The 72,089-nt window shown below is 41.5% G+C and overlaps 1 protein-coding gene across 3 annotated transcripts; it reads left to right on the plus strand.

Moving 5' to 3' along the window:
• Nucleotides 1-7,838: 7,838 nt before the first annotated feature.
• On the plus strand, nucleotides 7,839-50,030 carry CABP1 (calcium binding protein 1). 3 transcript variants are annotated; one of them, XM_056530257.1, is made up of 7 exons: nucleotides 34,939-35,221; nucleotides 35,964-36,125; nucleotides 39,275-39,305; nucleotides 43,450-43,593; nucleotides 45,846-45,955; nucleotides 46,114-46,261; nucleotides 46,970-50,030. In XM_056530257.1, the coding sequence occupies exons 1-7, from the start codon at nucleotides 35,177-35,179 to the stop codon at nucleotides 46,993-46,995; spliced, it is 666 nt and encodes a 221-aa protein (XP_056386232.1). In that variant the 5' UTR covers nucleotides 34,939-35,176; the 3' UTR covers nucleotides 46,996-50,030. The 3 variants fall into 3 exon arrangements, with proteins under 3 accessions (XP_056386226.1, XP_056386232.1, XP_056386242.1); XM_056530267.1 differs by lacking the exon at nucleotides 34,939-35,221 and adding an exon at nucleotides 35,231-35,359; XM_056530251.1 differs by lacking the exons at nucleotides 34,939-35,221; nucleotides 35,964-36,125 and adding an exon at nucleotides 7,839-8,758.
• Nucleotides 50,031-72,089: the final 22,059 nt, after the last annotated feature.

A 72,089-nucleotide genomic window follows, 5' to 3' on the forward strand; every position in this document is an offset into this window, starting at 1 on the left:
TGATCTGCAAACATGCCCTTAGGCTGAGTTCCCCCATTTGTTTGTGAACAACACCCCATACAATGACTTAACACCGCTATACCAGAACAGAACAATACCGCTATACCATGACTGAATAACAACGCCATACCAGAACAGAACAATACCGCTATACAATGACTGAATAACACCGCCATACCAGAACAATACCGCCATACCATGACTGAATAACACCGCCATACCAAAACAGAACAATACCGCCATACAATGACTGAATAACACCGCCATACCAGAACAGAACAATACCGCCATACCATCACTGAATAACACCGCCATACCAGAACAGAACAATACCGCCATACCATGAATGAATAACACCACCATACCAGAACAGAACAATACCGCCATACAATGAATGAATAACAATGCCATACTAGAACAGAACAATACCCCATACAATGACTAAATAACACCGCCATATCAGAACAGAGCAATACCCCCATACAGTGACTCAATAACACCGCCATACCAGAACAATACCCCCATACAATGACTAAATAACACCGCCATACCAGAACAGAACAATACCCCCCCATACAATGAATGAATTACACTGTTATACCAGAACAGAAAAATACCGCCATACCATGACTGAATAACACCGCCATACCAGGACAGAACAATACCACCATACAATGAAGGAATAACACCGCCATACTAGAACAGAACAATACCCCATACAATGACTAAATAACACCACCATAACAGAACAGAACAATACCCCATACAATGACTAAATAACACCGCCATACCAGAACAGAACAATACCCATCCATACAATGAATGAATAACACCGCTATACCAGAACAGAAAAATACCACCATACAATAACTGAATAACACCGCCATACAATGACTGAATAACACCTCTATACCAGAACAGAAAAATACTGCCATACCATGACTGAATAACACCACCATACCAGAACAGAACAATACCACATGCAATGACTGAATAACATCGCTATACCAGAACAGAACAATACCCCCATATAATGACTGAATAACACCGCCATACCAGAACAGAACAATACCCCCATATAATGACTGAATAACACTGCTATGCCAGAACAGAACAACCCTCCCCCCCATTCAATGACTGAATAACACCGCCATACCAGAACAGAACAATACCCCCATAGTGTGCTCCTGTATAGGGTAAGGGTTGCACCATCACTAACAGTGGTGGTGGGGGGGTTATGAGGAAGCAGGACCCGAGTGAGGAGCGCTCTGATACGGATGGATGTCTTGTGCACGCTATCAGGAAGAAGAGGAGTGGGACCTGAGCGAGATAGAATTGCGCTCTTCTACCAGCCCAGTAACTGTTTTGCAGCAGACAGAGAGGCGCCCCTATTATGAAGGCACTATAGGCTGGTGCCTACCTTGCCTATAGGCGGTGCCAACCCTGTAACTATACCCCATGCATGTGTCTTCTCTCTAATCTAGTGCTTCTTAACCTATTCAGTCTGGAACCTGGATTACATCTAGAGGAAAGCATAAGAAAACAAGGCTCAGCTTTTCATGATGGATTTAGCATAATTATAATACTGACCAATGAAATTTAATGTCTCATTAAAGTATGAGTATTGTTAAAACAGCTGTACAAAACAGTACACACGTGCTCACTGTGCTATCTATAGCTCAACTATATCTCAAGTAGCAAAAATGTATAGAAGAGCAGGTCTCAGGGACCATGGCTACATGGACTACACGTTTTCTTTTTCATAGAGTTCTGTGTTTGCATGTCTCATCCGGGAGGTCCCAAAGATAACCATCTAGTCCCTGAGATCTTCTCTTGGGTCCTAATTACTGCAAGGAAATGTATACAGGTATAATTTGAAGGTCCCAGACCTCAAAGATAAACTCTGTATCAGAGAGGCCTTTGGACACCCTTAGGACCAAGGGCCTGAATGAGATTGTTACTACTGCACACACTTTAATAACAACCCTTAAGGTACCATCCAGACAAGGATGTCCCCACCATATATATATATATATATATATATATTTATATATATATAGCTGCTATCGGAAACTTGGTTCGCATGTTGTGAGAGAGCAGGGGCTCTCCTATCTCTTGGTCCTGTTCTCTTTGCCTTTTGGTGACAGCAACCTGTGCAGGACCCCTCTCTACAGAGGAACTGCATTGCTAGCAAACAAGTGAGAAATTGGATCAAGGGTCATAGAAAGGGAAGGAAAGGGATTCATTTTCAACCACTAGGTTCATCAGGAATCCTTGTCTAATGTGTCACAACTCAAGTAATACAGCAATGTTGAGCCCCTTTCCTTCAGGCCTCATCACCAGCTATAATAATCTCAGCATTGAAATCTCACAATCCGCTTGAAGAAGAGTTGTCTTCTGTAGCCCTATTATTGCAGCACCCTTGCCCACCTCTCATCCATTATCTCTGTAAAACTCTGTGTACCATGGATTAGAATGACCGCTGTTTCATGCTGTGAAATAGACTATGACAGCTCTTGCATTCTTTGTTGTATTTTCTTGTGATTCTGTATGTGTCATGTTATTACAGTTCTCTCTGATTCTAATTGTAGATACTTTCTATTTGATGTCATCTTAAAACCCTTCTCTCCCTCTTCTCCTCGGATTTCTTGCATGATTTCACTGCATTTCTGCTGTCACTCTCTTTCAATCTCCTGAGCTATTTTCTGCTGCAGTTTATATTCATATTCACAAGCTGGCAGAAAGTGCAAAGGTTTCTATGGAACATGAGCATGCATCAGGTTATCATAAGTATCTCATAGTTACAGATAAAATCATACTCATTCTTCTCTCTCTTTTTGCCATCAGATTTTGGGACTTGCATTGTCTTGAGTATGGGCTCATGTCAATTTTAGCTGATTACTAGCTCAGTGTTCTATGCAGTTAACATATAGTTAACACTGATGGAATATATGATAAGTCTTCGCTTTCTTACATTTGCATATCTACCCACATATTTTTATTTTTATATTATATTTATATTTTATATTTACATATTTACCCACATTTACACGTTTAATAGATGAGAAATACTTGTCATGCAGTTGTTCATGTTTGGCTCAATAAAATATGTCATTTTACCGTATAATAAATATTTGTACATACAGTTTTAAAGGAAATCTTGCAGCTGCAACTCACATTCCAAACTGTGGACACTGTTAGATTGCTGTTGGGACAGATATTGGGGGCAATTTTTTCAAAATGTACAGACTATGGGCACATACATTTCCCCATGGTACTTTTCATATCTGTCTTTACTTTTTTAACATAGAAACATGCTTTTATTCTCTGGTGCCAAAAGTCAAAAAGGTGTTCCCAAGCCTCTGAAGTGCTGAGGGCTGGAACCCCTCCTTGTTCCCATCCTTGTCCCTGTTAACCCCTTAAGGATGCAGGGTTTTTCAGTTTTTGCATTTCCATTGTTTCCTCATCACCTTTTAAAAATCATAACGCTTTAAATTTTGCACCTAAAATTCCATATGATGGCTTATTTTTTGCGCCACAAATTCTACTTTGTAGTGACATTAGTCATTTTACCAAAATATCCACGGCGAAGCGGAAAAAAAATTAATTGTGAGACAAAATTTTAAAGTAAAATGCCATTTTGTAATTTTTGGGGGCTTCCGTTTCTACGCAGTAAATTTTTCGGTAAAAATAACACCTTATCTTTATTCTGTAGGTACATACGGTTAAAATGATACCCTACTTATATAGGTTTGATTTTGAATTACTTAAAAAAAAAAAAAAAATCATAACTACATGCAGAAAAATGTATACATTTAAAATTGTCCTCTTCTGACCCCTATAACTTTTAAATTTTTCCACATACGGGCTGGTATGAGGGCTAATTTTTTGCGCGGTGATCTGAAGTTTTTATCGGTACCATTTTTATATTGATCGGACTTTTTGATCACTTTTTATTCATGTTATCATGATATAAAAAGTTACCAAAAAGACACTATTTTGGACTTTAGAACTTTTTTTGTGCATATGCCATTGACCGCGCGGTTTCATTAACAATACATTTCTATAGTTCGAACATTTCCGCACGCGGCGATACCACATATGTTTATTTTTATTTCTGGGAAAAGGGGGTGATTCTTACTTTTATTAGGGAAGGGGTTAAATGATCTTAACTTTTTTTTACCCTTTTTTTTTTTGCAGTGTTGTAGCGCCCCCCCCCCCCCCCCCACCTAGTGGCTATTACACTGCACATACCAATCTCATACACAGATCACTGCCATGCATTAACATGGCAAATATCAGTGTAATCGGTGGTCGATTGCTCATACCTTGATTTCAGGCTTGGAGCAATCAATCGCCAATCGGATGTGACGGAGGCAGGTGAGGGGACCTCCGCTTGCGTTCTAGCTGATCGGGACACCAGCTAGATCGGGACTTGCGTTCAGCCGGGAAGCTTTTACTTTCATTTTAGACGCGGCGTTCAACTTTGAACGCCGCCTCTAAAGGGTTAATAGCACGTGGCACAACGATCGGTGCCGCACGCTATTAGCCCAGGGTCCCAGCTGTCATTAGCCGCCAGGACCGACCTGGTATGATGTGGGGTCACGGCGTGAACCCAAGTTTTATACCGGGACCATGCGCAGGGTTTACAGGTATGCCCTGCGTCCTTAAGAGGTTAATAGCTTTCTACATACAAATTGCACACATGTGTAAGATTTAAAAAAAAGGGCTCGGCTTCCAGCTAACTGTCAATCAGCACTTCAGGAGTTTGGGAACGCCTGTTTGACACTTTGCACCAGAGAATAATAGCATTTTCCTTTGTTATAGAAACACAGACAGATATATGAAAGGTACCATGTGTCTCCTTGTCATAACAGCAATCTAACTGTGTCAGTAATTTGGAATGTGAATTACAGCTGACAGATTCCCTTTAAAGGGGTAGTCCAGTGCTGAAAAACTTATCCCCTATCCTAAGGATATTGGATAAGTTTGAGATCGTGGGGGGTCCGACCGCTGGGGCCCCCTGCGATCTCTCTGTACGGGGCCCCGGCTCTCCAGACAGATAGCGGGTGTCGACCCCCGCACGAAGCGGCGGCCGACACGCCCCCTCAATACATCTCTATGGCAGAGCAGGAGATTGCCGAAGGCAGCGCTCCGGCTCTGCCATAGAGTTGTATTGAGGGGGCGTGTCGGCCGCAGCTTCGTGCGGAGGTCGACACACCCCTTCCCGCGGGCTGTCGGGGCTCCGTACAGGAGATCGCAGGGGGCCCCAGCGGTCGGACCCCCCCGCGATCTCAAACATATCCCCTTACCTTAGGATAGGGGATAAGTTGTTCACCACGGGTCACCACTGGACTACTCCTTTAAGAGAAAAAAAAAAAACTATTGTAACATAGGCTGAGAAAAGAAGAAGAGAAATAGGTCATATATAAATATCCTGTATATGGCTATTCACATAGGGAAGGAACTCTTCTGTGTGCAGGTGGTGAGACGCTGCAGGGCTTCTGTGTCTGAATGGCTGAAGTGCAGTAACCTTGTTGTATGTGGGTGAAGCAGCCCTTTTAGATTTCCCCCCAGTCCTTGTTTAGCCATGCATTGTTTTTAGCATTTTTCTTACAAAAAAAAATACTTTCTATGTTTTTTTTTATAACATAGGAGCAGATAAAAAAAGCTAAAATTAATTCCTTTGTATCCACTTCTCTGCTCAAAAAAACGACCACAGAAACGTGTGATTCCAGCCTTATATTTCATTGAAAAACTGTAGCAAAATAATGGCATACTTCCATATTCCCGCCATTCTGCTGATGGTATACACCAGTGTTTCCCAACCAGGGTGCCTCCAGCTGTTGCAAAACTACAACTCCCAGCATGCCCGGACAGCCTTTGGCTGTCCGGGCATGCTGGGAGTTGTAGTTTTACAACAGCTGGAGGCACCTCAGTTGGGAAAGAGTGGTAACACACTTAAAGGAGTGCTCCACTAGAAAAAAAAATGTTTAATTAACTGGTGCCATAAAGTTAAAAAGATTTGTAATTACTTCTATTAAAAAAAATCTTAATCCTTCCAGTAGTTATCAGCTGCTGTTATGATCCGCAGGAAGTTCTTTTCTTTTTGAATTTCCTTTCTGCTGACACCATTTTTTTTAGGAACTGTCCAGAGCAGGATAGGTTTTCTATGGGGATTTGCTCCTACTCTGGACAGTTGCTAACTTGGACAGAGGTGTTAGCAGAGAGCACTGTGGTCAGGCAGAAAGGAAATTCAAAAAGAAAAGAACTTCCTGTGGATCATAACAGCAGCTGATAAGTACTGGAAGGATAAAGATCTTTTAATAGAAGTCATTTACAAATCTGTTTAACTTTGTGGCACCAGTTGATTTAAAAAAAATGTTTTCTAGTCGAGTACCCCATTAAGTGTGTTACCACTGTTTCCCAACCAGGGTGCCTCCAGCTGTTGCAAAACTGCAACTCCCAGCATGCCCAGACAGCCAAAGGCTTTCTGGGCATGCTGGGAGTTGTAGTTTTGCAACAGCTGGAGACACCCTGGTTGGGAAACACTGGTGTATACCAGCAGAATGGCGGGAATATGGAATTATGCCATTATTCTGCTACAGTTTTTCAATGAAATCTAAGGCTGGAGTACCCCTTTAATAGCATTCTTAGTTTTATTGAAGTATCCATTTATGTTTTTCTTGAAGACACAGGAGATGCATAAGGGGCTGTTGTTTCAGTTGTAGATATAGTGATCCCTCAACTTACAATGTCCTCAACATACAATAATTTCAACATACAATGGTCTTTTCTGGACCATTGTAAGTTGAAACCAGACTCACCATACAATGACAATCTGGACAAAGACAGTCCAGATCTGTGAAACTTGTCAATGGCCAAGAGAACTGACCAATCAGAATGGGCAATTTACTGGTAAAACACCTGTATTACTGAAGCGTATGCACTGACTGATATCTGGTAGCACCCCCTACAGTACAGGGAGGTATTACATGTTCTGTACACTTTACCTGTACCAGGGTTAGCTGCTCCATTGGACACCAGGTGAGGGAGACTCCATGTTACTTTTTTAGGACACTGTGTACTATACAGGACCCTGAAGAAGTTCCTGTCCTCTACATAGACCAGTGTTTCCCAAGCAGGGTGCCCCCAGCTGTTGCAAAACTACAACTCCCAGCATGCCCGGACAGCCGAAGGCTGTCCGGGCATGCTGGGAGTTGTAGTTTTGCAACAGCTGGAGGCTCCCTGCTTGGAAAACACTGACATAGACAGTGATTTACAGCTCCCAGCAGATCTTTCTTACTTTTATATGTAAGGACTTGCTTTATATATATATATATATATATATATATATATATATATATATATATATATATATATATATATATATATTAGTTATCTACTTATTTTTCTTTAATCCTCCCTTTTTCCTATTTTTGGATGACATTTTGGGGCTTTAGAACCAATTACCAGGTTTCCATAGAGTTCTGGTCTCAACATACAATGGTTTCAACATACAATGGTCGTCCCAGAACCAATTCATATTGTAACTTGAGGGACCACTTTCTCAACAGTTGTGCACAACAAGGACTTTACTGTTCTCTACCAAATACAATGTATCAAGAGTTGGTAAGAATGTTATGTTTCATAACAAAGGATAAAGCCAAAGAGACACAGCACAAAATCTGCCGCTGCCCTGGGAATGTGGTGTACAATAGAGTCCGTCTCCTCTCCAGGTCTGAGGCTCCAGCCTGTCCTCCCTCCTGCTCCCCCCCCTAAGTCTCCCACCTTTCGCTGCACTCCGCTCCTCCCTCCACCCCAGCTCTCCTCCCATTCAGGCTGCCGTGCAGGAGCTGTCACTTGCACTGTGGTGCTGAAGAGACGCGCTGTATGTAACATGTCTGTAGCACTGCTGTCTGTGCACTGAGGAGGACCTGATGGCATTTATCGATCACTCTCCGGCAATATGAACGAGTCCAGCAGCTCCCTGCTCAGTGCTGGGGAGGCCAGGAGACCTCATCCTAGATACCAACTGCCCCATGAGCCTGATCCAAGCTATAGGAGGCCTCTATGTCACCCCCGGGAGAGTGGACTTACTGGGGGAAGGAGGCGCCAGTCCCCACGGACAACTGAGAGCCCCCCAGTAATGAGAAGACTTCCTCAACAGGAGGGAGGAAGGAGGACCAGACAGTCCAGTAGCCCACAGTACCATGCTAACCACCATCGCTACCCCCCTTCCATTTATCCCCAGTACTCATCCGGCAAATACCAGTCCAGCAGCCCTCCTCCTGACCACCACAGTCACATCCAGCACCATCCCAATTTTCAAAGTCATCACCAGCATACCCCCACTCACCATCCTCAGACCCCAAACACCCATCATGCCCATCAACACATGTCTCACACATACAACCACAGGCAATCTCCAAGCCCTAAACAACAATCCCCTAGTCCAAGGCACCATACCCAAACCTCTAGACATCATCAACCAAGTTCCAGGGACTATCCTCCCAGTCCGAGGGAGCATACCCCTAGCCCCAAGCAGTCTTCTCCCATTCCAAGGGAACAGCAAGACAGTAGCCAAGAACTGAGGGCAAGGAAGAAGTACTCTGGCAAAGGATCTGAAGGCACCTCCACTCAACCTTCTAAAGCCATTGACATTCCTCAGGGGAAAAGCAGCGACAGTGACCCTGAGCCGGACACCGAACCTCTGTTTGTGGAGTTGCACCCAATCCTAAGCTCTGTGTTTGGTCAGGTGAGTGCCCTCTATTTCTCCTTTTTATTATGTACCATTGCCAAATCCTGTTTATGTTGTTTTCTTGCCCTTATTTCCTCTGAGTCATTTTATGGACAATGTGACCTCTTGTACCAAGGAGGTTTTTTTCTGTAGCATGAGATGTGATCATTAGTCTCTGACTAATCTATAAGTTATTAGCGGGTCAACAACTAAACCATATAGGCTATTCTGTCAGGTTCTGGACTTATTAGTATATTCCTTTACTGTATATTTTTTATTGCAATGTATTTATTTATACATTTATTGCAATTGAAAAAAGCGAATATGTGCTGACCATATTAACTCCCTAAAGTGTAACACGGTGTATGGTATAGGACTAAATAACTGAACTGACCGCTTCATTATTGATTGATTTATAGTCTATAATGTACATTTATATGCAGAAAGTATGGACAGGTAAGGTCCTTACTGACACATGTAACATGCTCCACTGTTTGGGTATGTTCACACTTGGGATTAAAATATGACCTGTATTTTTGGAGATGAAATCTGAGGCTGACCTTCGGATTTCTTCTGTAGATGTGCCTTTTGCCCTACAGCAAATCCACACACAAGGGTTTGCTCATTTGTCATTAAGTAAGGTTATGACTACAGTTCACACCTACGTTAAAGGGTTTCATTGTTCTGCCTCAAAATTGGTGCAAATTAATTAGAAAAACTGTTCTGGTGGATCTGTTATACACCGGATAAAAATGGTGCCTGATGGACCCCATTTGTATCCGGTGATGTGTCATGTTTCTGGCATAGCGTTTGTCATTTTACCAAAGTAACACTGCATTTTAAGCTATGTTGTCCGTGACTCTTCATGGAATTTGCAGTAGAGGTCATCAACTAGCATCCCATGCAGATGTGAACCCAGCCAAAATTCTAAACTTTTTCAGTGGAACCTGTGGAAATAAGCAACATCCTATGAGGCACAAATTCTTATGGAAATGTTTAGTTGCATGTAGACGAGTTGCGGAAACTCCATTGTATAATATGTGGATTGTCATCAGACTGGATCAATGCAAACATCTAGGTCAAATCCAACACTTGTGAACGGGGCCTTAGTGACTTGATTCTAGCTGTGAATTTCAAGTGTGATAACATTGAGATAAAGGTCTACCACTGTAGGTTACTAGACACTAAATAATAGGCTGACATATGGGATTTTCTACCTCAATAGTTTCCAACCTGCAGCTCTCCAGCTGTTGCAAAAATACAACTCATAGTCAAATGCGGTCAGAGCATGTTGGGAGTTGTAGTTATACACAGGGGTCAGGTACTGGGAATAAGTGTAGGAACTCACCCAAGATTTCCACTCAAGGGCTGGTCCTGAGGGACTCCTGCTAATGGGAACAGTGTTCCTGTTGTGGGAAAAATGCAGGAACTCAGTTCCCACACGTTCCTGCAGGACTTGAGTCCTGGTTACACAGCACCTGGAGCCTCACAGGTTGAAGAGCACAGTCCTACCTCATTAATGTTATAAGACTTCACTGCAGATGTCATAATATTGTATCTTGCCATCAGTGAATGGCACCAAGTATTTATAGACATATTGTCCAGTCACTAATGCACTTTGCAACATTTGTTCATAAAGTCAATTTTAGTAATATAATATATGCATCTTTTGATTCATTCTGGACATTTTAGAAAACTTTATCCAGAAGAGAGGCCTCACCCTGACCCCAGATTCCTATCATTACAAACTGTCAAACTGTAAATGTCCTTTTGGCTGAGAATAGAGATGAGCGAACTTACAGTAAATTCGATTCGTCACAAACTGCTCGGCTCGGCAGTTGATGACTTATCCTGCATAAATTAGTTCAGCTTTCAGGTGCTCCCTTGGGCTGGAAAAGGTGGATACAGTCCTAGGAGAATCTTTCCTAGGACTGTATCCACCTTTTCCAGCCCACGGGAGCACCTGAAGGCTGAACTAATTTATGCAGGAAAAGTCATCAACTGCCGAGCCGAGAAGTTTGTGACGAATCGAATTTACTGTAAGTTCGCTCATCTCTAGCTGAGAACTAAACTCAGCTTTGCCAGACTCTTGAATAGCAAATCTTCCTGGTAATGCAGCAGTACAGGAGAGGGGTATATATCACTGCATAAGTATGCAGATTTACCATTTAGGAATTAGATTTCTGTTGGTTGCAGTAAATTGTTTTTTCAACTATAGATTTATCATTCATTACTAATGTGAGAAATAACAATCTTTGTATAGTGCTGCGGAATATGTCAGTGCCGTAAGTATGAGTGTTTAATATTTCTGTTGGATTATCCAACCTATCTGCACATCTTTAGTCTTCTAAACTATTTACTTCTGTTGCTGTCTATTTAGCCTAGCAGCGTGCACCTGTACGCCAGGTCCATATAATAGTTTGGTGTCAGTAGTGCTGGCTAACTTATCCTTGTTTGTATTTACTAAGGGAGATTTTTCAAAACCTGTGCAGAAAAAAAATGATGCAGTTGCCCATAGCAATCAAATTGCTTCTTTAACTTACTTTAAATAAAAGAAACATCTGATTGGTTGCTATGGATGATTGCACCACTTTTATATTTATTTTTCTATATATTGGTAATATGTCCATGCACTGGACACTATGGCTGCAAAACAATACAGGCAAGCAGAGTGTATTCACACACGATATCCGCTGCGGATTTAAAGTTGTGGATCCACAGCTGGAAAATCCGCAGTTGCAGATTTTACAAGGCAATCACTTTACTGACATGTCGATTAAAAATACATAAGAATTGCCTGGTAAAATCGCCAACTGCAGGTTATACAACTTTAAATCTGCAATGGATCTGGTGTGTGTGAATTCACTCTAAGGTCTCGCTCACACGAGCAGATTTTGCTGCATATTTTCATCTGTATATTTTCTGCAGCTTTTTTTTCTGATGCTTATTTTTTGCTGGTAAGTTAATGATAAAATAAACAGCAGAAAATAAAAAGTAGCAGATCAGCTGCAGAAAATCTGCACAAAAATCTGCTCGTGAATGAGCCCTTCAGGTACATTCAAACATGCATATTTTCTGATGCAGATCTGCTGCGGATTTGCTGTAGCAGATTTTACTACCTACCTATTGAAGTCAATGAAAATGAATAGGGTAGAAAAAACCCGGTATTGTGAGGCGCTGCTCAGATTACGGACATAAGGACAGACTCAGGCGGCACAGGACAACGAATATATTTATTGAGTATTGGGGACAATGTGTTTTGGCATTCACTAATGCCTTCCTTTGGTCCATTCACAGTTCCCAGGTTTCATTGGTGTTCAGTGTATGCCAAAACACATTGTCCCCAATACTCAATAAATATATTTGTTGTCCTGTGCCGCCTGAGTCTGTCCTTATGTCCATAATCTGGGCAGCGCCTCACAATACCGGGGTTTTTCTACCCTATTCGTTTTCTTTATACTCTTTATCTGCTTCCTTGCCTTGAAGTCCGATACCGGTTCGAGCACCGCAGCCAGCATGTTTCCACATCTTCATCACCATTACAGTTAAACATCACAGTGTAGCTCAGACAAGGTCGGTATATCACTGCAGTGTGGTGGAGGGTGCACACCAGTGAATATACCTCACCAGGGAGCGTCCCCTGTGTGGTTTTTTTTCTCCCCCCTGATTCTCTAATGAAGTAAATTGGCAGCAAGATCTGCAGCAAAAAAACACACATGCGAAGGTACCTAAAGGGTACGTTCACACGGGCGGATTACCTGCAGATTTTTTGCTGCACATCTGCTGCAGAAAATCCACAGCAGATTTTGCTACCATTGACTTCAATTGGTCAGCAGAAAATCTGCAATAGAGGCAGATTTGCAGATTTTCCTTTGGACCCTTTGAAGTCAATGGTAGCAAAATCTGCTGCGGATTTTCTGCAGCAGATACGCAGAGTAAAATCCGCAGGTAACCTGCCCTTTTGAATCTACCCTTATACTATAAAATATATGAGAGTGTGTTATTATAGGTGCACAGTTTACTTCTGTCATATATTATATTTCTATTAAATTCCTTTTAACCATATAAAAATAAATACCTATGCCACCAAAATGTCATCAGTTACCTGTTCTAGTTCCCAGTTGATGCTGCTATTATTTACTGTAAAATCTTATGTCTTTCTATATTAACTATCTCCCCCAGCCCAGCAGCAATGTTTTTGTCTCTGGCTTTTCTTTTAGAAAGTTTCCGTCTTCTTGTTAAGTGTTTTGTGAAAGTAAGAAGATGCAGCCGGATCATCCATACAAGGAAAGCAATGCCATATGCGGCTACATCATTGTATACGTAAATTGACACCCTGCTCCCCCTAGCAAGATGACCAACACATTACACTTAGATACTGTGATGGTCTCGTTACTGTCACATGGACTGTTGCTATGTAACAGTCCCCCAAAAATACAGGTTGCAAAAAATTGTAGCTAGAGTTTTCTTATATTTTATATAATAACTAGCTGAGTACCCGGCATTGCCCGGTTTTTCCTTCCTAATCCTTGTTGGGAGGAAAATAAACAAAGGAGAAAGCTTTTGACTTCATATCCCATCCTCATATTGTTGTCATATCCAGACCTCCTATCCCGACCTCCTATCCCGACTTCCTATCCAGTCCTCCTATCCCGTCCTCCTATCCCGACCTCCTATCCCGACCTCCTATCTTGATCTCCTATCTCGACCTCCTATCCCAACCTCCTATCCCGACCTCCTATCCCAATCTCCTATCCCGTCCTCCTATCTCGACCATCTATCGTGACTTCCTATCCCGACCTTCTATCCCGACCTCCTATCCCGTCCTCCTAAATCATCCTCCTATCTCGACCTCCTATGCCGTCCTCCTATCCCAATCTCCCATCCCGTCCTCATATCCCATCCTCATATCCTGTCCTCCTATCTCAACCTCCTGTCTCGACCTCCTATCCCGACCTCCTATCCCGACCTCCTATCCCGACCTCCTATACCGACCTCCTATCTCTATCTCCTATCCCGTTCTCCTATCCCGTCCTCCTATCTCGACCTCCTATCTCGACCTTCTATCCCGTCCTCATATCCCGTCCTCCTATCTCAACCTCCTATCCCGTCCTCATATCCCGACCTCCTATCCCGACCTCATATCTCAACCTCCTATCTCTACCTCCTATCCCGTCCTCCTTTTCCGTCCTCATATCTCGACCTCCTATCCCGACCTGTAATATGTGTACCAGGTATTGAAATATCTCCAGCCCTACAGAAGTTATGTGGGAACATACATTTCCCATAGATTTGCATGGGACTTTAACCCCTTAAGGACGCAGGGTTTTTCAGTTTTTGCATTTTCGTTTTTTTCTCCTTACCTTTTAAAAATCATAACCCCTTCAATTTTCCACCTAAAAATCCATATTATGGCTTATTTTTTGCGTCACCAATTCTACTTTGCAGTGACTTTAGTCATTGTACCCAAAAATCCACTCCGAAATGGAAAACAAAAATCATTGTGCGACAAAATTGAAGAAAAAACGCCATTTTGTAACTTTTGGGCGCTTCCGTTTCTACGCAGTGCATATTTCGATAAAAATTATTATTCTGTAGGTCCATACAGTTAAAATGATACCCTACTTATATAGGTTTGATTTTGTCGCACTTCTGGAAAAAATCATAACTACATGCAGGAAAATGTATACGTTTAAAAATGTCCTTTTCTGACCCCTATAACTTTTTTATTTTTCCACATACAGGGCGGTGTGAGGGCTCATTTTTTGCGCCCTGATCTGAAGTTTTTATCGGTATCATTTTTGTTTTGATCTGAGTTTTTGATCACTTTTTATTCATTTTTTAATGGTATAAAAAGTGACCAAAAATACGCTTTTTTGGGCTTTGGAATTTTTTGCGCGTACGCCATTGACCGTGCGGTTTAATTAATGATATATTTTTATAGTTTGGACATTTACGCACGCGGCGATACCACATATGTTTATTTTTATTTTTATTTACACTGTTTTATTTTTTTTATGGGAAAAGGGGAGTGATTCAAACTTTTATTAGGGAAGTGTTAATGACTGCTCCATGCCTGAGATCCAGGCAGGAGCAGTCAAGCGCCGATAACACTGATCACAGGCGTGTTAATACACGCCAGTGATCTGTGTAAAAGATCAGTGTGTGCAGTGTTATGGGTCCCTATGGGAGCTATAACATTGCAAAAAAAAAAGTAAAAAAAAAGTGTTAATAAAGATCATTATTAACACTTTTTTTAAAACTTTTTTTTTGCAATGTTATAGCTCCCATAGGGACCCATAACACTGCACACACTGATCTTTTACACAGATCACTGGCGTGTATTAACACGCCTGTGATCAGTGTTATCGGCGCTTGACTGCTCCTGCCTGGATCTCAGGCATGGAGCAGTCATTCGCCGATCGGACACCGAGGAGGCAGGTAAGGGCCCTCCTGGTATCCTGTAAGCTGTTTGGGATGCCGCGATTTCAACGCGGCTGTCCCGAACAGCCCGACTGAGCAGCCGGGATACCTTCACTTTCGCTTCAGACACGGCGGTCAGCTTTGATCGCATCGTCTGAAGGGTTAATACAGGGCAACACCGCGATCGGTGATGTCCTGTATGAGCCGCGGGTCCCGGCCGTTGATGGACGCTGGGACCAACCCGATATGACGCAGTGTCACTGCGTGACCCCACGGCATATCGCGGGAGCCGGCGGAGGACGTAAATATACGTCCTTCGTCGTTAAGGGGTTAAACAAAAACCCTGACCCTCACAAATGGGGGTAGTCAAAGGTTAAATTAACTATCCTATATTTTAAGTGGACATATCAGTAACATGTGACCAAGTATTATCGAAATATCTCCAGCCATTTGGAAGTTATGCATATATTCCCCATAGACTTGTATGGGACTTTAAACAAAAACCCCGTCCCTGGCAAATGGGGGTGGGTAAGGGTTAAATTACCTATCCTATGTTTGTTGTTGACATATAAGTAACATGTGTGCCAAGTTTCATGTTAATATCTTTAGCCATTTGGACGTGATGCTGTAACATACATACCCACATTGAGTTATATATATATACATACATATATATATATATATATATATATATATATATATATATTCTTCTCTACTGCAAATCGTGGTCACTAAAAAGTATTCTGATCATAGTAAATGAGTTTGTAGCTAAAAGGTGACTCTAGTAGTAGAATGTCTTTTGGACAGATCTTTATGGCATTTAGCTTTATCCTTATAAAAGACATTGATTCCAACCTTCATATGTCAGTAATGCTGTGCTGTTCTGGTATAACTGCATTAGCCCTCGTTGTTGGATGCGACAGGAGATGATGAAAGTGGAAAGTATGAGGGAGCAATGTTTCCTCTCTACTGCACATTCTCAGTATACTGCGGTGCAAAGGATAAGCTATTTACAACACATTGGAGATTGTAATGGAGTCGGTAAAGAAGAACTAGGTGCCTTCATATCAGGATTGGTGTGAAGATGTAAATCAATCATTTTTTTTATTCATATGAGTCTCCTATCACAGATATCCTCAGTATGACTAAGACATAAAGCTACAGATCCTCAGAGCATCCATCATGTTCACTACAGACCTAATACTCTATCAATAATTCTATGATATTTTAGTATAACATCATTAACTGCTTTTCTGCTTTCTTAAGAAAGAAAAAAAAAAGTTAATGGCTGAATTATGGGATAGTGGTCTTTATATTGATCATGTTCATCACTCTCCTGCTAAGCTTATTCCTGCCATTTTTTTTTTTTTGTTTTTGGCTAGGCTGGACAATATAAATAAAACAGTGAAATAAAAACATTCATAAAAAACAGTACTCACCTGTCCTGGTCCCCTACCTATTAGAAGGTGTGCGATCCTGCTGCTCAGCACTTCCTGACCAGCAATTTCTTGACGCAATAAAAGTACCCAGGAAGTGCTAAGCCACGGGACCACGGGACCAGGTGAGAGCCGTTTTTTTTTTATTATTTATTTATTTTTAATAATATAACTTATTATGACAAGTTGTACTGGCTTCAGTATGCTTTTACAGGATTTACTCTTGACAGGAAGTTGGGTAGTTTTTTCATTTTTAATCTGCTATTGTCTCCAGCTTCTGGCTCCTCCCTGTGTCCGCATCATCCGCACTATCCTCTGCTGTTTCAAGGGGCTTGACTGTATCTTGTCTTTGAGCTCAAGCCCCCCTGCCTGAGTAATGTCGCCACCTCTGACCAGCCCTACACCCTATATATCCATCTTGTTGTCATATATAGTGTGGTAAAGTGTACGGGAAAGTGGTGGATGGGGTGTATATTTTGCCTGGTTTTCTCAGCCAGGCACGATAAAGGAAATCCAGAAGGATATGCTACCTTAGCAGAGTATAGTCTGCTACAGCTCTCTTGTTAAGTTTCATGGGCTGGATTTCCTGGACTGGAGGACAGGTTGGAATGGGAGTGCTCCAGTCCACACCCCTTGTCCACTATGGGTTTCCCTATTTCAAGGTGTCCTCAGGTGAGGTTGGGTGCCTGCTGATTGCTGGAGAGACAGAGGAGAAGCAGCCACAGCCAGAGTTGCAGCTCAAACCAACCAGGTCTGAACCTTCCTCTATGGACATTTGTGTGAGTTTGCTTGGGGCCAGACATTAGGCCCACAGTAGGATAGAGAGGTATCCTGATGTTTAGTTAGAGCAGGACAGGCTTTTAGGTGCCTGAAATTCATTTGATTAAACATCCTCTTGGACATTTGATACCTGCTGCCTGTGTGAATACTGTCATTGCCGACCCCACCGTTTGAGCTGTTCCCTAAAATACATATAAAATATAAATTTATTGGGTCAGAGAATGAGGGGTGTTTATACCATGCTGTCTTGTGCATAACAATGCCACAGACAGAGGAGCAGGCAGGAAATGAGCGCAGCAGGTGCTGAAACCTCACTGATAGTCTTCTGTGAAATTAGATGTTCTTTAATAGCTCAGGGCAGGGAATTCGCAGGAGTTCTGTTGGAGGGGAGTAGGCAGGATGGGAGGGCTGTGATGATGAGCGAAGAGTGAATGCATTCTGAGAATTGTAGTACTGAGCAACTGCTAATCAGGAAGTACATGACTAAGACGCCAAAAACAAATGGAATTCTGCTGGTTTCAGGACTGTAGCAGATAGGTAAGCAATGTATATGCTTCTGCAGAATTTATTCTTAACCTAATGTCAGATTAGCCGTTAAAGCGTACCTGTCATATCACAGAAAAATTATGCTTATATATTACTCTCTAGGTCATACAGATGCTTTTTATGTGTCTAGCTTCTGTATTTGGCTCAAAAATCTCTCAATTCTTCTGCTCACTCATTGTGACATCCACTGCTCAGGAAGGGGTGTGCCTTAAGCAAGCACTAAGCCCGCCCTCACTCACCATGCATTCACTTCCTCCCTGAGTCTTCTTTGCTGTGCTGGGTCTCCGTATTCAATCACTGCATGCTGCTTTGTAACCCCCTCCTCTCTGTTTTTAAGCTGCAGGCTGATAGGACAGGAGAGAGCACTGAGGAGTGCTAGTGCCGCCTTCACTTCCTGGATTTGTCCTATCCTGTGCTTCAGCTTGGACAAATATGATGCTGCAGCTGTACAGGATTATGTTCTGAATGTTATGGGGACTGTAGTGGTCTTTTTGATAAGCTATGATTTCTATAAAAAGGAGACAAAGGGGAAAATTTATTAAAACCTGTGCAGATAAAAAGTTGCCCAGTTGCCCTTAGCAACCAATCAGATGGCTTCTTTTATTTTTCAGATACCTTTTTGAAAATGAAAGAAGCAATCTGGCTGGTTGCCATGGGCAACTAATCCACTTTTTTGATAAATCTCCTCAAACATTTTTTATGAAGTATATTAGAAAGTTAAAGGTTTTCCCAAGATGTACAACATACAAAATGTTTTTCATATTGACCATGCCCATTTAAGTAAAGATTTTTCTTTTTTACCCAGGTCCAGTCTCTAGTAATTTAGTTAAAATTATCTCTAAACCCCTTAAAGGGACATTGTGTTAGAAAATGACAAATAATTGTGACAGATGAAAGTAAAACGGTTATTGTTTACGGGGGAGATTTATCAAAACCTGTCTAGAGGAAAAGTTTCTGAGTTGCCCATAGCAACCAATCAGATCGCTTCTTTTATTACAGGCCTTTTCTGAAGTGAAAGAAGCGATCTGATTGGTTGCTATGGGCAACTCAGCAACTTTTCCTCTGGACAGGTTTTGATAAATCTCCCCCTACATGCTTATTACAAGTTCACTTGAACACAGTACCAGGCACAGCCCATGGAAAAGGGGGATGTGTGAGAGTACACAGTCCTTTTACATTGTAATACGTACCATTTTAAAAGGAAACATGAGCGGGCAAGCAAAACACATTTCTTTAATTTCTTATATAACTATAAGGGACTACAGGTTATAACAAGATGTCATAATCATATAACAAAACATGGCAATGAATAAAAAAAATGACCCCAGTTTAAAAGGCTGTATACCCTTATTCTTAATACTATGCATTACCTCTTTAGCATCAATGACAAACATAATGTTGTTATGAGGCCCCAAATTCTTGCAGGTGGTATAGTTGTCCATTCGTCTTGGCAGAATGCCTCCAGGTCATGCAAAGTCTTTGGTCATCTTGCATGAGCAGCACGTTTCACATGGACAAGTGATAATAATCACATTTTTTTTTTCTCCTCACATTTTCAAAGGTCTCTAGTGCTGCTTTGAACATATGTGAGAGTTCATTTTCGTGCCACGTTTGTTTGTTTTTTTTCACACCAAAATTGCAGAATTTGTCGCCAAATATTGCAGATTGTAAATCCCAGAAAATTCTGGGGGAAGCATCTCACATTATGTTCCATGATCACTAGTGCCCAGACAAGCGATAACTTTATATATAAAACATGTCCATGTGTTAAATGCCAGTGCAGGTGCAGTGATTATGAATAAAAAAAAAAAAAGAAATTATTAACATTTGCCATTAATGAATGTTAATATTTCAATAACTAATTAAATAACACTAACCCCACCAGGACCAGGGCGTACAGGTATGCCCTCACATCCTGGGACTTAAGGACCAAGGCCATACCTGTACTCCATCAGTGTTTCCGTTCACCGCCGGATTAACTATTAAGAGGGGCCTACCCAAACTATATGGAGTGCCCTATATAGTTTGGGTAGGCCCCTCTGTTAATAGTTGCTCCCATATAGTTTGGGTAGGCCCCTATGTTAATAGTTTCCCCCATAGTTGTGGTAGGCCCGGGCCCTTCTCAGAGAGGCCTACAAATATATGGGGACAACAATTAGCAGAAGAAAGGGGCGTACAACAACTATATAGTGGCAAGTTGTGTGCCATATAGTTTTTGTAGTCCCCTCTTTGCTAATAGTTTCCCCCATATAGTTGTAGGCCTCTCTGAGAGGGGCCCAGGCCTACCACAACTATGTGGGAAACTATTAACAGAGGGGCCTACCCAAACTATATGGAGACCCCTATATAGTATGGGTAGTCCCCTCTGTTAATAGTTGCTCCCAAATAGTTGTTGTAGGCCCATGCCCCTCTCAGAGAGGCCTACAACTATTTGGGGGAGAAACTACTAACAAAGGGGCCTACCCAAACTATATGAAACACATACGCTTAAACCCCTCTATATAGCTTTTATTGCATAACCCCTTAAGAAACATGACGTAAACATATGCCCTGCAACCGCTTCTGCAGTTTGAAGCACGCTCAGGAGCTGAGTGCACTTCATACTCAGTGGGTCCAGGCTGCTATTAATAGCCAGGACCCATGGCTAATAGCTGACATTGCCGATCGGTCCAATGTTTGGCATTAACCGTTTGAAGGCCTTAATGGGATGAGATTTTGCCCCAGCTGGCTAATCAGACGGTGGAAGGGCCCTTAAGTGCCTCCTTGCCATCTGATCAGGCTCCTCTAGTGCAGAAAGCCATGGCAGGCTGCACTAATGGAGCACCAATAATACTGATTTCTATAGGATGCATGTAATAGTTTCCTATAGGAATGAAATTATTGTAAAAAAATATATATATAAATACGGTAGGCCCCTTCCAAATAAAATTGGAACCTCCCGCCTTTTCTAATTTTTCAAATAAAATGATGTAAACAAAATATATGTGGTATCACCACATGCGTAAATGTCTTAACTATTAAAATATTAGGTTACTTAAAGGGATACTCCGGTGAAAACCTTTTTTCTTTTAAATCAACTGGTGGCAGAAGGTTAAACATATTTGTAAATTACTTCTATTAAAAAATCTTAATCCTTCCAGTACTTATTAGCTACTGAATGCTACAGAGGAAATTCCTTTCTTTTTGGAACACTGATTACATCACGAGCACATTGCTCTCTGCTGACATCTCTGTCTATTTTAGCAGCCATGCATAGCAGATGCATAGCAGATATATGCTAAGGGCAGCATGGTGGCTCAGTGGTGAGCACTGCTGCCTTGCAGTGCTGGGGCCTTGGGCTCAAATCCCACTAAGGACAACAATAAATAAAGCGTTATTATAATAACATCAGCAGAGAGAACTGTGCTCATGATGTCATCAGAGAGCATTCCAAAAAGAAAATAATTTCCTCTGTAGTATTCAGCAGCTAATAAGTACAGGAAGGATTAAGATTTTTTAATAGAAGTAATTTACAAATATGTTTAACTTTCTGCCACCAGTTGATTTAAAAGAAAAAAGGTTTTCACCGGAGTACCCCTTTAAACTGCATGGTCGATGGCGTACACGTAAAAAAAAAACACTAAATTCCAAAACTGCGCATTTTTGGTCACATCATATAGCTGTATAAGGGGCCCCAAAATTCCTGATGGCAGCCCTGACTGAAAGACTGTACATGCTGGGAGTTATAGTTATGCAACAGCTGGAGGCACACTGGTTGCGAAACACAGAGTTTGTTACTTAACTCAGTGTTTCGCAACCAGTGTGCCTCCAGCTGTTGCAAAACTACAACTCCCAGCATGTATGGTCTATCAAGGCATGCTGGGAGTTGTAGTTTTGTAGCAGCTGGAGGTTTGTACCCCCATCCTTCATGTGAATGTACAGGGTACATTCACACGGGTGGGAATTTACAGTGAGTTTCCCGCTGCAAGTTTGAGATGCGGCAAATTTTCCACTGCAGCTCAAACTCCCAGCGGGAAACTCTCTGTAAACCCCCGCCCGTGTGAATGTACCCTAAAAACATTACACTACACTAAACAAAATAAAGAGTAAAACACTACATATACTGCATATACATACACTGTTTCCAAAACAGAGCCTCCAGCTGTTGAAAAACAACAACTCCCAGTATTGCGGGACAGCCACTGACTGTCAAGGCATGCTGGGAGTTTTGCAACAGCTGGAGGCACCCTGTTTGGGAAACACTACCGTAGGGAATTTTGGTGGCGGAGGCAAATGTAATGCTTGCATCCGGGTCCGCCTCTATAAAAATCCGTAATTTAGGCCTCAAATGTGCATGGCGCTCTCTCATTTTGGAGCCCTGTCGTATTTCAAAGCAACAGTTTAGGGCCACATTTGGGTTATTTCCGTACTCGGGAGAAATTGCGTTACAAATTTTGGGGGGCTTTTTCTCCCTGTACCCCTTATGCAAAGGCAAAGTTGGGGTCTACACCAACATGTTAGTGTAAAATAATTTTATTTTTTAAACTAACATGTTGGCGTTGCCTCATACTTTTCATTTGCACAAGAGGTAAAAGGATAAATAGACCCCCCCAAATTTGGGAATACCCTATATGTGGGCGTAAAGTGCTCTGCAGGCGTATAACTGGGCTCATGAGTGAGAGCTAACCATGTACATTTGAGGCCTAAATTGGTGATTTGCATAAACGCGAAAAAAAAAACACATGTGAATCCATTTTGGAAACCCCTCACTGAACGTAAGGCGTTTGGCAAATTTTCTTTAAAGTTACACGTGGAAAATAAAAATTAGATTTTTTTTCCACTAAAATGCTGGTGTTACAGTGGGGGAAAAAGTATTTAGTCAGCCACCAATTGTGCAAGTTCTCCCACTTAATAAGATGAGAGAGGCCTGTAATTTTCATCATAGGTATACCTCAACTATGAGAGATATAATGAGAAAAAAAATCTAAGTGTCTGATTTTTTAAAATTTATTTGCAAATTATGGTGGAAAATAAGTATTTGTTCAATAACAAAAGTTCATCTCAATACTTTGTTATATACCCTTTGGTGGTGGTTTTTTTGGGATCATTGTCATGCTGAAAGACCCAGCCACATTTCACCTTCAATACCCTTGTTGATGGAAGGAGGTTTTCACTCAAAATCTCACAATAATTGGCCTCATTCATTATTTCCTTTACACGGATCAATCGTCCTGATCCCTTAGCAGAAAAACAGCCCCAAAGCATCATGTTTCCACCCCCATGCTTCACAGTAGGTATGGTGTTCTTTGGATGCAATTCAGCATTCTTTTTCCTCCAAACATGAGTTGAGTTTTTTTAACAAAAAGTTCTACTTTGTTTTCATCTGACCATATGACATTCTCCTAATCCTCTTCTGGATCATCCAAATGCTCTCCAGAAAACTGCAGACAGGCCCGGACATGTACTGGCTTAAGCAGGGGGACACGTCTAGCACTGCATAATCTGAGTCCCTGGCGGCGTAGTGTGTGTTACTGATAGCAGCCTTTGCTACTTTGGTCCCAGCTCTCCGCAGGTCATTCACTAGGTTTTACTCACCGTTCTTGTGATCATTTTGACACCACGGGGTGAGATCTTGCGTGGTGCCCCAGATCGAGGGAGATTATCAGTGGTTTTGTATGTCTTCCATTTTCTAATAATTGCTCACACCAAGTTGCTTGCCTATTGCAGAATCAGTCCCATCCTGTTGCAGGTCTACAATTTTGTTTCTGGTGTGCTTCGACAGCTCTTTGGTCTTGGCCATAGGGGAGTTTGGAGTATGACTGTTTGAGGTTGTGGACAGGTGTCTTTTATACCGATAACAAGTTCAAACAGGTGCCATTAAAACAGGTAATGAGTGGAGGACAGAGGAAACTCTTAAAGAAGAAGTTACAGGTCTGTGAGAGCCAGAAATCTTCCTTGTTTGTAGGTGACCAAATACTTATTTTCCTCCATAATTTGCATATAAATTCTTTAAAAATCAGACAATGTGATTTTTTGGATTATTTTTTTCTTATACCTCAACTATGAGAGACATAATACCTATGATGAAAATTACAGGCCTCTCTCATCTTTTTAAGTGGGAGAACTTGCACAATTGGTGGCTGACTAAATACTTTTTTGCCCCACTGTACCCAAATTTTTCCATTTTCACAAGGGGTAATAGGAGAAAAATCCCCCATATGTGGATGTAAAGTGCTCTACGGGCGCACTACAGGGCTCAGGAGACAAGGAGCTTTTTGAGAGAGAACTTGGCTGGAATTGAAGGCCATGTATGTTTACAAAGCCCCCATGGTGCCAGAACAGTGGACCCCCCCACCACATGTTACCACATTTTGGTAACTACACCCCTCATGGAATGTAATAAGGGGTGCAGTGAGCATTTACACCCCACAGGTGTCTGACCTATTTGAACAGTGGTCCATGAAAATTTAAATTTTATCCCACTTTAACAAAAGTTTGTCAATCACCTGTAGGGTGTTAAAGGGGTACAAAGGATAGGGGATAAGATGTCAGATCGCCGTGGTCCCACTGCTGGGGATCCCCGAGATCCCCGCTGCAGCACTGCGCTATCATTACAGCACAGAGCGAGTTCACTCTGCACGTAATGACGGGTAATACAGGGGCCGGAGCATCATTACATCATGGCTCCGCCCCTCGTGACGTCACGACCTGCCCCTTTCAATACGAGTCTAATGGAGGGGGCTTTGCGGTCGGCACGCCCCCTGCCATAGACTTGCATTAAGGTGACGGGCCGTAATGTCACGAGGGGCGGAGCCATGATGTCACGCTGTGCCGTCCCCTGTATCGGCCGTCATTACGCACAGAGCTAACTCCTTCTGTGCTGTAATGATAGCGGGGTGCCGCAGCGGGGATCCCCAGCAGCGGGACCGCGGATAGGGGATAAGATGTCAGATCGCCGCGGTCCTGCTGCTGGGGAGCCCGGGATCCCCGCTGCAGCACTGCGCTATCATTACAGCACAGAGCGAGTTCGCTCTGCACGTAATGACTGACAATACAGGGGCCAGAGCATCATTATGTCACGGCTCCGCCCCTTGTGACGTCACGGCCCGCCCCTTTCAATACAAGTCTATTGGAGGGAGCCGTGCCATAGACTTGCATTAAGGGGACGGGCCGTGATGTCACAAGGGGCGGAGCCATGACGTCACACTGCTCCGTCCCCTGTATCGCCCGTCATTACGCACAGAGCGAACTTGCTCTGTGCTGTAATGATAGCGGGGTGCCGCAGCGGGGATCCAGGGGATCCCCAGCAGCGGGACCGCGGCGAGCTGACATCTTATCCCCTATCCTTTGGATAGGGGATAAGATGTTTAGGGGCGGAGTACCCCTTTAAGGCTCACTTTACCCCTTGTTATGTTCCTTGAGGGGTGTAGTTTCCCAAATAGTGTGCCATGTGTTTTTTTTTTTTTTTTTTGCTGCTCTGGCACCATGGGGGCTTCCTAAATGCGACATGGCCCCCAAAAATCATTTCAGCAAAATTCGCTCTCCAAAATCCCATTGTCGCTCCTTCCCTTCTGAGCCCTGTAGTATGCTCGCGGAACACTTTACATCCACATATGAGGTATTTGCTTTACATAGGCTATACATTTTGGTGGCTTTTTCTCCTTTTACCACTTGTAAAAATGGGAAAAAAAAATGGGTCTACAAGAATATGCGAGTGTAAAAAATGGAGATTTTGATTTTTCTCCTCCATTTTGCTGCTATTCCTGTGAAACACCTAAAGGGTTAACAAACTTTCTAAATGTCATTTTGCATACTTTGCGGGGTGCAGTTTTCATAATGGGGTCCATTATGGGGTATTTCTGACATAAAGACCCTCAAATTCACTTCAAAACTGAACTGGTCCCTAAAAAATTTACATTTTTAAATTTTTGTGAAAATTGGAAAATTTCTGCTAAACTTTGAAGCCCTCTGATGTCTCTGATCAATATATAATTTATTTGGAATGTACATTTTCCTTACAAGCAGAGAGCTTCAAAGTTAGAAAATAGCTAAATTTATCAATGTATCAATGAACATTTTACAATAACATAAAGTAGAATATGTCACGAAAAAACTATCTCCGAATCAAATTCATAAGTTAAAGCATCTCAGAGTTATTAATACTTAAAGTGACAGTGGTCAGATATGCAAAAAAAGGCTTGGTCTTAAGGGGTTTAAAAAAAACACACCATTTCTGTGATTTCTACACTAGCAAAGAGCTGGTGTGAAATTTTTTATGTAAAATGGACTCTCACCTCCTTTGAAAATATCATGTAGAACACTGTTGTGACTAGTGTAAACCTTGGATCATTCTCATGTAAAACACTTTTAATATCTAATGTAAATTTTTGCGCACCAAAATTTTGGTGCGAAATGCAACATTTTTGATGTGAAGTGTTTTGAATATATAAATCAAGGCCAAAAGTTAGCATTTTCCGCTGGGGTATTAAAACTTTTGAGCACAACTGTGCATTGCACCCATAGCTTAGCCATATATATATATATTCACTGGTAAAACCCCTGTATTACTTAATCGTATGCACTGAATTCCTGTCTGGTAGCACCCCCTACAGTATAGGGAGGTATTACATGTTCTGTACTACTCTTTACCTGTGCCACAGGTAGCTGCTGCTTTGGACACCAAGTAAGGGCGGCTCTATTTAACTTTTCTGGGACAGTGCGTGTACTGCACGGGACCCTGAAGAAGCTCCTGTCCTCTACATAGACAGTGATTTACAGCTTCTAGCAGCTCTTTCTTACTTTTATATGGAAGGACTTGCTTTATCTATGTTAGTTATCTACTTATTTTTGTTTAATCCTCACTTTTTCCTATTTTTGGATGACATTTTGGGGGCCTCAGAACCAATTACCAGGTTTCCATAGAGTTATGGTCTCAACATACAATGGTCGTCCTGGAACCGATTAATATTGTAACTTGAGGGACCACTGTATCTCTGTAGAACCTGCAGTTTCAAGCTGTCACTATGCAGCAGGTTTGTAATCTGGCCATAATACAGAGCTTTATATATCGAATAGTTCTAACCACAGAAGTCAATGTAATAGTGGTTGCAGCATAAATAAAACAGAATGCCAAATATCTTCAAAGCTTTCCAATCGTAACACTTCTGCTGAAATGACAGAGAACAGGCGCATTCTATCATGCACTTGGAATTTGAGATGGTTATGTTGTTCCTTTATATTCAGCTTGCTTACGCTATTACATTCTGCCCTTTCATAAAGAGGTTCCGCATCATGACTTTAATTTATTCTGTGCCCTGTACAGAGATTACAGGTGACTTTGGTTTGAGTCTGCAGGAGCTGTCAAGCAATGCGTAAGTGATATATGAAATGTACTTTGATGTATCATCTCCAAAGAAATCCTGATCGTCCTCATTTTTTTTCAGTGTACATTCAGTCTCTGCGCATTTTCATCTGTCAGCTCAGCAGAGCTTTGTAGTGTCAACCCTAAGACAAATCTAAAGTATGTGACATGTCCTAGCCATGCCCTCTGCTGTTATAAAATGGAACAGCACCGACGCCATTTTCCGTTCAGTAGAACAGTGTTTTCCAAACAGTGTGCCTCCAGCTGTTGCAAAACTACAACTTCCTGCATGCTCGGACAGCCAAAGGCTGTCCGGGCATGCTGGGAGTTGTAGTTTTGCAACTGCTTGAGGCACACTGTTTGGAAAACACTGTAGTAGCGAGTTATAGTTCATTGTATGTAATGCTGCTGTGTAAATTATTCCTTAAAACAAAACGATTATATATATATATATATATATATATATATATATATATATATATATATATATGTACTTGTTATCTGATCTTGTACTGATCAGACAAATAAACGCAGGCATGAAATGCTATCCCCATAACTAGTTTACTCTTTTATTGGTGGCCCTGTTGTACTAAGTGACTAAGTATATTCTACTGCACATCAACTATAAAGAACAGAAATTAAAAAGTACCTGTCACATTAAAAATGCAGTCTAATGTGCAAGCATCATGTTATAGAGCAGGGTGATCATATTGAAATATAGTTTTGTAGGAAAAGTCCCAGTATTACTTATCATTTATTCATGACTCTGTGCTCATACTGGGCTTAGTATGAAGTGCGGGAAGTGTTATCCAGTGCTTGACAGCTTTCTCCATGTGCAACTCTATACAGATAGCTTTAGGACCACCCTTATAATAAGTAGAGATTTACATAAAGAAATGACAAGTTCTACAGTTCCTTCTTTATGGCATGATGCCTGGACTGAATTGTTAACATGGTAGGTTCTCTTTAACTGTCCCTTTAACCCATTCCCGACCCATGACGTACATTTGCGTCATAGGTCGGGTAAGGGAGTATGGCGTGGCTTGGGAGCCAAGCCTGCACCATACTGGCCAGCACTCCCCTGCTAGTAATGACGGACATCGGAGATCACTCCGATGTCTGTCATTTAGCTGGTGGTCCAATGGCCTGATTGACCATCCAACCCTCTCCCACCCATTCCCCCATCATAGGCATTACATTGATGAATATAAGCAATCAAATTACTTATAATAAGCCCTGAGGGAGGCCAGAAAGTGTTAGAAAAGTAAAACATATTTTAAAAAGTCATGTGTGGAGGAACAAAGAATGTCGCACTCACCGGTCCAGGATAAAACTTCTTTATTGAAGACTAGTCAGCGGGTGTACGAATCAGCATAGCGGGAGTGTCTCCATGGTACGGATGGTATCCCTTTCTTGTGCTGAGCACACTTCATCTGCCGACGCTCACATTTGGGCGTGGGGGAGGAGACTATATCCACACCTGCACAGGTGGGACTTACAACATGTGATACAAAAGTGAGCAAACAAATAATACACAAAACATTACAAAAATTTACTCAAATCATTTCTATCATTGAGTCCTATAGGACCCAAGGCTTCTAATTTAATTATCCACCTTGCCTCGCATTGCAAGAGTTGGATTCCACGATCTCCTCCATTCTTGGCTGGGATAATAAACAACTGCAATCTCCATTGTGGAATTCTTTTATGTGAGCAATGAATCGTGGGGCACCTTGTCAGAATGGACGGAATAAAAATGTTCCCCTTTACAAGGTAAAAAGGTGCCTAATGGTTTTGCCCACATAAAAGATTGTCGATGACGTCCTCATCGTGTGGGAGGGCACTTGTGACAGGTTTGAGGAATTTGTCACATATCTAAATTTCAATAATGTCAACATGCTTTTCACATCCAAGTTCGGAGAGCAACAGCTAGGATTCTTAGATGTCATACTTAAAAATTACGCACAACTCTATCACTGCCCATGTTTTCCGTAAACTGATTGCTAAAAACACATTATTGGAATACCAGAGTTCCCATCTAATCCACAAAAAGAGTATACCATATTTACAATTTCTTAGATTGAAACACATAAATAGTAGCAGAAATTCTTTTCTTTCACAGTGCCAAGAATTAAAAAATAGACTTCTAGCCAAAAATTCTCCAATTTTTTTTATTGATGATGCCTTTGCACATAGTGAGCTGGTCCCTCATGAAAAACTACTTCAACCTAAACGTACTATTAATAAATCAAATACTGATACCCCATCAAGATTTTGTTTCTCTTTTGCTAATTCCAACCTAAACTCTGGGATATCTTCAGCAATTCGCAGGTTCTGGTACATACTTGAATCTGATCCAGAGATTGGAGGTGTAGCTGTCAGAAAACCCCTAGTCACCCATCGCCGAAGTACCGCTCTGGGTGATGCCCTCGCATCACCTATGTTAGATGTTAATAAACACTCCATTTGGTTGGAGAAGAGCACCCCCAGAGGGAACTTCGCATGCGGTCACTGTAAATTCTGTCCACAGAACATCATGTCCAGAACAGTAAAACTCTGAGGGTATACTCACGTTATCAGTTTATTAATTTATTAACCCGTCGATCTACTTATTTGGTGTATGTCATCATTTGTCCTTGCAGATACTTTTATGTGGGCAAAACCATTAGACACCTTATTACCCATATTCAGGAACATTTTTACTCTGTCCGTTCTGGACATGGTGCGAGGAGATCATGGAATCCAACTCTTGAAATGCGAGGCAAGGTGGATAATTAAATTAGAAGCCTTGGGTCCTATAGGTCTCAATGATAGAAACGATTTGAGTTCATTTTTGTAATGTTTTGTGTATTATTTGTTTGCTCACTTTTGTATCACATGTTGTAAGTCCCACCTGTGCAGGTGTGGATATAGTCTCTTCCCCCATGCACAACTGTGAGTGTCGGCAGACGAAGTGTGCTCAGCATACTAAACTGATACCATCCGTCCCGTGGAGAGGCTCCCACTATGCTGATCCGTACACCCACTGACTAGTCTTCAATAAAGAAGTTTTATCGTGGACCGGTGAGTGCCACATTCTTTGTTCCTCCACACATGATATTTGCCTCACTGTATCAGTGTCAGCATTGCTGAAGGTCCCGTTTTTGGTTCCCACCCTGTCTACTTGGTCCGCATGTATCTAGCTACACCTGTGCTCCATTTGAAGTGCCGGCCACTGCACTCCTTCTGTTTGGTGTTTTAAAAAGTCTTTTTTTTTTTATCCTAAACTAATAAAAATTCTAATCCCCTCCATTTACAAATTTAAAAAAAATAAAAAAACAAATAAATAAACATATTTGGGATCACCGCATGCAGAATTGTTCAAACTAGTAAATCATCATATTCCTGGTCTCTCATGGTCAGAAAACACAAACAAATTCCAGGCACCAAAATTGCTGATTGTTGGTCATCTATTCCAGGAAAAAAAAATGTATAAAAAGTTATCAAAAAGTCATTACAAAATGTGTGATTATAAACTACAGCTCACAGCACGAAAATGAATCCTCTCATGGCTCCATAAAAAGGGATACAAATACAAAAGTTATAAGGGTCAGAACAAGGCAATGCACAGATATCTTTATTTATTTATTTTTTTATAGTAAAGCAAAAAATAGTTTGATATCTTTGGAAAAGGTACTGACCTGTAGAATAAATTTAGCATGTTAGTTTTACTTTATGGTGAACTCCCAAAAAATTATACCCCCACATGGTTGCATAATTCCATTTTTGTTTGTCAATTTTGCCCTACAAATAATTTTTTTCTAGTCTCAATATACATTATATCGTAAAATACACATGGAATAACGCGTATATGAATGTTATATATTAAGAAATAAGTACAGAAAATTACAATACATTTAAAATCACAGAAATACCATATACAGTAATCCAGAAGGAATAGAGATAAATTGTTAACTGACATAAGAATAAATTCTGATATATGTAATGGTAAACAGAGAGGCATAGCCATCCAGTGTAATATAAAGGGTGCCAGTAAAAATGACTATAGAATTAAATAAAGTTCATGACACTCCCCCACTCTGTTCTTTATTCTAAAAAATCCAAAAAAAGAACATAGTGTAGGACGTTGAAGGTAGACAGACGCCCAGGAGTAAAACAGAAGTTACAGTTGTTTCATGCTAAGTGCACTTCTGTAGACTGAGGTGAAGTCTGAAGAAGTGTCATTAGCGTGAAACAGCTGCAACTCCTGTTTTACTCCTGGACATCTGTCTGCCTTCAACGTCCTGCACTATGGTTTTTTTGTTGGATTTTTGGAGTAAAGAACTTTGTGTGATGAGAAGGTTAATGTCATGAACTTTATCCAATGTTATGAAGATTTGTCTATACTGTTGCAGTCATTAAGCAAGTAAATAGTAAATCTGTGTAGCGTATTCCTGGAGTCATTACTGTTGGCATTTTGCAAACTGTCGTACTGCCAGCAACTAACAATACTTATATATACGGATTCCGGTAAAAATTACAACCGGTCCCACAAAAAATAAGTTATGGGTGTCACGATTCGGCAGGCTGGAGGTGGATCCTCTGTGTCAGAGAGGGTTTGGCGTGGACCGTGTCGGTGGACCGGTTCTAAGTAGCTACTGGTTTTCACCAGAGCCCGCCGCAAAGCGGGATGGTCTTGCAGCGGCGGTAGCAACCAGGTCGTATCCACCGGCAACGGCTCAACCTCTCTGACTGCTGAGATAGGCATGGTACAAGGGATAAGGCAAGAGCAAGGTCGGACGTAGCAGAAGGTCAGGGCAGGCAGCAAGGATCGTAGTCAGGGGCAACGGCAGGAGGTCTGGAACACAGGCTAGGAACACTCAAGGAAAGGCTTTCTCTGGCACAAGGGCAACAAGATCCGGCCAGGGAGTGCAGGGGAAGTGAGGTATAAGTAGGGAGTGCACAGGTGGAAACTAATCAAGCTAATTGGGCCAGGCACCAATCATTGGTGCACTGGCCCTTTAAGTCTCAGAGAGCTGGCGCGCGCGCGCCCTAGAGAGCGGAGCCGCGCGCGCCAGCACATGACAGCAGGGGACCGGGACGGGTAAGTGACTTGGGATGCGATTCGCGAGCGGGCGCGTCCCGCTGTGCGAATCGCATCCCCAACGGCCATGTCAGTGCAGCGCTCCCGGTCAGCGGGACTGACCGGGGCGCTGCAGGGAGAGAGACGCCGTGAGCGCTCCGGGGAGGAGCGGGGACCCGGAGCGCTCGGCGTAACAATGGGTTTAAGAAAGTAAGGGGGGGGGAAAACCTAAGCCAAAAATCTTAATTCAGGAAAATTCGGGGAGTCGAAAAGGGTTAAATTTGTGTCTTTAAATGGGCACTGTCACCAACTTTATTTTTTGATATGTTGTAGTACTTATGTAGGCTGCACTCGCTCCCTGCCTGTCAATCAGACAGGTGGGAGCGAGCGCTTTGGCTCCCCGGCCACTGGCTGGGAGGCCACTCCTTCCGCTCATCGGCGCCTCGTTGCCGCCGCCCGTTGTCGGACTCTGCAGTTTCTGCAAGTGTAATGAGGGAACGGGGTATGCGGGGCGGGGGGGGGGAGGAGGGAACTGGCTAGTGCCGTAGCGGGGGGGGGGGGGGGTGAACGGGCTAGCAAAAAAAAAATATAGGATGGTGGGAGCTACCCTTTAAGCCTAAAGTAATCAGACATATATTAAGGTATTGAGAGTAACCCAACTTGCTTTAAGAATTCATGAACACTTTTGTTATGTTAAAACATAGAGGTGCTTTTCAGTAAGTGACTGTGAGTCATAGTCATATGTGATCCTTTTTTTTTTTTTTTTTTTTTTTTTTTACTGTTTTAAGTAAACAAAACAGCTTGCAGGGCTACTCTGTATGAGCAACTTCCATTAAAGTCAGTGGTAGTTACACAAAACCTCCAGGACTCTTATGGAAAAGCTGCACCACTACCTCCTCACTATAATGTGTTTATTACTATAGGCCTTTGGGCCCATTCAGCTTTCAAGGCCCAGATGCAACTGCAGCCTCTGCGCCTTCTATAGTTAAGCCTCTGGTCCCATTGACAACAGTAAAGTTATAGCAATACCATGGCAGGTAGCACTAGGGTAGAGAGCAAATCATTAGTCATATCTCAGTAAGGCTTTTTCCCTTTTAATATTTAGTGTGACTCAAACCCTTCTACTCAAAACCTTAAAGGGGTACTTCACCCCTAGACATCTTATCCCCTATCCAAAGGATAGGGGATAAGATGTCTGATCGTGGGGGTCCCGCCGCTGGGGACCCCCGCAACATAGCACGCAGCACCCACCTGTTACTGCTCTGGAAGCGCTGGAGGGTCTGGCTCCCCACCACGGGGATGGAAGATCGTGACGTCACGACTCCACTCCATGTGACGTCATGTCCCGCCCCCTCAATGCAAGTCTATGGGAGGGGGCATGACTAGATGGCTCACTAGCACTAAAAATGATGGATGGGAAGCAACAATTGTTTTAAAGTACCGAACCTATGTCAATGCTATATTCCTTTTTGTAACTTTTAGATACCAGTTACTTTGTTATAAGTCTCAGTTTATTATCTTCTGGGTTATAAAGGAATGGCCTCATGTACATGTATTGTTTGTGTTAATGGCTGCAGCTTTGAGAATATAAGTATTTGTATAAAACTGATAGCACTTCTGCTTATAACATAATATTAAGATCATGATGAAGACCGAGATAGTGCTCAGAATTCCTTCCACATCCAGCACGTTCTGACCTTCAGTATTATTCATTTACTTGATGTTGCTGACTTAAATAATAATTAGCAACTCGAAACCGTCTTCAAATTTTACCTGCAGAATGTGTCCATGGTAGACTAATGGATTGTGTCGACTGGGTACTTGTTAACTAATTTCTGTTCTGTGAATATCATTATAGAATATCAGTAACACCACATTTGTGTCGCTACAATGAAATCTCTATTCTGTAAGATGTGTTCCAGTGAATCACCAAGTAAATTCAATTACTAGATGTTGGATGTTTCACCATTCACTACTACAACTTTTTATTATTCATTTATTTTCTATTCTGATCTAATATATATATATATATATAATGTCATGCTTGTCTCAGTACGCATGCACTATCATTCACCTCTGATTTAAATGAGAGGTTGATCTTCAAGTTATCATTCTTTTTCTATATTTTCATTTCCTATAGAGTTCTATACGTGTTCTCTTGTTCTTAAATGTTTTGCGGTTGCAGTCATTGTCATATGGCAGGTCCTATGATATATACTGGATGCAGATAGGAAGCATTATCATAACCATGAGTGGAACATGCTCCGTCTGTGTCTGTTATGAAATGCACAATTGTACATTGTTGTTTTTTTGACAGCTCATGTCGCTCCTCATTGTGCCTGTTGGAGATCATGCATCCCTGAACAGGAAGCCACAGTAAAATATAGGGAAGCCAATGGAGTTAACCCTTTCAAGGTTAGACGAGGACATTGTTGCCTTTTGGAAGAAACGTAACTAACAATGAATAGGCGCCAAATCCCAGAATTATAGGGTTCTTGGTGCTGTTCAGAGCCAACGTCAGTGTCATGAATCCTGTGTCCGCCTCCAGCTGATCTGTCCCACATCATGTCATTGAAAAGCTTTAAGGCTCATGGGGGGGAAGGGGAACCAGCTCAAAATTAGCCGGATTCTCTGAGCTCATCAGGGAATAGTTTCTGCTGCAGTTTATCTGCTGTAATCAGGGGCTCTATCAGAGAAACAATCTGCGGCTCAAAGGGTCTAATCTGAGGGACGCTGCTGACTGCCCCCAAGGCTCAGAGGCGCTCACTGTGCGGGATGCCTCGCTGGCTGCTGCCCTCTCAATCTGTCTTCCCTCGGGAAAGCTTGTCCTCTGCTTTGTACTGTGTGTTATGGGGAATTGTGTGAAGTCTCCTCTTCGTAACCTCTCGCAGAAGGTATGTCTCCCGATAGAGTAACACCTGCAGTGAACGATGAGGTTGGGCTTATGGGATGAACAAAAACACAAAGGGAAGGTGGCTGTTAGGAGAAGGAGGTAAAGAAAAACCTAGGAATCTAACTGCAATAAGCCTCAGGTATGTCACCAAAAAGAGCAATAATCAACCTTCAGCTGCATGCCTTCCTTTATTAAATTTTAGACTATTTCAGCTGAACTATAATGCCCCCATCTCTTAATGTATGTATCTACAAATATAATTTGTACTAGTTCTCTCTTATTTTTAAACTTGGTATCCTGTATTTCTAATGTACCCTTCAAAGCTGTTTGTATGTTCCCAAAGGACCCACATAGACAAGCTAAGCAAATATGTCTTATAAAGGCGTGGGAATGGAAGGTCCGACAGGACCAAACTAAAACAGTTCCTTATATAGCGAGGAGATACAGGGGAGGGAGGGAAAAGAGGTGGTAAGGAAAACAGAGACTGGGAATTGTTTATACACTGAGCCATAACCACGTAGGAAAACTGTCAAAGAATAGACGGGGAAGTGGCATTGATATAAGCTAGTAAGAGGGATTGTATGATATAGAGAAGCCTATGGAAATAGAGAAGATATTCCAAAAAATATATACCAGATCAAAGAGAGGGCAGGTTTTGTAAATATTGACAAGCAAAGTATTAGGTAGAACTCAGTTTTGGTGTTTACCCTTTAGTGTGCTGGTAACACTCTGTATGTTGTAAGATGCACCAGGAGGAAAGAAGCTGCCTCAGACCGGCGCAGACAGGGGAAGAGGGTGCTCAGGGGCCACTTATGCTTTTGGCTCAGAACTGCGCAGTGATGCACAACCTGCTGGGCCCAGCCTGTATATTTCTCCGGAAGGGATTCGCTGAGAGTCGGCAGCCTGTACGTGAGTTCTGACCCTTCCATCTTCCCCATTATTGTGTGACAGGAACCACCTTTCACACCGGAATGCTATCATAAATCATATGCCCTTCACTCATTTATCATCATGTCCCTGACAAAGAAGTGGGAGAAAATGGTTAAGTGATGCTATGTACATTCATTCTATGGAAGTATATGCTTGTTTAATAGCAGATAAGACTAATATTCTGCAAGAGCTTAGTACATGTTAAAAACTAAACATATTTTTACCAGGTCAGACTTACATTTCACCTGATGTTGTCTTTTCAATCTATATTCTGAATAGTTATGTCTGTTGTGTTACTTGCAAATGAACCATATATCAGTCGTCAAAGGAATTATCATTTCGGAATAGAATGTAATTTTCTAAAAATTTAATTCAACTTTATCATATTTATCTAGGTCTGCTTTCACAAAAATATTATTTAAAAGTGCACAGAAAAGTTTATATGGAAAGACTCTAGGAAAGATGCTAGGCTATAAAGACTCTCTGATGCTGAGCAATAAATACTCTGATACTAGGCTATAAAGACTGATGCTAGGTTATGAAGACTAATATGGTAGGCTATGAAGATGCTGATGCTAGGCTATAAAGACTGATGCTAGGTTATAAAGACTCTGATGGTAGGCTATGAAGACTCTGATGCTGGGCAATAAATACTCTGATACTAGGCTATAAATACTCTGATACTAGGCTATAAATACTCTAATACTAGGCTATAAAGACTGATGCTAGGTTATGAAGACTCTGATGGTAGCCTATGAAGACGCTGATGCTAGGCTATAAAGACTCTATTACTAGGCTATATAGACTCTTATGCTAGGCTATAAAGACTCTATTGCTATGCTATATAGACTCTTATGCTAGGCTATGAAGACTCTGATGCTAGGTTATAAAGACTGATGCTAGGCTATGAAGACTCTGATGCTAGGCTATGAAGACTCTGATGCTAGGCTATGAAGACTCTGATGCTAGGCTATAAAGACTGATGCTAGGTTATGAAGACTCTGATGGTAGCCTATGAAGACGCTGATGCTAGGCTATAAAGACTCTATTGCTAGGCTATATAGACTCTTTTGCTAGGCTATGAAGACTCTGATGCTAGGCTATAAAGACTCTATTGCTAGGCTATATAGACTCTTATGCTAGGCTATGAAGACTCTGATGCTAGGCTATAAAGACTCTATTGCTAGGCTATATAGACTCTTATGCTAGGCTATGAAGACTCTGATGCTAGGTTATAAAGACTGATGCTAGGCTATGAAGACTCTGATGCTAGGCTATAAAGACTCTGATGCTAGGCTATAAAGACTGATGCTAGGCTATGAAGACTCTGATGCTAGGCTATGAAGACTCTGATGCTAGGCTATGAAGATTCTGATGCTAGGCTATGAAGACTCTGATGCTAGGCTATAAAGACTCTGATGCTAGGCTATAAAGATTCTGATGCTAGGCTATACAGACTCTGATACTAGGCTATACACACTGATGCTAGGCAATACATACTCTGATACTAGGCTATAAAGATTCTGATGCTAGGCTATAAAGACTCTGATGCTAGGCTATAAAGACTCTGATGCTAGGCTATAAAGACTCTGATGCTAGGCTATAAAAACTGATGCTAGGTTATGAAGACTCTGATGGTAGGCTATGAAGACTCTGATGCTGGGCAATAAATACTCTGATACTAGGCTATAAATACTCTGATACTAGGCTATAAAGACTGATGCTAGGTTATGAAGACTCTGATGGTAGGCTATGAAGACGCTGATGCTAGGCTATAAAGACTCTATTGTTAGGCTATATAGACTCTTACGCTAGGCTATGAAGACTCTGATGCTAGGCTATAAAGACTGATGCTAGGCTATGAAGACTCTGATGCTAGGATATGAAGACTCTGATGCTAGGCTATGAAGACTCTGATGCTAGGCTATGAAGACTGATGCTAGGCTATAAAGACTGATGCTAGGCTATGAAGACTCTGATGCTAGGCTATGAAGACTCTGATGCTAGGCTATGAAGACTCTGATGCTAGGCTATGAAGACTCTGATGCTAGGCTATAAAGACTCTGATGCTAGGCTATAAAGACTCTGATGCTAGGCTATAAAGACTCTGATACTAGGCTATTCACACTCTGATGCTAGGCAATACATACTCTGATACTAGGCTATAAAAATTCTGATGCTAGGCTATAAAGACTCTGATGCTAGGCTATAAAGACTCTGATGCTAGGCTATAAAGATTCTGATGCTAGGCTATAAAGATTCTGATGCTAGGCTATAAAGACTCTGATACTAGGCAATAAAGACTCTGATACTAGGCTATAAAGACTCTGATTCTAGGCTATAAAGACTGATGCACGGCTATAAAGACTCTGATACTGAGCTATAAAGACTCTGATACTGGGCTATAAAGACTATCATACTGGGCTATAAAGACTCTAGGCTATAAAGCAGCAATAATCAATTTGAAATCAATGCAGTTCTAGCCATTAACATTACCATAGAACACTGCATCCATTTCGTATGACCATATTTAAGCTTAAACATGTAGTTAGCAACTTACTCCCCAACTCAACAAATGTCTGCTACTATAGCTAAAAATAACAGGGCCAGTGTATTCATAATGTAATAACAGCTTTTATCTTTAGCAATATTTCTTATTATCTATCGTCATCATTGCTGTTTTTAGAAAATGTTAATACCCTGTATCCACGCAAATCTTCTTACTCTGATGTCTTTCTTGTTGACTTAAAAAAAAAAATACAACATACTGTGGGACACAAAAGCCTGGCAGATGAAACTCAGGCAGAGAATCCGCAGATACAACAATAGCAGTGATAGAGAAAATGTATTCAAGATTTGATTACAATGCTGTTATAATCTGTAAAGATTTGCTTATTAATTGTACATGGATGAAGGGAAAGAACAAGATATTATACACAAATGACTGCAAGCGACAGCGACAGATCTAGATGGTTGAGCATTCAATGTCCTTCCCTTATACCCACTGGCTTCTGTGTAATTATTGTCCAGATTATTGTAGTTCAACCATTTAATCCTTTTCATTCACTGACTTTACTGCTCCCTTCTTTAGATCTAATCTTTGATTCAATATGTTCTCTTTTAGGACCGAGAACTACGTCCAGAAGAAATAGAAGGTAAATATACCTGAAATACATGAAAAGTTAGATGGAATATGTGATGCTTACTGTGATTGTAATGCATACATGTACATATGAATATAAACATAACAAACAGGACAGATGGCGTATAGCAAAGCATTTGTAGTGGTATAATATGGTAAAATGGGAATTAATAATACTTACTGTGATTTCAATACAAGGTTTTTTTGATGTAGTGAGTGGTAGGTTTCGTATGGATTCAGAAGGCTTTGTATTGAGATTGCAATGTAAGAATGCTGGCTTGGGACAAGAACTTAGGCTGCTTTCACACTATAAAATTCATCCGTTTTAAAGATCCGTTTGATGTCCGCCAAAATCCCATATGGCCGTTACAAAATCTCATTATTGTCTATGGGATTTTTACATTATCCGTTTTAACCCGTTATAGTCCGTTATTAATAACGGCCGTTATTTTGTGACGGGTGAATGAATGGAAGAAATAGTGCATGCACTGTTTCTCCCGTTACTATCTTCCGTCATAAACAAACGACCGTTATTAATAACGGACTATAACGGGTTAAAACGGATAATGTACAAATCCCATAGACAATAATGAGATTTTGTAACGGACGTATGGGATTTTGTAACGGACGTTTAATGGCCGATTTTCAGGGTTTTCATAATGGAACATCAATCGGATCTTTAAAACGGATGCATTTTATAGTGTGAAAGCAACCTTACAGTTTACACAGAAATGTGGCTATACTAATGCGTAAAGATTTATAGTAAGAAGAACCTTTGCTCATTTGGTTCACTTATGATATAATACGCTATATACATTAATTTCTAGAACACTTGAAACTGTATCCATTGCTATGTAAAGATCAGATAAGTCAATGTAAGTAAATCCTAACACCGTTCAGTTTCAATCCAAAGCAATGATGGAAGTCTTGTGTAGTAGACATTGTGCCAGGTACTGAATATATTATTAATGATTATGATGCTTCTCATATTTAGATTCGCATAAAGGAGATCAAAGCATATAGCTGGCATGATTTCACTTGGATTTATGGCCGGAGTTGACAACTGCACCTTAATGTAATACTCCGGCTGGTCATATCTGCCAACACATTTAGAGTACATAAAAGTTAATAAATCAGTTACACTATGCAATTATTAGGTTCTCATACATACATACACTGTTTAAAACTATTGGACATATTCAGAGAGTATAGCAAGATGAAGCATGTGTGAGGGCAAAGTGTTAAATATGTTTAAAGGCTGACATATGAGTGACCGGAAATGACTAAAATGTTATTAGGTTAAATTACATACATTTTATACATTAGTACAAGTGAAAAGATGATGTACAGTGAAACCTCTCCAAAACATCACCTATTGGAGAAGAGGAGATAAGAACAGGATGGATTTTCAGGTCACTATACATTATGCCTAGTGGCCATTTTCTTTGTAAAAAACACCCCCATAGAAGTGACCCAAGTTAACCAATATACCCTGACTGATGTTTAGGTGTAGGAATAACATACTGACAATATAAAGGGAATGTATACAGTAAAAATAATGTAAGATTCGACATGATCAGTCATTATTGAATAAAAATAAAGCTATTTTTGGATTAAACTGCTCTTGGACTAATATTAGTCCATGAGCTAAACATGTTAAAAATATCTAATGATGATGAGAATTAAGGGATCACATTGCTGATCTCAGTACTGCGTCCATTTATAAATTTTCCTCTGCACCACAATAGCAATCAGCCCCATTTATATGACTGGAGCTGTGCTGCAGTTCTCTGCAAAGCTGGCTGGACAGGGCCACAGGGACAAACATAATTATTATTGGGTATCCCAGAGGTCAGACCCCACAGATGATGAAGAGATGGTATATTCTAGCAATATTCATTCAGTTTATCAAACTGAAAAACAGCTTTATAATTGGCTTATTCAATATGAGTGACAAAGAAGCAGTCAGAAAGCTGAGCACAGAAGAAGGAAGTAAAGAAGGCTGAGTCCAGTGTAGAGGACTGTAATCGAATTGGAATTCTGCCGGTCCTGTAGGACCTGATGTAAACCTACAAACCTCTGAAATGGCACAAGGGGGTGATAAAATGGCACAAGAGGGTGATGAAGTGACACAAGGGAATGCTGAAATGGCACAAGGGGGTGATAAAATGGCACAAGAGGGTGATGAAGTGACACAAGGGGATGCTGAAATGGTACAAGGGGGTGATAAAATGGCACAAGAGGGTGATGAAGTGACACAAGGGGATGCTGAAATGGTACAAGGGGGTGATAAAATGGCACAGGGTAATGAAATGGCACAAGGTGTAATAAAATTGCACAGGGGATAATGAAATTGCACAAGGGGGGCTATCTCTAAAAGCTGTGAAAAAATGTTTGCAGGAGCTGGCAGGATTGGTTACAAGTGTTGTGGGAGCGAACAGGAGTGGAATACACACCTTGCAATAGCGGGCAGTAATGGTCAGGAATCCAGCAGTAGCGGGATTAAGAAAAGCAGTCCCGTGCAGGGCTCTAGTCCAGTGTTTGAGACATAGGTGGTGGCATATGATAAGTGTCCCAGGAGAAAAGTAGTAGAAATAGTTAAGCATGACAGAGATCTATAGGCCACTGTTAGTAGCATGTTGAACCAATGAAAAATAAAAATTGTGCAACAGATAGAAGGTCATGTAGGCCTCGTAGACAATGCTTTTTCTTGTATGCCATGGAATGCATATTTAAATACAGTTATAGATATATAATTTCATGAGTACAGATAATAAATTAAAGTGAATTCTCAGTCCCTTGACCTAAATCTAGCTAAATGTTTTAGGACAAACTGAGCTATGATTCTGTAATCAACAATTTGGTTTTGTTGATGTCCCATTATTGTACTTCTGTGATAAGAACCAATAGCAGACCGATTTAAAGTCTGTTGAGTTGTTTTAATTTTACTGCTACTTTATAAATAGGTAAATACAAAAAGTAACAGCTATGATGACATGGAACAGTGTAATCAGACTTAAAGGGGTACTCCGGTAGAAATTATTATTATTATTATTTTTTTTTTTTAATCAATTGGTGCCAGGAAGTTAAACAGATTTGTAAATTACTTCTATTAAAAAAATCTTTACCCTTCCAGTACTTTTTAGCAGCTGTATGCTACAGAGGAAATTCTTTTCTTTTTGAATTTATTTTTTGTCTTGTCCACAGTGCTCTCTGCTGACACCTGGTGTCTGTATCAGGAACTGTCCAGAGCAGGAGAAAATCCCCATAGCAAACCTAGGCTGCTCAGGACAGTTCCTGATACAGACAGATGTGTCAGCAGAGAGCACTGTGGACAAGACAAAAATAAATTAAAAACGAAAATAATTTCCTCTGTAGCATACAGCTGCTAATAAGTACTAGAAGCGTAAAGATTTTTTAATAGAAGAAATTTACTAATCTATTTAATTTCCACCGAAGTACCCCTTTAAAGTCAGGGGTCAAGTCCTGGGGGAAAAAAAATGGGAACTTAAGATTTCCACTGAAGGGCTGGTCCTGCTAATGGAAATGGTGTTCCTGCTCTGGAAAAAGTGCAGGAACTCAGTTCCTGGGCATTCCTGCAGTACCTGAGCCCTGCTTAAAGTGCATATGTTGTAACAAGGTCATATTAGGGCACTCACTGTGGGAACATAATCCAATTGTTTAAATATATTAAAGGTTTTAATAGGGTTCAAGAGGGAAACTAAAATACTAAACACAAACCAATGGGGATTACATGGTTATTTGGGAAAAAGATCAAAAGGAATGCCAGAAAATATTACTTTACTGTAAGAGAAGATGCCTGGAATAAATAAATACATAAATAAAAAGGAAATAAGATAAGGCAAGACTAGATGTTTCTATTAGGCTAAAGGGTTAAAATTAGGAAATAGGTTCTTTCATCCAAAAATAGTATTATATGAATCCATATAATTTACAGCAACCAGATTCTAAAATGCTTCTCATAGGTTTGTAATAGGTTGAGAATAACAGTACGCATCAGACCTCCAGATTTTTCTGGTTTCCCTTTTTAGTCATTATTTGCAGGCTGCACGTATCCTATAAATAATTTGTTGCTAGAATTCTTGTTTGCAGAGATGTTTATCATTACAAATTTGACACTAATACATTTTATATAGAATTAAGAGAAGCCTTCAAAGAGTTTGATAAAGACAAAGATGGATACATCAGCTGTAAGGATCTGGGGGATTGTATGAGGACCATGGGATACATGCCAACAGAGATGGAACTAATAGAACTATCTCAGCAAATTAATATGAACCGTGAGTAATTTTTCGTTATATTTTATAATCTACTGCTCATCCTATAGAAACCACCAAAAATTAGTAACTTTGATGTTTAAAGGGGTTTTCCAGGAACAAACATATATATATATATATATATATATATATATATATATATATATCAACTGGCACCAAAAAGTTAAACAGATTTGTAAACTACTTCTATGAAAAAAATCTTAATCCTTTCAGTACTTATGAGCTGCTGAAGTTGAGTTGTTCTTTTCTGTCTAAGTGCTCTCTAATGACACCTGTCTCGGGAACTGTCCAGAGTAGAAGCAAATCCCCATAGCAAACCTCTTCTACTCTGTGCAGTTCCTGAGACAGACAGAGATGTCAGCAGAGAGCACTGTTGTCAGACAGAAAAGAACAACTCAACTTCAGCAGCTGATAATTATTGGATGGATTAAGATTTTATAATAGAAGTAATTTACAAATCTGTTTAACTTTCTGGAGCCGGCTGATATATATAAAATGTTTTCCTGGAATACCCCTTTAATGTCTCACATTCATTTATTAGTCACTTATTTGAGACATTGGGGGAGATTTATTCAAATCTGTGCAGAGGAAAAGTTGTCAAGTTGCCCCTAGCAACCAATCAGATCACTTCTTTCTTTTTTAACAGGGCCTCTGCGAAATGAAAGAAGCAATCTGATTGGTTGCTATGGGCAACTGGGCAACTTTTCCTTTGCACAGATTTTGGTAAATCTCCCCCATTGTTCAGTAGTGACTTTATTGCTAAAAACTACATTTTCCATAGATTATAATTTAACGCGTTATTCCCATCTTATCTTTTCCTGTTAACTCTAAAGGGTGTTGCTCAAATTGTGTAGCCTCACGAGCTAGGTTGATTACATAACTCTCAGAATTATGTAAACAGCATAGTTTATGTGGCTACGTTGTTTGTGCAAAGAACATAAACCCCTTCCCACCACTAGACATATGCATACGTCCTTGCTATCTCCCTCTCAGAGCGATGCACTGCAGGAGATCACCGGCGGGACCCGGCTGTCAATCACAGTTGGGGTCCTGCCATAGCTGCCAAGAATGGGATTGTGCTGGTCTCCGCAGTATTAACCCCATAGATGCCGTAATGAGACCTGTTCACAGCATCAATGGGATTAACAGGGGGAGGGGGCTACCCCTGTTCACCAACAGCAATCCTGGGATACGATCACAGGTCCCATTGGTTGCCATGGCAGCAGGAGGCAAAGCTGATGGCCTCCTGTTTGCCTAGTTCGGCAGCCTGTGAGGTCCATCCATAGGCTGGATTGCACAGGCTGGATGTCAGTGTGATTCTAATATAGATGTACTGCAGCATAGAATAACCTATAAAACATGAAAAATATAAAAAATAAAAAAATTCAATAAATTAATAAAGTGTAAAAAAAAAAATAAAAATGCCCCTTTCGCAATAAAATCCTATATCATCACCCAAAAAAAATAAAAATAAAAAAATTGTACAAACGTATACATAATAGGTATTGCCACGTTCCTAATGACTTGTACAATAAAACGATAATGTTATTTATTCCACAAGGTGAACCGCATAAAAAAAACGGAAAAGTGCAAAAACGTGAATTTTAGTCCAAAATGTGGAATAAAAATATCTAAAGATAGCATGTATCACAAAAATGGTACCAATATAAAGTACAGCTTGTCCCACAAAAAATAAGCCCTCACACAATGGCATTGGAAGAAAAATAAAAAAGTAAAGGCTGTCAGAACATGGCAACACAAAAAAGAGGAAAAAAAGGATTTTGTTGAAAAAAGGGTAAATTGGGTATCGCCATAATCGTACCGACCCACAGAATAAAAACAACAACTTTTACCATACAGTAAATACAATTTTTAAAAAATGTTTAAAACACCAGAAATGTTCCAATTTTTCACAATATTCAGTTAAAGTGATTTACCACTAATATTAATTACAATATGTCACAAAAAAAACTATCTCAGAATCCTGTTGGTAAGTAAAAGCATGTCAAAGCTATTATTACTTAAAGAGACACATGCCAGATTTGAAAAATTGGGCTTGGTCATTTGGGTAAAAACAGGTGGCGTCTTTGAGGGGCTAAAGTCAATAGAGTTGCAAAAATAGTGAAGTTCACCTGCTTCGGCTGTTTTCAGCTTTACAATCACTTCCGGAGGCTGAAGACAGGCCAGAGGGGGCTGGGAAACCAAAAAGACAGATATGAATTCCCCTTTAAGTTTTTCATATTTTTCTGTCTCAGTTGGAGGACATGTGGACTTTGATGATTTTGTGGAGCTAATGGGCCCTAAGCTACTTGCAGAGACAGCTGATATGATTGGAGTAAAGGAGCTTCGGGATGCTTTTAAGGAGGTAGGAAAAACATTGACCACACAATATCCTATCCCTTCTTTACACCCCTCTTTTTTGTCGTTCCATTGTCTGATATTTATCACAAGATTGTAGCCATTTTATCAGTGTTTAGTAAAGTAGTCATCAAGCTAATAAAGATCTTTTTGACCAACATTAAGTTTGACACCAATGGAGATGGAGAAATCAGTACAAGTGAACTACGGGAAGCCATGAAAAAGCTCCTGGGACAACAGGTTGGCCACAGGGACATAGAAGATATTATACGTGACGTTGATCTGAATGGAGATGGACAGGTGGACTTTGAAGGTTTGTATTGAATAGTTGCTCTGATGACATCAACTAGTTAAATGTGGTGATGTTGTGAGGCTATTTTTTTCAAAAAGGGAAATTATATATATATATATATATATATATATATATATATATATATATATAAATTTTTTTTTTTTTTTTTTTTAAAGGGATCAGGTTGGGTTAAAAAAAATGTATGTATCATCTTGATCGGGGGGATCAAGATGGTACATTAATTTTTTTTTTACCCAAAAAAATAAATAAATAATATATATATATATATATATATATTTATTTGGTGGGGGGGGCACCATGGTCATCCTGACACACAACAGGTCCCTCATGATCCCCATTTCCTGGTGCAGTCTTGACACAAGGTAATGACTGGAGATGACTGCATGCTGCGGAAAGTGATTGGCAGAGTGAGAATTCCTGTATGTTGAGATGGGACCAGAAAGCGAGTGGGCCCCATCAGATTTGGAATGGCAGCGGCAAAGGGGTTTGGGCAGGTGACCTCTTTAACAACAAGCAAACAAAAAACAAGTAAACCACTTGTATCAAATAAGGAAAGTTGAAGACTATGTTGGAGAATATGTTTAGTTATTTATGCTGGAAAATACTGTTTACTATGTTGCTGGCTAATGGGTTTAACAATCTCAAGATAAATAGTTATTTAAACTTTCCACTGATTTTTTTAATTACATTTTTTTTTATTCTGTACAGAGTTTGTCCGCATGATGTCTCGCTGACATTTGGTGAATCAGTGGCCATGTCCCCATCTGACTGTGCTGCATTGGCAAAGCTGTGCCTGAAAAAACCCTGTATTGTCTTGGACTTGCAAGGGCAGTGCCCACATCAGCCATAATGTCCCTACTTTGAAGGTGGTGTCACCATGCCTTCTCCCAGTATTCTTGTTATGGGATCCAGCACACGCCATTCTTCCACCTAACCCTTCTGCTTTGACTTCTTGTGTGCCATCCCAAACTATAAATGTGATATCCTACCAAGGGGAAATCCTGAGAGACTTCTTTCTGACTGTTGTGCGAAGTAAAGAAGTCTCCAAACCATCGGGAAAGGCAAACCTATGTGTGCATGAGCCAGCACCCTTCATGTGACTTTATTCCTAGAGGATTTGTGCAATAATAGAATAGATTTTGCTTCCTGGATTTTTACAAGATATAAATAACTAGTATATATTATATATACTTCTGGGTTTACAGTCAAAGGAAACATGTTGTGTAGAGTATAGGTATGTATAACTACACACAACCCAAGCACTCACCTAGGGAAACATCTAATGCAATGATCTATCTATGATAATCCACGGAAAATACCAGTCCTATATTTAACCACAGATGCCAGAATATTTTCAAGCCTAAAAGCTACTTAATTCCATAACCACATTATTCTTTCCATATATTCCATGTTTATTTTTGTATCCATTTAATTTCATTTCAGTTTACTTTGCTGTAACATTGCATGTGGCCTACACAGAAATCCAATTTGTTATCTTCAAAACATATCAAGAAAGAATGATAGCAATACGGTATCAATACTGCAGATTACTGCAATTAACATGTATCATATTTCAATCAATTTTAGATCCATGACAACAAATGAACCCCTTCATTTCTAAAGCCCGTGAACTGTTATACTGACATGCCTGTAACATATAATGGCTATTTTATACTGCAGTCATACCTATTGGAAATGGAAATTTTCCTCAAATTTAAATCTATATACAGTAGTCCCTCAATTTACAATATTAATTGGTTCTGGGACGACTATTGTATGTTGAAACCAATGTATGTTGAGACCATAACTCTATGGAAACCTGGTAATTGGTTCTGAGGCCCCCAAAATGTCATCAAAAATAGGGAAAAAAGTCAGGATTAAAGAAAAATAAGTAGAAAACTAATATAGATAAAGCAAGTCCTTACATATAAAAGTAATAAAGATCTACTGGGAGCTATAATCACTGTCTATGTCAGTGTTTCCCAACCAGGGTGCTTCCAGCTGTTGCAAAACTACAACTCCCAGCATGCCCGGACAGCCTTGGCTGTCCGGGCATGCTGGGAGTTGTAGTTTTGCAACAGCTGGAGGTACCCTGGTTGGGAAACAATGGTTTATGTAGAGGACAGGAGCTTCTTCAGGGTCCTATACAGTACACACAGTGTCCCCAAATGGAGCCACCCTTACCTGGTGTCCTAAGGAGCAGCTAACCCTGGAGTAGTACAGAACATGTAGTTCCTCCCTGTACTGTAGGGGGCGCTACTAGACTCCAGTCAGTGCATACACTTCAGTAATACAGGTGATTTACCAGTAAAATGCCCATTCTGATTGGTCAGTTCTTCCAGCCATTGACACGTTTCAAAGATCTGGACTGTCTATATATTGTATGTAGAGTCTGGTTTCAAGTTACAATGGTCCAGAAAAGACCATTGTATGTTGAAACTATTGTATGTTGAGGCCATTGTAAGTTGAGGGATCACTGTGTGTGTATATATATATATATATATATATATATATATATATATATATATAGAGTTTTATTCATTTCCATAAGTCTATAGCTATTATTTGTATTACATAGCTGCAAATGTAAGAGTTATGTCTGTTATTTTATGTCTGTATCTGCTTTGAAAAATTTTTTTTTATATATATATATATATATATATATATATATATATATATATATATACATACATAATTTCTATATCATTTCCACTCTTTTCTTACATGCTTTCATCTTCAGTAAATAATATTGCAGGGCATAAACAGCTTGGACTATATAGTTTATCAAGACAAATATGTTCCTGTAGTTGAGCGAAACAGGCCAATACCGTAACAATGTTTTTCTGCACTCATAAGACTTGATATTACTGTCCCTTCAGCTTTATCCATGTAAAGTAAATCAATGTCACTTGCTTTGATAGCCCGTAACATCATAAGGATTTCTTGCCTAATGGAATGAGACAGTGTAAGAAAGTTACCTTCAGGCTTGAACTGGCCATTCACTTTACCAGCATTTCCACCATCCCCCACAGGGTATACATCCCTTCAGCATATGAAAGTCAGGGGTATCTTGGGAAAACTCCTCCTTGTGTTTGAACAATTTCCGAACATCTATATTAGAGAATGAAGTGCATGTTAGATATTATATATTACTTCTGGGTCATAGTGAACATCTAGAACTAGTTCTCCGGTTGGCTTCCTCTCAGCATCTACCATCATATTATACTGGCATGTTACATAATGTGTGTATGTATTTATGTGTTTATTCTTGTTCATTTACTGTTATCGATTGCATTTTCTAAAAGTCCGGTTTTAATAGAAACCAACAGTGCCAACTATATGAACAGCATTATTATAGTTTGTGTATTCTGTGTATGATTCTTTTCATTTGCACTCACGTAAAGACTACAAATCACATTTTTGGCTGCAGACTCATATATTATGTAGCAAAAGCTATTATCCCAAAAATATTTTAGTTTCTTTGAATAGTTTCTCAATTCTCTTAGAGTCTCAAAGTTATTACAGAAACAACCCCAAATAGTTTCACTTTGTTATTCTGGGTTTTAAAACTGTTACGACTTTCCTTTGTGTATTTTTAACTTTTCATTTAATTGTTCAAATGACCCTCAAAATCCTTTATTAAAACAATTGATGACTTACGTTGTTATTAATGTATTGCAGTTGAAAGTTTTTAAATTTACATTTACGTTTATATGCTTTCTTGGGCACTGTTATAATAAAAAAAAAAAAAAAATGTCATAGACCCTAACCAACCAAAATCTTTGATATGTCTCTGAATGTTCAGACCCCAAATAATCACTAGAAGTGTATTCTTAGCCAGTAGAAGTGTGTTCTTAGCACGTTCTTAACCAGCTCTGTGTCACATGACCGAGATGGTCTAAAATGGAAGCCCCAGGGTATTCAGGATTTGCTTTTGACACTCCTCCCCTTTACAAAAGATCATTCTCCATTATAATACCTCATATCTCAAAATGAATCATGCAAATATGAAATACTACTAGTATACAAGGAGGAAATGTCACCATATATAGTACTACCATACTGTTACTGGCCAAATTTGGTATACTGAGTCCAATATTACCAATAATACCAGTTTACAAGGAACAATAACACTGTCACACCACAACCAAATATTACCACCTTGTAATAACTATTAGTACCTTCACACTGCTAATGAATAAAATCTACTAAACAAAGAACAATATTCCACCCATAAAGTGACCATATAGAGGTAGATATCAGCTCTACACAGCCGAGGCAGGCCATATTATTGGTTACAGATCATCCAGTGACTGACGTCCCCCCTAAGTGAATCACTGGTGATGCTATCTCTAAGTGAATCACAGGTCTTCTTTGTTCAGAGCACTTTTCCTTTACTTTCTATCTGACACAGGGCATCTTGAAGACTTCTGCTGGCCACAACTTGTCTATGTAGAACCTGCCAGACTAACATTGAAGGCCACTCTATTCAGCACAATCCTTAGCTCTATACAAACTTTCCATGTGTATTGCCCTACACAGTAATAATACCTACTTTTTATCATCAATAAAGTTGTTAGGTCCTCTCTGTGCCCCGATATAGTGGTTAGGCCCAACTCTGGCCACCATATAATATTAGGCTGCCATACTGTGCCCTCATATAGTAGTTAGACTCTCCTCTTGCCCCAATGTAGTAATAGACCCCCAAACTGTGCCCCCATTTAGTTATAGCTATAGGCCCACATACTGTGTCCCTATGTAGTTGTAGGCTCCCATAATGTGCTCCCATGTAGTTATAGGACCCATAGAGTGGCCCCATGTAGTTATAAGCTCACATTCTGTATCCCCATGTAGTTATATGCCCCCATAATGTGCTCCCATGTAATTATAGACTCCCATTCGGTGTCTCCATGTACTTATTGGCCCCAATACCGTGCCCCCATGTAATTTAAGGTACCCATACTGTACCCACATGTTGTTTTATGCTGCCATACTGTTCACCCATGTTGTTATAGGCCCCCATACTATTTCTCTATGTTGTTTTATAACCCCATACTGTGCCCCCATGTTGTTTTATACCCCCATACTGTGCCCCATGTTGTTTTATACCCCCATACTGTGTCACCAGGTTGTTTTATGCCCCCATGCTGTGTCCCCATGTTGTTTTATGCCTCAATACTGTGCCCCATATTAAAGGCCTTTATGAAAAAATAAAATACTCAGCTGTCACAACTCTCCCTCGCAGTTACCACCTGTTCTCCCGGTGCGATGTTCCCAGCAGCATCTCTCTTCTCCAAGTTTCTGGCACAGAAATAGAGTAGAGATGCTGCAGGGGACCCTGGAGCATCTCCACTCTCTCTACTCCTGTGCCGGAAACTTGGAGAGATGCTGCTGGGAACAGCGCGGGACTTCCTCTGTACAATATGTACGAAAGACAAACTGGGGCTTATGAACTGCAAATGAGTGTTATTACAGTACTTGTTTACAGTGATAAGCACAAGCTCGGTGTTCCCTTCTCCATCCATTCCCCTGGCACCTGGGTGCAGTGCACCCCATGCACCTGCCTAGGGTTGGCCCTGCATTAAGCAGATCCATTGAACCCATATACCCTACAGAGACCAAAAGTGTGTAATTTTAGCCTCGGTTCAGGACATATGCAGCAGGGTCTTCTTGAAAGAATAGTGCAGACCTGTTTGCTATTTAATTAAGCTGGATCTTGTAAAAAAAAAAAAAAAACATACACATCTACGGATATTCATTAGTGCTGTCTGCATTGCCCATTTGCCAAAGCTCTGGGGATGAGCAAGGTTTCCTTTGCACTGGAATGTCCAGGTGGAACCCACTGAACTGTGGACATTTCAGGTACGCTTTAAAAAAGTTTCAGACTTATGAGCTATGTCTGGTATTGGATTGTGCCACACACACTACTGAGCCTCATTTTGACTTGTTTTAAGGACATTACATCAAAGTTGGATCGGCCTGTAGTGTGGTTTTCCCCTTTGATTTTGAGGGTGACTCCATATCCAGACCTCCATGGGTTGATAAATTTGATTTCCATTGATAATTTTTGTGATTTTGTTGTCAGCACATTCAACTATGTAAAGAAGAAAGTATTTCATACGATTAGTTCATTCATTCAGATCTAGGATGTGTTATCTTAGTGTTCTCTTAATTTTTTTGAGCAGTGTAGATCTTATTTCTCCACAATCCATTTAAAGTGTGTTTCATGGTTTAAAATACCGTATTTTTCGTCCTATAAGACGCACCGGCGTAAAAGACGCACCCAATTTATAGGTGCAAAATCTAAAAAAAGAAAGATTTTGAACCCAATAGTGGTCTTCAACTTGCGGACCTCCAGATGTTGCAAAACTACAACTCCCAGCATGCCCGGACAGCCGTTGCCTGTCCGGGCATGCTGGGAGTTGTAGTTTTGCAACATCTGGAGGTCCGCAGATTGAAGACCACTGCATAGGAGGTAATACTCATGTGTCGCCGCCGCTCCGGACCCGTCACTGCTGCCGGCCGGGTATCCTCGCTCTCCGTCGCCGCCATCATGTCATTAAGACGACGTGATGACGAGGAAGGAGAGCGCCGGCCATACCAGGGGATCCTGAACGGAGAAGACACCGAGGAGGCAGGTAAGGTCCCTCCCGGTGTCCTGTAAGCACTGACCCGGCTATTCAGTCGGGCTGTTCGGGACCGCTGCGGTGAAATCGCGGCGGTCCCGAACGGCCCGACTGAACAGCCGGGTTAGTGTCACTTTACCTTCAGACGCGGTGGTCAGCTTTGATCGCCACGTCTGAAGGGTTGATACAGGGCATCACCGCAATCGGTGATGTCCTGTATTAGCCGCGGGTCCCGGCCGTTGATGGCCGCAGGGACCGCCGCGATAGGGGTGTATTCGCCGTATAAGACGCACCGAATTTTTCCCCCCAGTTTTGGGGAAGAATAAGTGCGTCTTATACGGCGAAAAATACGGTACATCTATTATCAGAAACATTTTAAATGGGTTTGCAGGAATAAAATAAAAAAAAAGTAGTACTCCCGATAAACACCCCCTTTAAGCTATTCTTACATTTTATTCACTAAGGTACGTGGAAGGAGAAGCTATCCTTTAAAATCGAGCTGGATGTTTGGATTATAGAGCCATTGCTTATTACAGTAATTACACAGTACAGAGCTGTAATTACAATTATATATCAGACAGGAGGCTCGTATCTTGCATTAATCTTTCTTTATTAATGCCCATAGCAGAAAAATTAAAACTTTTATTTTAATGTATTCAAAGAAAACTTTCTCGAAACTACAACTCCCAGCAGTCCCTTTGAGGTCTCAATAGCCAATCATAGCCAAGTGGCTCATATAAAGGGGCTGCAGTGTCATAACTCCTCCTCTTTCTTTCTGCTCATAGCGACAGATAAGTATAGATTTTCACTCTCTTATATAGGTGTACATTTTATCTATTATTACCTCATCTTATTGTTCAGGTATATATACTAACTTACTCTCCTGACCTCTCTCCCTGCTAGTGATTGCACCTGCGATCATTGGCTGGGGTCAATCTGAGGTCAGCTTTTTTCTGACACGGCACTTGTTGCGACAGTGTTTTCCCTTCCTTTTCCCTGCGCACGTCGGCCTCGCGGTCGCTCTCTGCACCCTCTTTCAACATCTAACCTTTTTCCATTGGCGCCGTCTTTTCAGCGCCATATTGCGGCTTCTTCTTCCCCTCAGGTTGCCGTTCCCGCCGCTCGCGGCCTTCCCGCGCAGCTGACGCGCGCGGAGGGGGCGGCGCATTCTAGGAGCGGCACCTATCTACCAATCAGAGACCCGGAGAGACGTAATCTCGCGAGATTTCGTCTCTGGGCTCACAGGCTCCACTGTACCTCCCACCGAAGTGCTCAGTTCAGCGCCAGCGGTGAGGAGAATAGGAGCCTGAACGTCACTGAGCATATATATATTCATATACAGGTTTTATTTTTTTTATTTTTTATTTTTTTATTTTTTTTTCCCCCTCTTTTATTACAGCGACTACAGGCTATAGCCTCTTAGTGCAGGTTAAGCCTCTTAGTGCAGGTTAACCCTCTCCTGCCCTCTCTCTCTGCAGTTCAGGGTTATATATACCTATACTATATATATATATATATATATACCTATAATCTTATTTTTAGACAAACTCATTATCATGTCTGAGGAAGCCAATGCCAGTTCCCTACCGGGGCTGAGCTCCCAACCTGAGACCACGCAGTTTATGACAGCTGCGCAAATTCAAGACCTGATCAGCAAATCGGTCCAAGCGGCTCTTGCATCCGCTGTGCTACCATCAGGGTCTCATCAACCTTTACCACCAATTCCGTTGTCACTCACTAATGATCCGGTGACTAAAAGAGGGAAAGCCTCACACAAGCGTAAGCACACAGTGCCCGCTTACGACTCCCCGGCAGGGGAAGATACATCCATGCTCCGGGCAGCCTCTACCACGGCCTCCCAACCCACACTACCTCCAGACTCTCACCGACCCTCGGGCCTCGAGGAGAATACAACTAAGAGGCATAGGTCCGCCAGGCGGGCAAAACCAGACTCCTATGTGGACTCCTCTGATGAGGATACGTCCGATGAGTCTGAATCCTCTGCAGAGTCTGAATCCCATGAGGAGGAAGGTGGGACTACAGCGTTGCCCAACAACGCTACCCCTGAGACCCAGGGCGAAACCATACTTGACTCTCTCGGAGAGCCATTCTTCGACCCGGATGCGATTTCTCACCCCCGCTCCGGAGATTGGGCTCCTCTCCCACAAGTTTCTAATTTCATTGAACATTGGACCCGGAAGTTCCTTGGGAAGTCGAATAGAAACAAACTTAAGGCAGAATGCCCTAGACCCTCGATCCCGAGGAAAGTGACCGCTACCCCTGAGGTAGATCCTGTCCTCGTGAAATATCTCACAAAAAATGGTAAATTCCCTAAGAAAGGCATTGAACGGTCCTTTAGATCGATACAAGACTGTATCCTGGACCTCCTGGGACCTTTATGAAGATCCTAAACCTTTTTGAACAGGCAGCTGCATCCAGCCAGCCTGTAGACCTCAACCAACTTCGAGGTTGGGCCCAGAGGGCCATTTGTATGCTTGGATCCGCCAATACTACTTGTTCAACTGAAAGGCGGAGATCCATACTGATGAGGCTGGATCCTCAACTATCACATCTGGCTGGATCCGAACCAGGTCCCTCAGCCGAGGGCATGCTTTTTGGTGATACTCTTATAAAGGATATCAATAAATTTGTGGGTTTATTTACCTCTCTGGACAAGGCCCAAACGTCCTTAAGGAAATCCGGATCCTCAAATAAGGTTTTTGCTAAGGCCGGCAGAAATAAGGGCCGCTCTGCCGGCCGGTCTAATGCCTACAGGCCACCACCTAGAGCCACAGCTCAATACGCACAGGCTCCTCCATCCTACCCACTCCCTGTGGCGCAACCCGCGCCGTTCTTCCCTCCCAGAGGTAGACCTTGGAGAGGACGTGGTGCCAGAGGCTATCCCCGTTCCCGTCCATATACCGGTGAGTACTCCTCTTCACACACACTCGCATATCCCTGTGGGGGGCAGACTGCAGTCTTTTACCCATGCCTGGTCTGCGATTACGGCAGACTCATGGATTCTCAACACCGTAGCAGGGTATCAAATAGAATTCCACTCACCTCCGGAGTTGGACATAATCCCACCCCCCACAAGATTCTCAAATCTAAACACTGCCCTCATAGACAACGAATTACAGGATCTCCTGTCCAAGCGAGCAGTGATAGAGGTCAACCCGTCATCCCAGGGGTTCATCAGCAACCTCTTCTTAGTCAAGAAGAAGGGTGGCGGATTCCGCCCAGTTATAAACCTTCGCAATCTGAACCAACATGTAGAGGGGATCCACTTCCTTCGGTACCTCCTGTGGCCAGGGGATTGGCTGATAAAGGTAGACTTAAAAGATGCCTACCTTACCGTACCCATTCATCCCTCATCTCAACATTTTCTCCGCTTCCTTTGGAGAGGTCGAATGTGGCAATTCACTTGCCTTCCCTTCGGCCTATCATCCGCCCCATGGTGCTTCACCAAACTCCTGAAGCCCGTGGTTGCATCCCTGCGCAGCAGGGGAGTAAGGATGATCATATATCTAGACGACCTACTTATCATGGCTCGATCCAGGACTCAAGCCATTACTCATATGGATTGGACGATTTCTCTGTTAGAGAGCTTGGGTTTCCTGATCAATCACGAAAAATCTGTGCTCACCCCGGCTCAGGAAATGGATTTCCTTGGCTTTTTGGTAGATACCAAACAATCGGTTCTCCGCCTCCCCAAGTCCAAGCTAGCCCTTATTCGCAAGGAGATCAGGGCTGTACTTCGGAAGGGTCACGTATCACTACGTGTCCTTGCGCGTCTGGTGGGTCTACTTTCGGCCTCCATCCAGGCTATCTTTCTGGCCCCACTCCACTATCGGGCCCTCCAGAGGCTAAAAACACTGCACCTTCAACAGGGCCTCAAATATGCAGACGAGGTACCCCTCTGTCCAGAAGCTGCGGAAGAATTACAATGGTGGCTTCGTCATGCCGTCGAGTGGAATGGCAAGACCATATTCAACTCCAGCCCGGACGTCATCATAGAGTCGGATGCGAGCCGACAGGGCTGGGGTGCTCGGTGCGGAGAATCCTCCACAGGAGGGACGTGGTCCACAGAAGAGTCTCTGTTACACATCAACGCGCTGGAACTCTTGGCGGCATTTTTCGCCCTCAGAAGTTTCTTACCACATGCATACAACTGCTGTGTGTTATTGTGCATGGACAATGTGACGGCGGTTCAATATATCAACCGCCTGGGAGGTTCGAGGTCCAAAATCCTGGCGGATATCGCGAAGGATTTTTGGCACTTCTGCCTTCTCCGAGACATCGTACCAGTGGCGGAATACATCCCGGGAGTTTCCAACTCGGTGGCGGATTGGAATTCCCGCTACCTGATCGATGCAAGCGATTGGAAGCTGGATCGCTTGGTTTTCCTGGCGTTACAGCGGATTTGGGGTCCATTTCGGTTGGACCTATTCGCCTCACGCCTCAACCACCAGCTGCCCCAATTCAACAGCTGGAGGCCGGACCCAGAAGCTCGCGCAGTCGACGCGTTTCGACAACACTGGCCGGCAGGGACACACTATGCGTTTCCACCGTTTCCAATGATTCCCAAGGTTCTCCTTCATGTGATGAACCAGAGAGCGACAATCGTGTTGATCACCCCCTGGTGGCCGACTCAACCGTGGTTCCCTCTCCTACTTGGGATGGCGATCGATTATCCACGGTTGCTCCCTCACTTCCCTCATCTCCTCACCAATCCAACCAAGGATCTCCATCCTCTGGTACGGCAGGGCAACCTGCCTCTCCTTGCGTGGTTGGTTTCGGGGTCTCAGAATCAGATAACGAACTTTCAAGATCGGCTAGGGACCTCCTCGCCCTGACCTGGGCCCCCGGGACACGATCGGCATATCGATCAGCCTGGGGACTCTGGGTTCGTTGGTGTGATCAACGACAGGTTGATTCAGTTCACGCTCCTGTGTCCGTAGTGATCAATTACCTAGCGGACTCCTTGAGTCGGGAAAATCTTTTAGTTCTATCAATGTCTACCGCTCGGCCATCTCAGCGTACCATTGTCCAGTAGACACTTTACCCATCGGCAAACATCCTCTGGTTTATCGACTCCTGAGGAGCATTAAGTTTAAACGGCCCCCGCGTCCCAAATACCAGGCCACTTGGGACATCTCTAAAATTCTAGCCTTGTTCTCCGCATGGGCGGAGAACGATGCCCTTCCTTTACGATTACTATCCTTTAAGCTGACCGTTCTTTTATGTTTGGTCTCCATAAAACGGGTATCAGATGTGAAAGCGTTGGATGTCTCCAGGCATCAATTCTCGCCGGATGGCGTTCGATTCTCCGTCGTTCGTAGGACCAAGACCGGGATTCACACGGTCTTTTATCCTTTCTTCCCTGATCATCCCCGGCTCTGTGTTGTTCGTTGCCTACAGGCATACGAAACTCTGACGTCGGGCTTGCGGTCTCCAGATTCCTCTCAGCTCCTTATTTCCTATGTCCGGCCCCATTCACCGGTGTCATCGGCTACTTTAGCCCGATGGGTTCGGTCCGCCATGGATATGGCGGGGATAGACGTCTCCCTGTTCGGCGCGCACTCCTCCAGGGGTGCCATGGCCACTGAGGTGGTTACTTCAGGGGGCTCTCTGGCGGATCTGCTCTTCGCTGCGGATTGGTCGTCGGAGACGACTTTTCGCCAGTTTTACTTCAGACCGGAGTCTCATGTATCCATGTCGGTCCTGTCTAACGTGGGTTGAACCCACCTGCTGATTTATATCGTATTGAAATATTTATTGTTAGCTTTGAACTTGCAAGATACGAGCCTCCTGTCTGATATATAAATCGAGATTTTCCTAGCTAATGTGACGGAAAATATAAGTTATATGAAGACAGGAGGCGAGTATCTTCCCTCCGAACCCAACCCTATCATGGTGTTCTTTTCTTCTCTGTTTCAGGATACTGACGATGGCCTGTGTCTATGTGACGGCGGCTGAGTTGTTCCTGTTGTCCCCGTTGGGACGTTCTTTCTTCAGTTCGGTTATCTGGGAGCCAGCGGTCTGGAGACTGCTCATGCATCGGCGTTCCGGTTCCAGAGGTCCGTCGTGGAGTCGTGGAGTCAAGAGGAAGTCCATGTCCGGTTATCCTGTGTCGACTATGGCGTCGAGTCAAGAAAGAGGAGGAGTTATGACACTGCAGCCCCTTTATATGAGCCACTTGGCTATGATTGGCCATTGAGACCTCAAAGGGACTGCTGGGAGTTGTAGTTTCGAGAAAGTTTTCTTTGAATACATTAAAATAAAAGTTTTAATTTTTCTGCTATGGGCATTAATAAAGAAAGATTAATGCAAGATACTCGCCTCCTGTCTTCATATAACTTATATTTTCCGTCACATTAGCTAGGAAAATCTCGATTTATAGTCAAGATATATTTTCATATGAAACTTAATACAACATATATGACACTACAAATCAGAAATAGTCAGGCATATCTTTAAAAAGGTTACATATTTTCTGAAAATGTATAATCATAAACTAAGGTTGGATATGGGTTGTGTGTTTGTATAAGGTCAGCAGTTCCCTTTGACATCATTATCCAATTTGTTCGCTAATCTCAATGTGTTTATCTGTGAGCTGCTCTAGGAAAGCAGCCATGCACGCTGAGATTACACTGTCTAACAACACAGCTTGCATGAGCAGTAAACCGTTGCCTGATATAAACCCATCTGCAGCGCCATTCTTGCTTTCTACAGGTCATCATCTCACAGGTTACTGCAACGGCATATACCTCTGCAATGAACCAATGTATTGATATGGGATGTTGTATTGTATTTCAATTTAAGAAATCCATGCTAACCTAATGCATTTTGACCTTACTCTATAGAAGCAGATGACTTACATTCTTACACGGCAGGCTCTTTCTGCAGCAGAAATTGAAAAATTTTATAAAACCATAAGTACATCCGTATGAGGGGAAACCACAAAAGATAAGGCCTTTTAGTAGATTTAAATTTCTGCAGAATCTTCAAAAATATAAATATCATAAATGCAAAAGTAAGTGAGTCAGGATAATATCTAATTGACAAACCCTTTTGTTGCTTGGCAGGGTTAAAAAAAAAAAATAAAACACATTCTTTACATTTACACAAACGTTTACACTTACATTAACCTTTGAATGTCTCCAGTTCCTATTTCTCAAGATTACATCAGATAACATATAAATTTGTGTAGCATGGTAAAGTGCCCTGCCTAAAGTATTCTCTTCTTACTACACCTAAGCTCCCTATTGGTTATGGTCTCCCCGATTTTGCCATTTACCACCAGGCATCAGAATACATTTGCCTTCTGGACTGCTTTCAAATTGGGCTGCCAATTCTTTGTTGAGTAAAGGTGCATGTACACCACGATTCCTTCATACGGTGACCAGATCCGGCTGATAATGACCAAATAAAACCGTAGTACGGTTTTCCGTCCGGTCACAAAACCGCATACGGGGCAAAAAGGAGCCAACCGGAGTCACTATCCGACTCTGGTCGACTCCTTTAAATGAATGACTTGTGGGCCGGGTCCGACTTGGATACGGGAGTGCCCGATTTTCACATCTCCCAGCCGGATCTGGTCACCGAATGCACCCTAAGAATGATCAATGGCCCCCCTCCAGACACAGTGGATCTTTTGGCATTTTAAAAACTTTGGCCTGGGTCCACTTGTCAGTAACCCCTCTTTCCCAGCAACAGAATCAGGTTCCCAATTTCTCTCTTTCCCTTTGGGACTTATTACCTAGGGAGAGGGCTGTCATGTTGGGACCTGATTAAAGCCGCTCATCGAGCTCTTTACTCCTCCACTGTTACCCTAGACTTGTGGCTACGCTATTTTCAACTCTGTAGTTAAATCAAAAAACCTAGCCTCTCCTCTAGGACACTGACTATTTTCCTTTGTTATCTGGTATGATGTGGCATGAGGTGATGGGGTCAGGAGCTGGATACTGAACAGGGTCATAAGTCTCTCTTACTGACTCATAAAAGAGGTGAATTACAATACTGTTTCAGAGTGGTCTAGAACCATGGTCAATTTACACAAATACTATCCCTATGTTTGCTGGAGATGTGATAGTGCCCTAGGGTCCATGCTCTACATTTGGTGGGAGTGTACTGATATTCAGAATTTGTGAATAGGTTATTTAATCAACTCTGCAAAACCGATATCAATTTAATGCCCTCCATAGCTCTGCTTTTGCACTTAAAGGGGTATTCCAGGATTTTTTTTTATTTGACTATGCTACAGGGGCTGTAAAGTTAGGTGTTGTTCACAATATAGTATCTGTACCTGTGTGTGACGGTTTTCTCACAATTCTCACAAAATCTGTTGTCTCAGATTTTTCCCAGGTTGCAGTGCAGCCGAGACCTGACTCACTAGTCAGCTGATGACAGGGAGCCTGTCTGCTTCAGTGGGTGGAGTGATCGCTTGGTGGGAGAGAGATCAATCTGTAACTAATGCAACAGCTGTAGGCACCCTGATTGAAAACCACAGGTCTTTGAATGGATGCAGCTCATTTATGTTTCAATGGGTGGGGTGGCTGATGTGTGGGAGGGAGGAAAATGGAATTGTGGGATTTGTAGTAAAAAAAAAAAGAAAAGTCAAACAGGAAATACCAGTTCACAAAAAGCTAGCCACAATGTTATGGTAATCTCACAACATAGCCATATAGCCCCAAGACTAACGCAGATCCTTCCTAAGCATGTCCATTACTGCCTGCCATGTACGTACTAAAATCACCTTATGGTGGATAACCCCTTTAATACCCCATAATGACAATGTGGAAACAGAATGTTACAAATCTTTGCTAAATTACTGAAAAGTACAAACTAAAAAATAGCATTGATAAATTTATTCAAACCCTCTACTCAATACTTAGTTGAATCCTCTTTGACAAAGATTACAGACTTAAGTCTTCTTTGGGATGATGTCACAAGGTTTGCACACCTGGATTTGGGGATTTTGTGCCATTCTTCTCCGCAGATCTTTTCAACCTCCATCAGGTTGGAATGGAAACCATCTGTGGAAAGCCATTTTCAGGTCTTACTAGATAGGTTTGATTAAGTTCAAGATAGGGTTATGGCTGGACCCCTCAAGAACATTGACAGAGTTTTCCTTAAGCCACTCCTGTGTTGTCTTGGCTGTGTGCTAAGGGTCTTGATGGAAGGTGAAATATCAACCCAGTCTGAGGTCCGGAGCACTCTGCCTACCAAAGCAGTAGAACTGTACAATGAACAGCATGCTGTTTGTGAACTAAGCAGCCCCTTCAACCATAATGCATAAATAATATGAGCACAGTAACCACAGTCTCAATGCCTGTAATAGAATGGCAGGCATAATTGCTGGTCTACCAATTTACCCAGGTAATGCAAGTAATTCAATTTTCTGTTGCCTTCAATAATGCGTCTTTTAAGTAGTCCAATTTCTCCTGGACTCCATGTAATCCGTTCCAGTCTGATAGGGACTCATTTATGACTAATCTCATTTTTGAAAAGTCTGTTTTTCCAAAATCTAAAACTTTTGTTTTTGTGTGGTGTGACGCCTTCACTGTTCTTATATTAAACCACACTGACTGGTGATCACTAGATCTCAAGCTTTCACCTACAATAACCTCATATACCAAAGCCCCATTTGTGAATACCAAATCCAAAATGGCCTCCCTCCGTGTTGGCTCCTTAACCACTTGTTGTAGAGATAATCCCAGTAGGGAATTTAGAAGATCTGTACTCCTGGCAGAACTAGCTATTTTGGTTTTCCAATTTACATCCGGAAGATTGAAGTCTCCCATAATGATAACTTCTCCTTTCATTGTCATTTTAGCTATTTCTTCAACTAGTAGATCATCTAATTCTTTAATTTGGCCTATTGGTCTATATATCACACCTACACGAGTTACTTTCTGATTACCAAACTGCAACGTAACCCAAAGTGCTACTGACATGTTCTGGCATTGTTTCGGGGGGCAATTGAACTCATGGATTTTCACTCTTTTGCCCCCTTCCTAGTTTAAATACTCCTTAGCAAATTCTTGGAATTGTTCACTAAGTACATTCGTTCCTTTGAGAGAAAGATGCAAACCATCTTTTTTGTACAGTTCCTTTCTATTCCAAGTAGAGCTATCATGAGACCCCCTACAATAATGACAAAAACACTGGAAGCAAACAACTGATACAGGAAACATACAATCAGAATAGATCCCCCCCCCCCTCCTACAGGTGACATCCAAAAAGGGGAACCATAGGGAGGTGGAATAAGCTGGCATAGAAGACCTTCCCCAGAGTCTTAAGCAACAGGGCTTTCCAGGCAACGATCAAAATGAGGGGCTACACACATGATGAAATGGCAACACCCAGTATTCTCACAGGCCCGTCCCAAGGTAGAAACAAAGCAGTTCAGAGTTGCCCACCCAAGGCATATGGCAGGGGGGTACAAGAGCAATGGGGGACATACTCACGACTCCCACCCAAGAGGCAGTCCAGTAGAGATCAGAGAAGAGGACCCAGGGCTTTCAGTAGGTGTCACATTCTCTGTGAGACCTGGGGTGTCGTGGGGAAAGAGCTGAGGACTCTTCCGGAGTATGGCGAGGGCTTTCTCAATGGTGCCTGGATTTGCCAGGACTAGAGATGCTCCATATGGTTCGGGGAGGCTGCTGGTGGCAAAGGGTGAGGTGAGATACGAGCTTGACATTGTATTAATGTCTGTTCAAAGGCCAGGAGGTGCAGGAGCTATCTCAGCTTGGGTGACTGGGTTTTTAATCACCTCTCTTACGAGCCCCCCCACACACACACAATTACTTAGTTTAGGAAATAAAAAGGCCACTGTGCCCTTGGAATATTTCAGTGTAGCAGACATTTTTTTTGGACCCTTCTCCAGATCTGTGCCTCCCCACAATTTTGTCCCTGAATCTTACAGGCTGTTCTTTCTCCTCATGGCATGGCATGGCAGGAAAACAATTTGAAAGTAAACATAGCCTTTTTTTTTATCAACAAATGAAGATAACACTGGTTGTAGTTATGGCAAAAACTAATTCCATTTAAGAGATTAAAGATCTCTAGAGGTATAAAAAGATCACTAGAAAGATCTCTGTACTGTCCATTCATATATTTATACATTGTGATCAGATCTCCCCTAAGATGAAGACCAAGAAGTCTTGGTACTATAATCCTCCCATACCATTTATTATCTATATCGCCCTCCTCTGCACCCTCTCCAGTTCCGCCATGTCCTTCTTATATACAGGTACCCCAAATTGGACACAATACTTTATATGTTGTCTGACTATTGATTTATACAGAGGCAAAACTATGTCCTTATAGCCTCTATGCCTCTCTTGAAACATTCCATGAATTTTTTTAGCCTTGGCAGCCGCTGCCTGGCATTGATCACAAACATTTAGTTTATTGTCCACCAATATCCCCAAGTTCTTTTCGGTACTCATGTTACTTAAAGGGGTATTCCAGGCCAAAACTTTTTTTATATATATCAACTGGCTCCGGAAAGTTAAACAGATTTGTAAATTACTTATATTAAAAAAAATCTTAATCCTTCCAATAGTTATTAGCTTCTGAAGTTGAGTTGCTGTTTTCTGTCTAACTGCTTTCTGATGAATCACGTCCCAGGAGCTGTGCAGCTCCTATGGGGATATTTTCCCATCATGCACAGCTCCCGGGACGTGACATCATCATTGAGCAGTTAGACATAAAACTTCAGAAGCTAATAACTATTGGAAGGATTAAGATTTTTTAATAGAAGTAATTTACAAATCTGTTTAACTTTCCGGAGCCAGTTGATATATAAAAAAAAGTTTTTGCCTGGAATACCCCTTTAATGTCTTATTATTGAGCACATAATTGTACGTTTTGTTTATATGGCCCAAGCGCATAACCATATATTTATCCACATTAAACTTAATTTGCCATGTCTGTGCCCAGGCCTCCAGCTTCCCCAGATCCCTCTGTAATATTATGTTCTCCATCTCTGTGGTGATCACCTTACCCAGTTTAATGTCATCTGCAAATATTGAAATTCTACTCTGTAATCCCTCTACAAGTTCATTAATTAACATATTATTAAAAAGAAGTGGACCCAGTACTGACCCTTGTGGTACCCCATGTGTAACTATCACCCAACCAGAGTAAGTTCCATTAATACTCACCCTCTGCTTCCTATCACTGAGCCAGCTGCTAACCCATTTACATATATCCTCCCCTAGCCACAGCATCCACATTTTATATCCACATTTTGTGTGAAACAGTATCAAATGCCATAGAAAAGTCCAGATATACAAGATCCCCTTCTTCACCCCATTCCAATCTATAACTGACCTCCTTATAGAAGCTGATCAGATAAGTCTAACAGGACTGATCACGCATAAACTTATGTTGGTGCTCTGTTAGAAGGTTATTTTCATTGAGATACTCCAGAATGCATCTCTCAGAAAACCTTCAAAAAGCTTACCCACACCAGATGTTAAACTGCAGTGGGGTATCAATAAATTTGGGGGCCCCCCTGCAGTGGTGTATTGGGAGCCCCATCTAGGTAGGGTCCCCTAGGCCTGCCGGTATCGGTATATTGAAAATACCGGCAATGCAATGGCCACTCCTTTTAATATAGGATGCCACATACAAATTGTGTGCCACTGCCACCTGTCCTGCGGACAGCAGCTGCCGCTGCTCACAGATCTAAAGCGGCCGTGGTGCAGCCCGAGTTGTTAAACAGGCACTCGTCTGTATCACCCAGTCTCAGACCCACCAGTGAGATGCTGCCTACACCTGAGCCTGCTGGAGACACGGGGGGACAAGGGGGTGGGGGGGCTAATTGAAATGGCACAGGGTGGATCGGTGTGTGTGTGTGTGTGTGTGGGGGGGGGTGGGTAAATTAAAATGGCACAGGGTGATCAGAGGAAGGGGGGGGGGTAAATGAGATGACACAGGGGGATAAGAGGGAGGGGGATTGGGAGTTGAAATGGCAAAGGGGGGATCAGAGGGGGTAATGAAACAGCACAGGGGGATCAGAGGGGATGGGGATTGGGAACTGAAAGAGAACAGGGGGGTCAGAGGGGGGATTGGAATGACACCCCCCCCCCCCCCCCCACCAATCCCCCTGGGCCATTTCAATGAATCCCTGTGTGTCATTTCATTTAACACCCCTCCCTCTGTTCCCGCTGTGCCAGTTTAATTACCCCCCCCCCTGATTCTCCCCCCCCCCCCCATGCCGTTTCTATTCCCAACAGCCACCGCAGCTCACTAATTTAAAGTGGCCACACTGCCGCTCAGCAGCTCAGGCTGCGCTACAGCCACTTTAGAACAGTGAGCAGCAGTGGTGGCTGTCTGGAAGGGAGGCTGCGGCAATGGCATACAATTTGCATGTGGCATCCTATATCAACCCCTTAAGGACAATGGATGTAAATGTATGTCCTGATACTTAATGCACCAGGGCGTACATTTACATCCTGTACGTGACACGAGCACCGGACAGGTGCTCACATCATATACGCCAGGTCTCGGCTGCTATCTCCAGGGACCCACCGGTAATGGCGGATCTGTGGCATCTGCAGCAGTACAGGCATTTAAATGGATGATCGGATTGCCCCACCTCCAATAAAAATTTTAATGACCCCTTTTTCCTATTTTATACCAAAAAAGCCTAAAAAAATTATGAACATATTTGGTATCCCCGCCTGCGTATATCTCCGAACAATCAAGATATATTGTAAAAGATCCAGTGCGGTGAACAGCATAAACATTTTATTCCCAAATTTTTTTTTTATAAAAAGCGATTAAAAAGTTAAAGGGGTATTTCAGCCAAAACTGTTTTTTAAAAAATCAACTGGCTTCGGAAAGTTAAACAGATTTGTAAATTACTTCTATAAAAAAATCTTAATCCTTCCAATAGTTATTAGCTTCTGAAGTTTTCTGTCTAACTGCTCATTGATGATGTCACGTCACGGGAGCTGTGCATGATGACAGAATATCCTTTGCATGATGGGAGAATATCCCCATAGGAGCTGGACAGCTCCCGGGACGTGAGTCATCAGAAAGCAGTTAGACAGAAAACAGCAACTCAACTTCAGAAGCTAATAACTATTGGAAGGATTAAGATTTTTTAATAGAAGTAATTTAAAAATCTGTTTAACTTTCCGGAGCCTGTTGATATATAAAAAAAAGTTTTTGCCTGGAATACCCCTTTAAATATAACCAAAAGGGGTACCAATAAAAACTAAAGATCACGGCACAAAAATTGAGCCCGCATACCACTCCTTATATGGAAAAATTTGAGAGTTATAGGTGGTCAAAATAGGGCAATTTTAAAAAGTTTGAGATTTTTTTTTAAAACAGTACAGTAATAGTAAAGCATGAAACCATGGGTATCATTTTAATTGTATTGACCCACATAATAATGAAACTATGTAATTTTTTACCATTATGTGTACAACATGAAAACAAAACCCTCCAAAATTTGCTAAATTGCAGTTTTCTTTTCTATTTCGCACATTAATAATATTTTTATTTGTTGCACCATACATTTTATGGTAAAATGAGTGATTACATTACAAAGTACAATTGGTCATGCAAAAAACAAGCCCTCATATGCGCCTGTGGATGGAAATATAAAACAGTTATGGTTTTCAGAAGGCAAAGAGGAAAAATAAATGCAAAAATAAAATTGGCCTGGTCCTTAAAGGGGTACTCCCGTGGAAAACTTTTTTTTTTTTTAAATCAACTGGTGCCAGAAAGACCAAGCCCATTTTGGCCTTAAAGGGGTACTCCCGTGGAAACCTTTTTTTTAAATCAACTGGTGCCAGAAAGTTAAACAGATTTGTAAATTACTTCTATAAAAAATCTTAATCCTTCCAATACATTTTATGGGCTGTATACTACAGAGGTCATGCTTTTCTTTTTGGATTTCTCTGATGTCACAACCACAGTGCTCCCTGCTGACCTCTGCTGTCCATTTTAGGAACAGTCCAGAGCAGCATATGTTTGCTATGGGGATTTTTTCCTGCTCTGGACAGTTCCAAAAATGGACAGCAGAGGTCAGCAGAGAGCACTGTGGTCGTGACATCAGAGAAATCCAAAAAGAAAAGCATTTCTTGTGTAGTATATAGCCCCTAAAAAGTACAGGAAGGATTAAGATTTTTTTAATAGAAGTAATTTACAAATCTGTTTAACTTTCTGGCACCAGTTGATTTAAAAAAAAAAGGTTTCCACGGGAGGTCTTTAAGAGGTTAAAATATGATCCATTGCAATACCAGTATTTTTAATATAAAGGCAGGCAGGGCCGGACTGGCACCAAAAATAGGTCCGGGCATCTTGACTATGCAGCTCATTTTTTCCTGTGGTTACAGGATCCCTTTTTGACATCTTTTTGATTATTGGCACCATATTTGATAAGAGCCTGTCCTGTGGAACTGGATGGATGGATGGATAGATAGATAGATAGATAGTGGGGCAAAAAAAAGTATTTAGTCAGCCACTAATTGTGCAAGTTCTCCCTCTTAAAAAGATGACAGAGGCCTGTAATTTTCATCATAGGTATACCTAAACTATGAGAGACATAATGAGAAAAAAAATCCATAAAATCAAATTGTCTGTCTGATTTTTAAAGAATTTGTTTGCAAATTATGGTGGAGAATAAGTATTTGGTCAATAATAAAAGTTCATCTCAATACTTTGTTATGTATCCTTTGTTGGCAATGACAGAGGTCAAACATTTTCTGTAAGTCTTCACAAGGTTTTCACACACTGTTGCTGGTATTTTTGCCCATTCCTCCATGCAGATCTCCTCTAGAGCAGTGATGTTTTGGGGCTGTTGCTGGACAATACGGATTTTCAACTCCTTCCAAAGGTTTTCTATGGGGTTGAGATCTGGAGACTGGGTAGGCCACTCCAGGACATTGAAATGCTTCTTACGAAGCCACTCCTTCATTGCCCGGGCAGTGTGCTTGGGATCATTGTCATGTTGAAAGACAGAGCCATGTTTCATCTTCAATGCCCTTACTGATGGAAGGAGGTTTTCACACAAAATCTCATGATACATGGCCCCTTTCATTCTTTTCTTTACACGGATCAGTTGTCCTGGTCTCTTGGCAGAAAAACAGCCCCAAAGCATGATGTTTTCACCCCCATGCTTCACAGTAGGTATGCTGTTCTTTAGATGCAACTCAGCAAAAAAGTTGAGTTTTTACCAAAAAGTTCTACTTTGGTTTCATCTGACCATATGACATTCTCCCAATCCTCTTCTGGATCAGCCAAATGCTCTCTAGCAAACATCAGATGGGCCCGTCTGGCACTGCATGATTTGAGTCCCTGATGGTGTAGTGTGTTACTGATGGTAGCCTTTGCTACTTTAGTCCCAGCTCTCTGCAGGGTATTCACTAGGTCCCCCCATGTGGTTCCGGGAATTGTACTCACCGTTCTTGTGATCATTTTTACACCATTTTGATTTTATGGATTTTTTTCTCATTATGTCTCTCATAGTTGAGGTATACCTATGATGAATATTACAGGCCTCTTTCATCTTTTTAAGTCGGAGAACTTGCACAATTGGTGGCTGACTAAATACTTTTGTGCCCCACTGTAGATAGATAGATAGATAGATAGATAATAACAAATTACAGATTAGACATTCTTATAATATGTCAACAAAAGTTAGATTTTATTTCCATCATTTACACTTTCAAAATAACAGAAAACAAAAAAAAGGCGTCTGCAAAAGTTTGGGCACCCTGCAGAATTTATAGCATGCACTGCCCCCTGTGCAAAGCTGAGACCTGCCAGTGTCATGGATTGTTCTCAATCATCATCTGGGAAGACCAGGTGATGTCATTCTCAAAGGTTTTAAATGCCCAGACTCATCTGACCTTGCCCCAACAATCAGCACCATGGGTTCTTCTAAGCAGTTGTCTAGAAATCTGAAACTGAAAATAGTTGATGCTCACAAAGCTGGAGAAGGCTATAAGAAGATAGCAAAATGTTTTCAGATGTCAATATCCTCTGTTCGGAATGTAATTAGGAAATGGCAGTCATCAGGAACAGTGGAAGTTAAAGCAAGATCTGGAAGAAAAAGAAAAATATCAGACAGAACAGCTTGCAGGATTGTGAGAAAAACTATTCAAAACCCACGTTTGACTGCACAATCCCCCCAGAAAGATCTGGCAGACACTGGAGTTGTGGTACACTATTCCACTACAAAGAGATACTTGTACAAATATGGTCTTCATGGAAGAGTCATCAGAAGAAAACCTCTTCTATGTCCTCACCACAAAAATCAGAGTTTGAACTTTGCAAATGAACATATAGACAAGCCTGATGCATTTTGGAAACAAGTTCTGTGGACTGATGAGGTTAAAATTGAACTTTTTGGCCGGAATGAGCAAAGGTACGTTTGGAGAAGAAGGGGAACAGAATTTAATGAAAAGAACCTCTGTCCAACTGTTAAGCATGGGGTGGATCAATCATGCTTATGTTTACAAGCTGTGATACTTGCCAAAGGGGGCAGTACAAGATATTAACTCTGCAGGGTGCCCACACTTTTGCAGACACCATTTTTTTGTTTTCTGTTATTTTGAAAGTGTAAATAATGGAAATAAAATCTAACTTTTGTTGACATATTATAAGAATGTCTAATCTGCAATTTGATGCCTTTTAGAGATTTTTCCATCTTTCCTTGGCTTCTTTATGCACATTAATACAAATTTTTACCTGGGGTGCCCAAACTTTTGATCCCCACTGTAGATAGATAGGTAGATATCATATTATAGCCAATAGAAGATATCTGGCTTTACATTATTTCCTTTCAACTGAATTTCAGTTAGTTACTTTATTTAATAATATATATAAATCCTAGAAGGGACATGAATTCTGCCTATTTTAATATATAGGTGGGTGACCAGGCATACAAAGACAATTCTCAACAGTACTCAAAATGTCAGACTAAAGGAATATACAAAATTGATCTTGAACAGTCAAAGTTAACATCCTTTAAACCCTAAAAAAAAATATGTTACATTGACTAGCTGCACAGCACATTAGTTTATATTACAATATTTAAAATATATATATATATATTTTCTCCTTAATTTAAGTGATAAAAATAGGAATGTTTGATTTTCGTAAATATAAATGTCATAAGTACATCTTCTTATCTTGAGCACAATATGAACAGTACAGAAAGAGGAAGGTGCCTACAGATTATACTAATCAAACAACTGTCGTCTGGGAGAGAGATAAGCATGGATTATGCACCCCATTCCGCTAAGATTTTCTCCATTTGTTAATCCTCTACTACACTATGATATTGCACTCTCTTCAATAATCTTTACTATCCAAAGCTTGATACGGTTGTATGGATTTTGCCTTGAGGATGTCATCTAAATCCCTTCTTCTAAAGTTATTTTATACATGAAGACTAGACTGTAAAGTGAACAAAATGTTAAAGAAATGCATTATTCCAGAGGTCAATAAATATTGGTGTACCTCAAGAGGTGAATTTTATGAGAATGTATATTATTCTTGATACAGAACATCTTAAACAGATAATAAAGCTTAGTTTAAAATCCTAACCATGGATCGCAGATTTGCTTTAACATATAGCATACTCACTGTATTACCGTAGTAATATTACTGACACATTACTCCAAAAACAAAACAGGCCTGGGCTGAATTTGGGTTATAGTTACTAGATTATTTTCTCTTGAAACTGCAACAGTTTTGCTTTGGTAACATTGGCTATGTAGATACATATGTCACCCAAAACTGCATTGAAAGTGGTCTCAGGTGGGGTGGTCTCTCCTCTTAGACCCCCTTTACATATGTCTGGCGTTAGTTGACAGTTCCCTCCGGTGCAGCAAAAGCTGCGCCAGAGGGAACATGAAGTCAGAACCGATCCCATCCATTTGAATGGGACCGTTCACAATCATCCTGCGTCTCAGTTTAGACACCGGATGATTGGACTCGCCGGATTGGCACAGACAGGGGAACACATCTTGCCGAGTTCCCCCGTCCGGTGATCACAAACAACGGACGCCAGATGATGCACAACTGATGCCAACTGATGCACTTCTGGCATCAGTTGGTTTAACCCCTTAATGACGCAGGACGTAAATGTACGTCCTGGTGATGTGGTTCTTAACGCATCAGGACGTACATTTACGTCCTGAGCATAACCGCGGGCATCGGAGCGA

The sequence above is a fragment of the Hyla sarda genome, chromosome 1, assembly GCF_029499605.1.
Source record: "Hyla sarda isolate aHylSar1 chromosome 1, aHylSar1.hap1, whole genome shotgun sequence".
In the NCBI taxonomy this organism is placed as follows: Eukaryota; Metazoa; Chordata; class Amphibia; order Anura; family Hylidae; genus Hyla; species Hyla sarda.

Coding starts and splice junctions, on each gene's coding strand:
- CABP1 (XM_056530251.1), top strand. CDS start 7,970: ATGAACGAGTCCAGCAGCTCCCTGCTCAGTGCTGGGGAGGCCAGGAGA. Junction 8,759..39,274: donor TAAGCTCTGTGTTTGGTCAG/GTGAGTGCCCTC, acceptor GTTCTCTTTTAG/GACCGAGAACTACGTCCAGA. Junction 46,262..46,969: donor TGGACAGGTGGACTTTGAAG/GTTTGTATTGAA, acceptor TATTCTGTACAG/AGTTTGTCCGCATGATGTCT.